This window comes from Hesperophylax consimilis, chromosome 5 (genome assembly GCF_061612785.1).
Source record: "Hesperophylax consimilis isolate HC1 chromosome 5, BYU_Hcon_1.0, whole genome shotgun sequence".
NCBI classification, from domain to species: Eukaryota; Metazoa; Arthropoda; class Insecta; order Trichoptera; family Limnephilidae; genus Hesperophylax; species Hesperophylax consimilis.
Genome location: NC_142840.1, coordinates 33,544,183 through 33,616,271, shown reverse-complemented (window position 1 = coordinate 33,616,271; position 72,089 = coordinate 33,544,183). Strand labels below are relative to the sequence as shown.

The following is a 72,089-nucleotide window of genomic DNA, read 5'->3' as shown; positions in this document are numbered from 1 at the left end:
GCTGATTGGTATTTTCCAACATAAGTTTAGTAAACCAATGTCATTTCAAATTTAATATCACAATATTATATTGTATATAGTAGATTCCTTAATCACATTATTTATACAGGTAGAAGTTTATGATGAATAATTTGGCAAGGGCGCCAAACTTTTAACGTTTTTTTAATCATTCAAAAATTATACGATTTGCCACGGGTTCGATGATAATTGCCCCGCGAGAGTATGTTGACCTAAAAGCGCTTTCAGTTTGGGCTCTGTGCTAATTGATAAGTTCGATTAACCTTACCAAAATGTTTTACGTTTGTAAATCGTACAGAAAATTCATTGATGATCAAAACTAGAATAAATGCACACTCGTAAATTAAAAAAAATATTTTAAATATTAATTTCCTAATGAATAATAACTAAAACAATAAATAAAAAAGAGCACAAACGTTTCAAAGCACAAAGTACCTACCTTTAATATAATAAATAATGAGCATTCAGTAGGATATTTTCACAAACTATGGTACCGTTAAAAATATGTGGAAGATTTGAAGCTTATTTTTCTAATTCTGACAATTGTACTAAAAACGGCTCATTTTAATTCATAATATTTGTTTTTAAAATCCGAAAAGGTTCCAACTGGTTACAACGTCATTATGAAAAAGCTTGGGTATACGATTATATAATTATTATGCACAGCTAATATTTTGTTGTTACTTTATAGAAATGAACAAATTACTGCTGATTTTCGCGATCACGCTCTGCACGATTGTCTTCATAAGTCAAGCAGAAGGAAAAAGGTACGTAATATTCATTTTTTTTAGTTATTCATTAATAAAATTATATTGGGTCTTTTTGTATTGTTGTGTAAATTTATTTATTATTTTTATGTAGGTAAATATTAACTAATTTCCACTAATGGGACGTTCACGTTAAGGCGATGCACTACGTCGTGTAATATTTTAAATTGAGCCGCTATCAATAACAACCCTTACGTAAATGGCGATAAGGTTTAAATTCCCACTTAACACCATTCGCCTGTTTTGATTTATGCAAGAAAAAAACATTGCCAAAAAGTGCCTTTTATTTTGTTTTGTGGATGTTCAGGGATAAATATTTAATTTTTTTCGATCATTTTATAAATAACTTAAATTTCCACATTATACAATAAAATCATAACCGAAAATGGGTTCGTAAGTAGGAGATTTTGAACTTTAAAGCAGTTTTCAGAGGCCTTTACACTATTTTTTTGGGCTTATAAAAAGATTATCTAAAAAATACTCGATTCTTTCAAAGGCCAAGATGTATTATACTCGCAGTATTTAATTAAAGCATCTGAAACATTTCTAGGCGACCAAATTTTCAAACCAAAAACACATAATTTTGCATTGTATGGCATCGCCTTAATTGTATATTTTTTAAAAACTTCTGTAATTTTCTATGAAAATTTTTTTAATTGTTAATTTCTTTCACATAAAACAGTTTTTAAAAGCTGTAACTCAAACTTTTAGCATATTGCTTGCATTTGATTGGACGATGTATAATTACTCAAATTAAGTTATAACGAAATATAGGGGTAGGAACTTTTAAATTTATTATTTTTTATTTTATTCCGGTTAGTTCGACCCCACAAATTCCATAAAGTGTATACATACAGGTAAGACAGTAAAAGCAAAATAAATATATATATATATATATATATATATATATATATATATATATACAATATACCTAAATATATGTATGGAACAGAAAAATACGTTAGTGCATTTTTAAGGTTAAACGCGACGCACTGATGATTAAATCCAATATTCTAGGGTCTCTTTACTTTATTTTAGGGTCTCGTCTTAATGATCATAAGCATTAATTTTTAACCAATCTTGACCCAATAACTGTAAATTTTTAACTAAGTAAACTTTTTTTCCCTATTTAGTTTTTAAATAACATGAAGTGGGAAATTGTGAAAGTAGTGATATGTTACAAATTAAAGTTTCAAGGTTATTTATTTTTAATCTTTCAATAAAATTAAAATAATTTCTAGATAAATTGCTTCATTTCAGGAATCATGGAAGACGGCAGATCGACTCAGAGGTAATTATGAGCTGTTTTTAAATTCATATATTTGAATTTAGATTTTGTTTTCTTGATTGAATGAAAACATGAAATAGAATCTTGTAAGTGAAAATTAACCGTTGTGGATGAACGCATTCTATAAACGTATTTTGTGTATTGGTGGCAAACTATAGCGCTGAAACTTAGCTGATAATTTATTTATGGCTACTTGACCCTCGGTAATAAATTTATAAAATATAATTCCATTACTTAGATGAAAAGCCACCATCTTAGATATCTTGGTAGATGTCATTTTTCTAATAACTTGTTATATTTCTTTATAACCTCAAATACTTTCTGTTTTGTGAATACCATAGAAAAGTCCCAACTATCTGGAGTCAGGTGTCCCCAATTGGGGTATGTTATGAGGCTGAATGGGGTTGGGAGAGGAAGAAGATGGTAAAGATGAAGGTGGTGAAGGAGAGGTGTACTATTCCGATCTGGTCACAAAAGCAATTTCAAGCAAGGTTTCGAGTATGAATGTTGACATGGCCAGATACTGAAAGTTCCTACCTATGCACGTTTAAACGTTTAAAAAAATATTTTTAACTGCTAGTTTAATTGGGTTACTATTCTAATTAAAATAAAATCTTAATTAGGCAAAAAATGGTTTTTTTATCGTCTGTAATTTACGTATTTGACAATGAACCGGAAAGGCCAAATCGTGAACCGTTGCGTCATAGATGACATTATAAGATTATCAAATATATGTGAAATATCAATGAAAATAATATTTTATTTAATACTCTTTTAGATATTTTAAAATCTCTGAGGTATACAAACACATTACTTAAGAATAGTTGTACAAATAGGTAATGGCTTAATTGATTCACTTGACTAATAATGTTCCTAGTACAAAATCGTTAAAAGAAACTTCCCGAGTTGTTCTTTGTTTATCCATCTAAAACAAACAATTGTATTAATTCCTTAGTCTAAAGGCTATATAGGCTTGGAAATAAATTCAGTTCCGTTGGTATTTTCATTTATTCCATACTTTAATTTAAATCAGAAATTTCTAACATTCTGCTTCACTAACATTAGTATATATAATCTCTTACTTACTTTTATGTAAATATTTACCGTATATATTATATACCTTATTTTTTTTTCTTATTTATACTTACTTTAAATTTTTACTCCAGGAATCAATACTTTTTTCTCTCTTATTTTGTTCTACTCCCTATTTTTTATACCTTTTCCTATTATATTTTTTTAATATTCTATTGTTGCTATGCTGCCAATGATTATAATGATTTGCAAAAATTTAATTTTCTCAACTGAACAAAAATATTATTATGTTAATTTGAATGCAATATTTAAAGTAATTAATTAATATTTGTTTTATGTAAAAACAGGAAGGCATAAATAAATGTAAATAAAAATAAGTAAGTTAATTGCTTCGGTAATCTAAATACTCATTCTCCACTGACGTCTAGTAATATTCCAATGCACATGCTAACAACACAGTCCCTATTACAATAATTTATCTGGCTCATTATCCCAGAGAGAGAGAGAGAGAGAGAGAGTACGAAATTGGGATTTTCCCAACTTTTATATTTTGTTGGAAAGCCTGTCACAACAAAATACAGTAGATAATAAATCAAGTTTGTGGCAGTTGAAATGGAAGTATGGAAGAGTCAACTGTCAACTGATAAATTCTCTTACCGAGGCTTGTACCGGTAAGACAAAGATCCTGGGTTCGATTCGCAATTGAGACCCTTTCCTTTTTATTTTTCTGTGTCTTGTTCTGTTTCATATTTTGTTTAGATTTATTAGTATTACCTTCTTCTTCAATCATTAAATTGTTATTAAAATTTAAGCTATTCTAATGAAAATTAGCATATTTAAAAATATATACCTTGTAGGTCTCTTCAAGACGGCGCGTATCGATAAAAGTAAGAATTGATGAAAAATCTTACATTTCTTTCTAGCAAAAGAGTACGTCACGTAAAAAATTACGACAACACTTTTGCCACAAAATGAACGATCTTCGATGGTTTCGTGTACGTTTTTAGAAGCTTTTACAACAAGTTTACATCAAGTTGGGTGGTTAAGTTCACATCTGTATCTTGTTGGATATTAGTCAATAAACGAAGAAATTAAATCAAGAGATTTTAGCGATATCTCTGTGCTCTGTTTTAAATTTTAGAGAACTTGCATTTACATCCTTGACTTTCGAAGCGGGGCATCGGAACTCGATTGGGAGTTATATTACGAAATTATTATTAGGTGGTGTTATTTTCAGATTTAAATTATGTATAGAGGGCTGATTTACTGTTATTATTTATCGATGTTTTTCATGTACACATAAAGGCGCATATTTTTTTACTTTTTCCGCTCTTTACTCTTAACACACTGTGACATATCAAAGACAATAGAAACCAAAGAAGCTAAGATGTTCTGTAATTCGTAGGAACGAATGCGCTGCATGAGGGAGAAGGAGGAATGCAAGAGGATGCAAAGAAAGAAGTCACACAAGGACAGCAACAGCAGCAGCGGAGAAAGCGGGGAGGATCAGGAGGAGATGGTGAGTACAAAACTTTCAGGATTCGGCCTGTCGCCTGAAGTTCAGGTGGATTAACAGGTGTTCCGATATTATAATGAATTTACCAACACTTTATCAGGAAGCGGCTTACAATCCTGTTTATAACAGGATGACTAATTTTAAAAGATTTTCTGCTAGCTAAGCTACCAAGCGAAACAAACCTCGGGGGTCCATATAGACCACTTTGGAAATCTCTGGACTAAATGGAACCGTTGACGGGCCTGTCCGTGGCACCCATCGACCAAATGGTGGCACCCATAGTGGCACCCCCATTTGGAGGTTAAGAATGAGGTTTCAGGAGATTTTTCTTAAATCTAATAAAAATGGCAAACATCTATTACTATCCAGTCACTTTTTTCATAACGAAAATTGAATATCCTGTAAAGCGGATTGTTTCTCTTCGAAAATAATCTGATTCTCTGGAATGTTCACAATATGTAGTACACAACCTTTTCAGAGAGTCGTGCCATACCCACTCAATTACAACCAAAATATTTGGGTATTCATTGGGTTCCTCATTAGTGTTGTTCACATGTATGCATAAATCGATGGTAAAGATATGAATTTGTTCTAATTTCAGGATAAAAAAAGGTGCAAAAAAATTATGAAAAGGTGCAAAAATAAGAAAAACGACAGCCATAGCAGTGAATCAAGTTCATCAGAAGAAGATGAAAAAGAAAGTTCCAATAATCCGAACAAACCCAACTCCAACAACAATGATAATGCGCCCAATGGCAATCAGAACAAACCTAACTCCAACAACAATGATAATGCTCCCAACAGCAATCAGAACAAACCTAACTCCAACAACAATGATAATGCTCCCAATGGCAATCAAAACAAACCTAACTCCAACAATAATGGAAATGCTCCCATCGGCAATCAGAACAAACCTAACTCCAACAATAATGATAATGCACCCAACGGCAATGAGAACAAGCCTAACTCCAACAACAATGATAATGCTTTCAGCGGCAATCAGAACAAACCTAACTCCGACAACAATGGTAATGCTCCCAACAGCAATCAGAACAAGCCTAACTCCAATAACAATGATAATGCTCCCAATGGCAATCAAAACAACCCTAACTCCAACAATAATGGAAATACTCCCATCGACAATCAGAACAAACCTAACTCCAACAACAATGATAATGCTCCCAACAGCAATCAGAACAAACCTAACTCCAACAATAATGATAATGCACCCAACGGCAATGAGAACAAACCTAACTCCAACAACAATAATAATGCTCCCAGCAGCAATCAGAACAAACCTAACTCCAACAACAATGATAATGCTCCCAACAGCAATCAGAACAAGCCTAACTCCAACAACAATGATAATGCTCCCAATGGCAATCAAAACAACTCTAACTCCAACAACAATGGAAATGCTCCCAGCGGCAATCAGAACAAGCCTAACTCCAGCAATAATGATAATGCACCCAACGGCAATCAGAACAAGCCTAATTCGAACAACAATGCGCCTAGTGGCAATCAGAACAAGGCTAACTCCAACAACAATGATAATGCACCTGATGGCAACCAGGACAGACCCAACTCAAACGATCAAAGTCCCAGTTCCAATCAAAATAAAAACAAATCAGGCAAATCTGTCAAACAATGAATGAAATTTAAGAATGTGTGACCAAAAATATGTCAAGTATATAGGTAGACATAAAAATGTATGCATATCCTTAAATTATAAATTCATATTTTGTCAAATATATACCTAAAAAATTGAAGTAGGTAACAATAAAGCACTAGCGCAATTTTAATATCATGAAATAAATTTCCTAGATGATTCCTATAAGATGAATGCTTTATTTTACTATTTTCCAACACTTTCTGAATACTCCTACCGACAGTTCACATCACAAGGTTTTCTTCACTCCATCATTTAACGGTATGTCAGGGGCTGTCGCTGTAGGTAATGTAGGTATGCAGCACCTGCAGCAGAATAATAACGGAATATAGTTATTTTTGTGTAGAACACCAAAAAACTGTCCACTGAACGATAACCACGAGAAGTGCGATCTAGAATCGCGATTTAGAAAACCGAAGTCGCCAGTTTACATAAGACCTTCCGACCCCTTGACACCAATAAAATTGGTCGCTGTTCTAACAAAAATCTCAATATTTGAAAATGTCCGATCAATTTTCACTACAAGTAAGACAATATTGAGCTTACTTCGGGAAAACGGACACGCCCACAGCACACTTCTATCAGTTTACATCTTCAATGGAATGATTTTACTAAAAGTACTATCAGTAAACCCAGTATTACGAGGGATATACTCGTAAATAAGCAATGTCATACATCATTTTAAAGATTGTTAAATTTGGCAAATATGCTTTGTGGTGCACAGAGAAAAAATAGTATTGCTAATGGTTCGGTTATAAACAGGATTGCAAAAATTTTCCTGATAAACTTTTAGTAAATTCATAACATATCAGAACACGTGTTCAATATATAATAACGAAATGCGAAAATATTACGATTTTTATGAACTCGTGTTCCGACATTGTGATAATACATTGGTATTTTACTAAAACTTAACAGGAAACCTATCAATTTATTCGTTAAGGGCCTGCAATACCGTTTTTAATCGGATTACTAATAGTTTGAAGAGAATAATCTCTTCCCATAATCAATACCCATTTATTCCTTATAGGTATGTTTTATAAATCTGCAAAAATTCAGCTTTACCCTAATTCGTTCAAGATCAATGCTTTCATCGACTGGATTACAGTCAGCTAGTCCTTAGTCTATCAACCATAAAAATTCCAGCCCTCATTGAGTGATAAGGGTCGCGGGTCGAGGGATGCATCAGAGTTCAGAGACTGCTGAAGGACGCTGCTGAACGAGGTTCCTGATTAGCCGCGGATTCATTCTTTATTCCGGTTAAAGGCATCCTGAGGGCGAGGATGGTCTATGAATAACTGGTAGGTATACAGAATTTCTCCTTGTCTCGCTAGAGACAAGAGACTCATTATTATTATAATATGACTTTCATCCCAAGGGTACTCTACTCCCATCTAGTGACCAGTGGACCGTGATAATTATTGTTTCGCTAAAATATGCACAAACAATCACTCTGTGTGTAAACCACAACACAAAATACGTTTTTTTTTTTATTTAGTTACTTTTTTAAATAATTAGGTACATTTTTGTATGGCACATGAAATAAAATATATATATAAAATTTAAACAGATCATTAAAGTCCTCCTCACTAGGAGATCCTGTGCTGAGGGGGACTATATATATTAGTATACGTTTTCAGCAACTAAGATGATGTTTTAAATATATTAGCTAGTTCTTCTTCCGATATTTCCTTAAGCCAAGATTTGATGTCCTTAATGTAGTTATTTTTCGTTTTCCTTTGTTTGATGTTGAGAGGGAGTTTATTATATAATTTTATTGCTAAAAATTCAGAGTTTCTTTGTCCAAAGGTAGAATTACATTTAGGAATATTTAGCATGTCTGTTTGCTTGGCTCTGGTTTTATGATCGTGAGAGGGTTTTGCCTCTGGTTTATTTTTTAAGTGATGAACTAGAATATTTTTAGCATAGATTTTTTGTAAGCTTGGAACATCAAACAGATTAAAAATATCAGTAGTTGGCGTCCTTACGGGGAGCTTTAATATGGTCTTTATGATCCAATTTTGAGTTTTCTTTAGTAGTTTAATATGGTTTGATGATGCTGAGCCCCATCCTATTATTCCACATTCCATTAGAGAGTGGCATAGTAATATTTTAAAATAATTAGCTTTAGAAAAGTTTTAGAAAATATTTTAAAATAATTAGCTTATTTTACAAAAAAACATTTATTTAGAACACGTATTTCTATATGGGTCAATAAAAGTCCATTCTTAACATATTTTTTGGTAATCTTTTAGTTAGGGTAGAATGAACCTATCGTTAATGAAAGTTTGCCACCACCTGAGTGACAACGGTATACATGTAGTTAATTTACCTGTGACTTTGCGTGGTAAGTTATTATTTCGACATTCGACATAATGACAATTCAACACACCTTTAAAAAGTGATACAAAGTCATGAAAAGGTTAAGTTTATAGGTTAGTTTTTTCGTCAATTTTAATGACTTTATATTATAAAGGTGTCGTGTTGAGTTATCATGGAACCACCTTGCGCACCTTACCTTATAATAACATAAATAATAATAATATTGGACAATTTTTATAACGCCGCTTTTGTGAGATATCACCTTAGGAGCACTTCCACAAGTTACCACTTTCATTTGGGACGTTTCGACGGGCTGCAAATAATTCAAACATCAAATAACGAAATTTTATGAGGAATTGTGGATGATTTAGAAATATAACTTAAACGATAAACATTTAAATCATCAAATTTCTCAGATCACCCTAGTAACTATTGTCATTACTATTGTCTACTACTTGAATCATTATATATCCATTCTTCTTCCTTAGCATTCTAAGTGTTAGCTGTGAAAAAAAAATATTAACATTATTTATCTTCGTATAAAAGAGTAATTGATATGTAAATAAATCTCAGCTCAATTACTCCGTCTTCACCGAAGTCTTGTAATTAATCTGGGTATTTAACATCATAATTGGCCGATTCTTCCATCTCGTTTAAGCTTTTCAGTATTTTTTTACCACCACATCCACCACCTTCCACCCCCTTCCCCTACCGCTCAAACCAACCGATATTCAATCATTCAATGCATTTTCTTCTAGCATTTGAACCACCTCCCAACTCCCAGATCGTCCGCGGCAAGGAATCGAATGGCAGCATTAAAAAGATGAAAAAGAAAATCGGTTAACTTTTTTATTTCACTTCACCGCAGTGCTATAATTTTCGTGAATGGACGTCGTTTTCCATAGATTCAATTAAAATGTCAAGTTCCATATATAATTGAAATGCCTATTCGTAGAGATATATGAGAAATGAGTAGTTTCCTACAAAATTCTGGAAATCTCATAACATTGCAATCGCATCATTTTAAATATTTCCAGATGTAGCACGATACAAGCGAAAAAATAATTTTGGCGTTTTTACATGATAACCGATTATTAATTTTTCTATTCTTAGACACAGATGATAACTCAAGTACTTACTTACAAAATCCTCAAGACTTCGTAATGGAACAATTTTAAATATTTCCACGTATAGCGTGATTCAAGCGAAAGGCGATTACATTTATTTTAGACATGACAACGGGTCATTGATTATTTTATTATTTCTAAGAAATCAAATATTCTTGGTCTAAAACAGAAATGACCAAATAAACAATATTGTAAGCACGATACCAGTATTTTTGGAGTTGGTATTATTTATTGAATTGTGTATAGGCTTGGTAGAATGCGGTAAAAAAATAACACTTTGATGAAAATGGCATAACGCAAAATAAAATGAATTGTATGAAACCTACCTACGTAAGAAATATAAGAAAATATTATATTCACGTAATATATGTTATTTTTTTATTTATTTTAGTGACTGTTCACATTGTACATACAAAATATTATAGTGAATTTATTTACGGTACCTAATTGTATTTCTTAGTCCTCACTGGGGTGACCTGTGCAGAGGTGGACTAAAGTTATTTACTTCTATTTTATTTGTCTTCCACGTCGTTTTTAATGTTTTTTATTGACCTCTTTCAGCCAGAATTTTATTTTTGATTTTTATTCATTAAAGTTTTCTATTCGTTTTATGTCTGGGGTAAGGATGTTGTGTTGTTTGTCATCTTGATTCGATTTAGTGTGATGAACACGCGGTCTAGTAGAGGATTCCGTATTTTTTAATAGTTTCAATAATATATTTTTGCAAATTGTTGTACATTTGGTACATCAAAACTTTGGAAAAATTTCAATCGAAGGCGTTCTTATGGATACTTTCAGTATGGTATTTATGATTCCTTTTGAATTGTATTCGGGTTATCTATGTACTTCTTAGATAAAGGTTTCTTAACAAACGTAAGTACATACATTAACACGTATGTAACACAGCATCTCCAAAGACGACATAGGCCCCGAAGGAAATTATTTTCCTCAGGTCCTCCTGTGTGGATTTAATGTTAAAAAAAATAGCAGATCCCTATCCTATGATTCCATATTCGATTCGAGAATAACAATTCAAGTTACTTTGCCATGGTGCTAGAATTGACCAAAAATATTTTCTGTAGGGGATCGTTGGGATATGAACGCCACCAAAACAAAATTGAACATTTCAGAATAAAATACCCTAAAGCTCGGCGCATGACTTCCCGTTCAACGCGTATTGGTACGTAAACATTAGCGAACCGAAACCCAAACCGATCAACGAATTACGGGAAAGGAACGAAGCAACTGCAAGCGGCGTTTCGCGCCATTTGCGATTGCTTCGTTCCTTTCTCATAAGTTGAGGTTCAGCTCAGCAGTTCGGCTCGCGTATTTAAACGTAGCACAATACATCTGTATTCCATATAACGGTTATATTCACCATTAACTCAAATGCTGGATTTATTTGCTTTTGTGCAGGCGACCGTTTTCAGTTCATTATGGTTTGATAATAGGGAGATTGAGTGTGGAGATAGGGCTGGCTGGTCTGGAGTGCCTGAAGCGGCTCGAGTGGCTCCCAATGGCCTGTAGTGGCTCCAAGTGGCTCCCAATGGCCTTTAGTGACTCCAAGTGGCCGCCAGAGCCCGCCGCAGACTGCAGTCATAGATCCATTCAATACTTTTGAATGCTATTTCTCCCATTTTTAAAAGAAACTACTATACGGCATGCAAGTATGTCGGTACGTAAGTATAAGATGGATAAAAATTTAAGGTGGTAGTAACTACTAGGCATGTTAAATAATATCTCAGATCGGCAACCATTATTATAGATACTTTAATTAAATGCGAGTAGCACACCTTGACATTTTGTAATAATCAGACATTTTGGGTCTTAGTTTAGTCTTTTAATAAGCCAAGGGAAAAAAGTCTCAGGCCTGTAAAACATCCTATGAAGTATATGATCTCCTATTTATCACCAAATTAAGTTTTTCAGAGCATAATTGGAAAGAATTTCAATATCGGTGTTTTTTTGCATGACGACAGTATTAAGCGGGAATTTCAACCTCAGCGTCATCTGAGAAAGGAGTGCGTGATTTTGTTCGAATTTTAAAAAATGGACCCTCTTGTGCTCGAGACTTCATATATTTCCATTGTTTTTCATCGTCATAAGGATTAGTTTTTCCTCGTTATCGCAATGCTAAATTATAGGCACCTACCTACTTTGCAAAATCTTTGTATCCATCACGTATCATTTTTAACATACCAACTTGCTGAACTGAATATTGTATAGCACAATTATTAATAGTATTGGATTTTCAAAAAGGAATGGTAAATCAATATTTATTTCTTTCTTTCCATGTTTTTATGGTGCGTATAAACAAGACAAAATATGCGCGAACCGACCCATGAACGTTCGTCATTTTTTTTCCTGCTTATACGCAGTCTTACATATTATATGGAAAGTGGTGGGCAACCTCCAAAAAAGTATGAGATATAAAAAAAAAAGTTGCACTTTAGTAATAGTATTTTGTGAACACCTCCCTAGAAAAACCTGTACAGAGTTATTCGCATGTTTTAGGTTATTCTCAAGTGAGTTGTTATCTTCATAAGTAAAAACACAGCATCGTCCTTGAGATTCTGATAAAGAGGATACTGTGGTTACACCCATAGCGGCCCATAAAAACTTTTAAGCATTCAAAATTGGTTTATTAAAAATCAAGCTGCACACCTCACAGGGCACACTGCTTACCCCCAATTCTCATATTACAACATTAAAGGGTGAAATTGATTAGCGAATCAAAAATTTTAATGGAATTCCTAAAATTATCAAAATCCATGCAAAAAAACTGATAAACAAACATAACACACTCTTAAGATTCAATGGATATTATCAAAATTGTGAAAAATTTACCAAAAAACTAACAAATAACTCCTCTAAACATCACATTCTGATATACTATCAAAATATAAGGGGAATGCGCACCAAACTACAAGACTTCAGATTATCCAGACCTGCTATTCATCATAGAATTATAATATTGACAGAAACCTGGCTTGACCCCGAAATAAATACTGCACAATTAGGCATGTCTAACTATAATGTATATCGCCTTGACAGAAACTCGTCCACAAGTAGAAAGAGCCGAGGAGGTGGAGTTCTCATTGCCATAAATAAAAAAAAAATTGTTCCAAAATTATTTAACACAAACATCAAGATGTTGAACAACTTTTTGTGATGCTTGAAAATAAAAATGACGGCAAGTTTATAATAGGATGCGTGTATTTCCCGCCCTCCTCTGCTTCACAGCAATATATGAATCATGTTGATGAAACTTTAAGATTTAACCCTTAAATGCATACTGTTGCAAAACTGCAACATACCGTTCAAACCACCTTTAACTATTTGGTGTATACCTAATGAATGCCGTTTTAGAATTATCAAGTTCACGGTAATATATTTTATCGAGTGGCATCACCTTTTTTTTCTTTCGCGAATGTCAAGTGTCACTTTTTCTTTAACAAAGTTAAGATTCTCGAAAATTGGTTGGAGGTTAGAATTACAGATTCGTTTTGCTGTTATTATTTTGATTTTCTTAGGTAAGTAGATACAATAATACAATACTTATATGTAATAACTCGTATTTTTCCGGTACACTTATTAGTTTTGAGAAATTTTTTTAGGTTTTTTTTTTTTTTTTCATACGTAAATTGTTCATATTATTTTTTATTAAATACATGGTGTTGTAAACCTGCAACAATTTTTTTTAATCAAATATCATTAAAAAATTACAAAAAAATTAAATTCTTTATATTTCCTTGCATATGCATGTAAATATCTACAAAATATATTTTTTCCAGAAAAATAAATAAATCATGCATTTAAGGGTTAAGTATCCTAGTGCCGAACTTATTGTAATAGGTGACTGCAACTTACCAAATGTATCTTGGAACCATGATGACCCTCAATTATCTGGTATTAATATGTCTACTGCTAATCCTAGTGAGAGGGAGATACTAGGTATGTCTATATTGTCTATACCTATTCTATCCCTCAACAAGAATGTCGATCAATGTATGTACTTTCGACGGCGATTACGAGCGGCCTGGATTGGAGAATCAATACCCAGGGCCATGATTCTCAACGAAGTCATTCCACTCGAGCAACGAATGGTTCGACCCACTCGAAGAACGACTTTTGACGTTTGGCGTATGTAAGTATGTACCTTCGACGAGACTCAAGAAAAATAATGTCGAGCAATGTACGTACTTTCGATGGCGATTGCGAGCGGCCTGGATTGGAGAATCGATACCCAGGGCCTGTCCTCTGCTAGCGCAATTGGAGCAGTCCGCTCCGGGCGCCGAATTGTCAAGGCCCTGGTAATACCTAACACACGGAGATACTGTTAATTTATAAAAAAATCTGTTAAAATTATTCGTTTTCCTGTTAAAGACTTTAATTTAGAATGAATTGACAGAGTTCATAACAAAGGTTGAAAGCAAATGTTTTATGAGGACGGCGGAACACGTGTTCATACAAATTTAGGGATCTGGTGAGGAGGCACGGAATGAAAGATGTTGTGAAGGTCAGAGTGTTTATTTTGTGAGTCAGGGCCGTGATGAGAGTGGGCGTAGGACTGATGTTGTATTCTCCGGATGCTGGCTGTGATGGCTGGTCAAGCGCGGGTCTGTGAGTCGACGCCGGGCGCTGGTGACCGGACTCGTTGTCTGTCAGGCACTGGCGATCTTGGCAATCAATACTCCAGTGCTGACGGGAAGGCCGAAGGTACGGTGGACCTTGTAGGCGGTTGAGTGGGAGTTGAGCAGACCAGTGAGGATGCTGCGTGTCCTCGTGGTGGTCATGGTGAGTGGATGAAGCGCTGGTCAGAGACGCTGGAACCAGGGCGCTGTAATCCATGTAGCGTTGGCCAGGAACGGCGATCTGGGCCAAATCGCTATGATGATGTCCCGATGGAGTCCATGATGAGAGCCGGGAAGAATGTCCTTCGCGCAAGTGAGGTGTGCGGATTATCACTCGTTGAGCACCTTGTTAACTGATGGCAGATTGATGACTGACTAGCTTCTTCATGCTGTCGCTTTTAAAAGGTGAAGAAGCTTCTGGAACAATTTGGTTGCTATGTAGAATTTTCCAAACAAATAAATAAAAGAACATCCAAAAAGCTTGTTTGGAAAAATCGAGACTTCTAGAATTGCGTTCGAATGAAGTAGTGGCGTACCACTACAGTACTCCCCTTCCAGCGGCATGGTTGAGGGCCGCGATAGAAAGAAAAGTTGAGTCAGATCTTGCTTGTTGATGGGAGTAGGAAGGGTTGGTGCTGGTATCGTTTTATCGTTTTATCAAATGTCATTTTGGTTTGCCTGAAGTCAAATTCTTGGGGTACCTGGTGTCTGGTGAAGGCACTACACCCCTGCCAGAGGAAGTCGACGCAATCAAAAATTACAGTCGGCCTGAAACGGTGAAAGATCTACGACGCTTTTTGGGAGCTCTCAATTTTTATAGGAGGTTCATCCCCAGTGCAGCAGAGACGCAAGCACCGCTCAATGATTTCCTCACCGGAAAACAGAAAGGCAAGCAGCCCATATCCTGGACAGCAGCGACCATGGAAGCCTTTGACAAGTGCAAGGAAGCCCTTGCTCAGGCGACCTTACTAGCTCACCCAAAGTGCGAAGCCCCCCTATCCATAGTCAGCGACGCTTCTGACACCACAGCCGGCGCCGCACTCCAGCAGCTCATCGCAGGTCACTGGGAACCGCTGGGTTTCTTTTCAAAGAAATTTAGTGCGGCTGAACGAAAATACGGTTCTTACGACAGAGAACTCCTGGCCATCTACCTCGCTGTGAAACACTTCAGACATATGGTGGAGGGCAGGACGTTCACCATATTCACGGACCACAAACCCATCACTTTTGCCTTTCAACAGAAGGCTGATAAATGCTCCCCAAGGCAGTTCAGACACCTTGACTTCATTAGCCAGTTTACCACGGACATTCGCCACGTAGCAGGCAAGGACAACATCGTCGCAGATGCCCTCTCCAGGGTCGAGACAGTCGACGCTCCCCTGGACTACGCAGCACTGGCAGCTGATCAGGTGGACGACGCGGAACTAGAGCAATGCTTAAAGGGAAGTTCTAGTCTACAACTCAAGAAAGTGCGCATTCCCGACATAAACACCGAAATTTACTGTGATATTTCTTCAAATACAGCGAGACCTTTCGTCACGAAAAAGTTTCGGCTCGCAGCATTCAATGCAGTCCATCAGCTGGCTCACCCAGGCGTCAAGGCAACGGTCAAACTCATAACTGAACGTTATGTCTGGCCGGCCATTAAGGCAGACGCAAGGGAATTTGCACGCAACTGCCTACAGTGCCAACGCAGCAAAGTGTCACGCCACGTGTCGGCACCCCTAGGAACGTTTCCCAGACCATCAGCCAGATTCGAGCATGTGCACATAGACATCATCATCATGCCCTCATCTGAAGGATGCCGATACTGCCTCACCTGCGTGGATAGATTTACAAGATGGCCAGAGGCTTTCCCGATTAGGGATCAGGAAGCAGCAACTGTGGCGCGTGCTTTCTACCAGGGATGGATTACTAGGTTCGGTACTCCGCTCCGAGTTACTACCGACCAAGGAAGACAGTTTGAGTCGAGGCTGTTCAGGGAGTTAAACTGCCTGGCAGGTACGACTCAGATACGTACCACGGCTTACCATCCTGCGGCTAACGGCATGGTTGAGAGGCTACACCGCCAGCTTAAGGCAGCAATCAAATGCCATCAGAATGACCGCTGGACTGAAGTTCTACCCACAGTGTTAATGGGAATTAGGGCAGCTTGGAGGGATGATCTCGCTGCCACTTCGGCCGAACTGGTGTACGGCGAGCCACTCCGCCTACCTGGAGAATTCCTCGTTGCTCGGCCAGCGAACGACGACAGCACCAGCGATTTCCTCAAAGAGCTGAGGCAACATTTTAATAACCTAAGGCCGGTTGAAGGTTCCCGACATGGTGAAAGGAAATGCTTCATTTTTAAAGACCTTCCCGCAGCTACCCATGTGTTTCTAAGGGACGACACCGTAAAAAGCCCGCTTCAGAAACCCTACACTGGCCCTCACCAAGTGGTACGACGGAACGAAAGAACGTTTACGATTTTAAACAGAGGCAAAGAGGTAACGGTGACTATAGACCGCCTCAAACCTGCGTACATTGCCCAGGAAACTAAGGGAACTACGCAAGGAATAAGATCAACCCTTCCTATGCCCGCTACCAACCCGGATCGCACTCACACGACCACACATTCCGGTAGGCGTGTTCGTTTTCCGGACTACTTTAACGTCTAAAGGCACGTTCAATCCTAAATGCAAAATTATGTGTTTTGATGAAAGCGGAGTCATGTAGTGATCGGTTGAGGCATCGTGGAGCTGCGTGCACCAGACCATCTCTGCACAAGCGCGGATAATAGTGCTCACAATAGTTATTTTAGTGTATTCTCAGCCTGTGTCGTGAACAGTGTTTGTAATTTATAATAATTTTGTTTTTTTTCTAACCATTTTATTTTAACGTGAGAGAATACTACAACAACCGTACAGTGGCCCTGAACCCAAGATAAATGCAACAACCCCAGGACCAACCCTTCTTAAGACCATCAATAAGCAAGATCTGACTCAGCTTTTCTTTCTATCGCGGCCCTCAACCATGCCGCTGGAAGGGGAGTACTGTAGCGGTACGCCACTACTTCATTTGAACGGAATTCCAGAAGTTTCGATATTTTCCAAACAAGATTCTTGGATGTTCTTTTATTATGTTTCATTTTTGTTTGGCAAATTATACATAGCAACCAAATTGTTCTAGAAGCTTTAACTTATAAAAGCGGCAGCGTGAAGGAACTCGCTAGTATTCCGTCTCCAAACCGCCAGCCAAGTTGACCTAAATATCGCCAGCATTTTATTGTGAATAATAAACTAGATTTTTATGTTGTACACTAAGATAACTACACAAATATAGACATTCTGATATTGACACATTCCGTCATGATATTTATTAGGAAAATAACACGTATCCTCAATATATTCGGAATGAATAATATTTTATCAGGCAATCGGCATGCTATCACTTTTTTAACTGGATCATTTATCTTCGTGCCCGATAGTACTAACACATCGACTCGTGAGATTGTTTTTTTACAAAAATACAAATCATTCGAATATTATTGATTACAGTGATCACCTACCTCTACTGGTTTTGACAAGGGGTGTCAAAATTTTGGCACTGGGCCGGCCCTGCACACCTCCCAGTGTACAACTGCACAGTGCACACTGCAGTGGGCCGTCCCTGCGCAGATTGTCCCCGGGGTACAGAATGTTGGGGAGTGCATAAATGGAAATGTAATCACTCCGCTACTAGTTCTAGTTACTAGTACATACTATACTAGTATAATAGCCCTCCCTCCTCCCAGCGGAGCTTGATCTCTAGCCTGTATCTAGAAGTAGCCAATTCTTTCATCTTTCGCTCGGAGCTCAATCAAAGCGCGGAAGTTTAGCCGGAACGAGGACGTAATTTGTGTTTTGCAATTCATTTTCATTTGATTCCCATTGTTATGAAAAATACTAGATGACCCTAAACATCAAGAGGTCGAATTAATAATGAAGTTCTTGACCTTAAAAATCGCCTATATCATGAATATTAATATGAATACCTACTTATAAGGTCAGTTGGGTAAAATCGTAAACGGTTCGAGTTCATCCTCTGACTATTGCTTTTCATTGGCTGTAAGCATGTGACAGACCACGCTGTAAGCGCGTGGTATATGTGCGTGGTTTGGCCTATATCAGCATATCTATCGCCATACATTCTTTTGGTAGTGTGTGACGAGCGATACGCTGAAATAGGCCAAGCCATGATACGTATAGCGTATATATATGTTTTTTTCACCAAATTCAAAAAGAATTGAAAATCGAAATAACTCCTGCAAAGAATTAATTAATTGGCAAATATACAAAAAATAGGGGCACGTTTAACACGAATATATATTTTTTTAAATAAAACCTTTTGATTCATCTTAATTACTATAAAAGGCAACTATTTTCGTGCGGGAGAATACTGCACTCTAATGTTTAATTATGTAAAATGCAGTGAAAAATACTATGGCTTGTCCAATATATTTTTCAAATCCGTTAGAGGGGGCCGGTTAGAGAATTACAGAAAACACACACTAATTCCCCAATTCCCCACAATATTTTCAAATCCATAGGGGGGAGGGTGCCTAGGGATTTTCGTAATAACAATTCCCAACCAGAGTACGTAACAATACACATACCAAGTACGTAACAGCGAGTAGACGCGATATTTGTGCTCTCACTAAAACCGCTTAAAAACAGTGAATAATCTGAAGATTTATATTCAAGTGAGTGAACTTACTGATTAAAAAAGTTTTCCTTAAAAAGGTGGCTAAACATACTGTCATTCAAGTGCTTTATCACGGTGCATTTTGTAAATTTAACTGTGTTCTATTGGAGTCCATTAGAGCTCAACCAGTGATTGTGACAATAACACACAACTCAACGAAATAAACAACACAGTGTAAATTGGGGTAAACATGACGCACACAAATAACCACCAATTTATGGAATCATGCAAGACGGCAATTCAAGACCTGTTGGAGGCAGTACAAGATCCAACAAAAAAATTTACCAAGGATCAACAAAACTTAATTACATTAAAAGTGAATACAATATTGGCACTGATGGGTCACGTCGCCATTGAAATGACTGAAAACAATGTCAAACTTGAGTCGTATGACCAATCAGTACATAAAAAACGATACTTAAAAAGAAAAAACGAATTTTCCCTAATGATTACCCCTAATCAAAATAATAAAGAAACAAATGAAAAACTCCAAAAACGAATCCAAGAAAAAATTAAAAACGGAAAATTGAGGATTAATATTGACAGCATTAAAAAAATTTCTCAAAACAGATTAATCATAAAATGCTTTAAAAAAGAGGACGCACTGATGCTGCAAAAAGAAATTTCCAAAGAATTACAGGATGTAGAAGCAAAAGAACTTATGAAAAAAAAACCTACACTTATATTCAAAGGCATCTTCAATGACTACAACACTGAAGATTTTACTGATGACCTATTTGAACAAAACGAATATCTTAAAGTTTTTACACACACTACAGATATCAAATCACTAATAAATGTGAAAAAGGTTGTTAAAAATAAATACAACGACACGGTGAACTTCATTGTAGAGGTAGACAAGGACATCCGAAGAACTATAATACAAAAAGAAAAAATAAATATCGGATATCAAAGAATTTACGCCGAAGATGCAAACCCGCTGGTACAATGTTTCCATTGCTTACGCTTTGGACACACATCAAGTAGATGCCTTGGGAAAGAAAAGGACGCAGCTAGCTGCAGCTATTGTGGAGGCCCTCACACACATACGACTTGTATTAATATAAGCCAAGCACCCAAATGTCTGAACTGTGAACAACATAACCTAAAAAATAAACTGACATTTCCATCAAATCACCGAGCAAATGACAAGATTAATTGTAAGTTTTATAAAAAAATGCTTGAAATTGCACACCAAAAAATCGATTATTGAAAATCGTAATGTTTTAATGTTTTCTTCATCAGGATGTCATAAAATTGACATCTCTAACTACGTTTTACAAATCCATATTCTTGAAGTTTATTTTGTACTCTATAGTAGTATTTTGCACATAAATCTACAGCAGTATTCTCTCGTATTATTATTGAAACATATCTCTTTTTATATATTCTACTTACACGCCGATATTATTCAAGTTTGTTTTGTATTACTCAATACTAGGTTGTACATAGCTTCTCGGGAAATAGTATCAAATAATACTAAACCCAACAACCATAATATTAAAATATACGAGGATAATACTATTATTACAAACAGTTCGATATTTTTCTTTATAAGATGCACAAAATTAAAATCTATTTTTCAATTGATTTTTTACAAGCATTTTTTAAAATATTCAAGTATATTTTGTACATCATTATTATTTTGTACATTAGGTATTAATAGATGCTATATTTCAACTTCCAACCATTATACTGAATGTTACGAGTATAATATTATATTATATTTTTAAATGGCTTTCAACTATATTGAAAATGATTCTGATGTAGAATTTACCCGAGTAAGCAATTTAGAATGTTGGATTCACGCACAAAATATTAATAAAAGCAATACTAACCTAACCTGTGTCCAAATAAATATAAGATCACTAAACAAGTATTGGGATATTCTTCATGCCTATTTGAAAAACTGTTTGAAAGACATAGATGTAATTATGCTTTGCGAAACTGCAATTAACGAGGAACTTATTAAATTATATGATATTCCAGGATATAAATCGTATTATTATTGCAGAAAACATAAACAAGGAGGTGGAATATTGCTGTATATAAGGGAACATTTAAATTTTAAACAAAAAATAGTTGAAACCATTCACTTTGAAAATGTGTTTGGAATATTGACATTACCTAATAAATGTAATTTTTATATTTTAGCAATTTATAGACCACCTAACCTCAATAAAAAGGGATTCTTAAATGAAATTTCTTGTTTTTTTTGCAATAATGTAAACTTTAATGATAATATAATATTTTTTGGGGATATTAATCTTAACATACTAAATCAAAGTGATTCAAATATACTTACCAGTAATTACTTAACAAAATGTATTAATGATACGACTAGAGAAGCAATCGTTGCTGGTCAAATAACCAAATCCTGTATTGACCACATATATGTTAGATCTAATAAATGTAACTTGTCCGCGTGTGTAATTGATTCGAGAATTGCTGATCATTTTATGACGGGACTAAATTTACAATACCATGACGTCAAAAATATTGAACAAAATGAAAAAATCACAATTCTGTCTCAAAAACGTGTTGATAAAGAAATAAAAAAATATAGTTGGAATATTCTTTTGAAAGAAGTGGATAATACTCTGTATAATAAAATTAAAAATAAATTTAATGAAATCTATGAAAAAAGTACTGTAGTAAAGTCTTATAAACCTCAAATCAGACCTAATGCCATAAATGAATGGATAAATGAAGATTTATTATCAAAAATCAAATTAAAAGATACACTTTACAAAAGATGGAAAAATAATCCTACAAATAAATTTTATGAAAGAGAGTACAAATGTAATCGAAACAAAGTTACAAAATTAATCAGTACATACAAATTAAAATTCTTCAACTCAAAATTTAAAAATTACTTTTCCGACTCTAAAAAAACGTGGGACGAAATAAACAGATTGTTAGGGAGGAAGAGCAAAAGTAATTGCGACCAAGTAATATCAAACTATTTTTTAAAAAAAGAACAAACGACTGAACAAACATCTAACAATTTTGCAAACTTTTTTTCTGACAATGTTAAGCAACTATTACATAGATGTGACAAAAAAGCTTTTCATATTCAAACACATAGACTTCCACACAGCATGCTCTTAACACAAGCAAAACTTTGTGATATTGAAAAAGTAGTCAGAAGTTTAAAAAATAGTCAATCGCCGGGGATAGATAAAATTAGAATGTCTGACATTAAAAAACACTTTAATATCTTAGGACCTATTTTAACTCTATTAATTAATATGATTTTATCGGAGGCAATTATACCTTGTAATGATCCGCCCTTTTACTTCAAACTTTTCCTTCTCTTCTTTCTACGATAAATTTTCCTTAAGTCCCGTAGGTAACTTTTCCATAAGGCTTTGGTTATATATATATCCGGGGAGGGAAGGTCCTCCCTGCCGTCTTTTCTTTATTACACACCCCTTCAAGAGTGTACATCCTAGTTTGTCTACGTGACGTACGACCTTGAACGTACTCATTTCACGTGACGGTTCAGTATAAAAAGGCTTCACCGAACGTTGTGTTGGTTTTTTGTTTCTCGGTTTAGAAACCTAGTTATCTATGTATGTGTGGTATCCCTTGGTTCTTTTGAGATAGAGTGAGTTGAATCCATTACCGCTGTGTTTTAAAACCATTTTATAAACCTTATCTTCTAAGTCGCCTGCTCCCCCCCCCCCCCACTAGCTACTCGATTCTACCTATCGTAGGGTAATGTGAATATAATAAAGTGTTAGATTTTATATATGTGATATACATACGATAAATTTATGGTGTTAGTTGTCGGCGCCATCCATGTATATATTTTAGGAGGGGAAGGAGAGGAAAGGAAATGAATTTTTTTCAAGCTAAGATTGACTCCTCCTCTTACCAAACAAAACTGATGGATGATAATTTGAGCAAGGCGATCGATATCTGCGTGTCTGGATATCACAACCGGCCGGGTCTCCCCTTGTTCCAAATCGGCAACCGTCACGCCAGAATAAAGAAAACCAGGTCTCATCACCAATTTCAGAATTGCCCCAATCTCATACACCTCCAGGAAAATCTACTTTACTGAGTGTAGAAGGGGAAAACCATGACATCCCTTGTCACGAATCTAGTCGCGAAAATGTGACACGCAAGGTCCTAAGTTACGTGCCACCTCTAGAAAACGTTGTAACTCCCACGCCGTCGGGGATTTACATCCCTTTCTAGGTCAATACATAGATAACACACGACGATCTTGTCGACATTTAGCCTGCTTTTTAACGATAGGTTGTGTGCCTACCCATTCAGCCAATTATCATGTGAGATATATGTAAGGTCTACTCGAAATGCCAAATTTAGGATGAGGACTGTCTGTATTTTAATATTCGGTTCTAGTAATTATTTTATGAGGTTACTAGCATCCTCGTGTATTAGGTATGGGTAACTTCTACTGAATACCTATCCTCTCAGGTAGGTATAAACGGATAATTGGTTTGATTTTTGCATTTAATTTAAAGAGGCTGCCTACCTCTCGAAAGGTACCTGTTGAGAAAAGTTGTTCGGTTGGTAGTTTTATTTCGGAGATTACCATCTCCCTCTTTCGACTTTAGATTTGTTTTTGTGCATCCCAATTCGTAACTTAGAAAGTCAAACAATAGATGAAAAGTATTAAATTAGAAAGTCAAATAACGGAAGAAAAGTTTTCATTTTGTTCCGTCTGGTTGCATCCGATCGCTTTCAATTCGGGAGGGCATACGCCAGCAAAACTTCCCCTTTGACCGACTGTACACCGCGCCTCTCGGCCTATATATGAAAAGGTCATTGGCTCGTCTCTCGCTCACGGCTGATTGACATTTCGCCTAGCACATCCCTTTTAATGATAACATTATTTGGGCGGCAGGTGTCGTAAACTTAGTTCCTGTACCTCGGTTGTATCCGTCTTTTAAAAGGGTCCTCTGAAATTTAATAAATAATATAAAAAAACTCACCCAGTTAGTCATCTCTCATTCTCAGCGTGAAGCTTACCTGGTTACACTATATAGCTAAATCACTTTAATTTTCGACCTCCTCCCTACGCCTATAAAAGGGTAATTAAATAATTCTGTAAATACAATTGTACCTCCCTAATCTCTGTTGGGATTCGAACCCGAGTTTATAATTTGTTTGATCCTCTGGTTTTCGGTCTCCGTGGATAGATCTCGCCAAATCAATTTCTCCCTAGACCGATTAAAACTTGCTGCCTTCATATACGTTCACTCTGTTTTAACGAAATCATTATTATTATTATTTTCTCACTGAGTCGAACCACTTTCACTTCACACAAACACTGGTTCAATAATCTTTCACTTTAATTCAAAAACCAACAAAGCTTTCTTACACCATCTGAATTCACTAATTAACTCTAATTTCACACAACACTTTTGATTTGTATTTATTTCTCGGAGCTGTGAACGTATCTAAGTTCAAGACTCGACTGTTTCATCGATCTCTGCTCCTTTCCCGTGGGAACATGGCACTTCTAGCCCGTCTGTCAACAAATCCCATCTGTTAGCCCAAACAAAAAAATTTTAGAGCACGTTCGTTTATTATTTATCGTTTATTTATGTGGATGTTCAAAACATCACAACCTGAAGATCTTAAATGTAGCATAATCCGACCTATCTACAAAGGTGGTAAACACAGTGAAATTGAAAACTATAGACCGATCAGTATTTTACCTGCAATTGAAAAGATCCTAGAAAAATATATATCTGTAAAACTAATAAAGTACCTTGAAAAATTTTCTATTATTGATACCCATCAATATGGTTTCCAAAAAAATAAAAGCACAGATCTACTACTTCAAGAATTTTCAAATAAAATTAATAATGATCTTAACAAAAGAAAACATGTACTCGTATTATTTATTGATAATTCAAAGGCTTTTGATACGATTGATCATAGTAAATTACTTAAAACTCTAGAAAACATTGGAATTACAGGAAACCTACATAAATTATTTGTTAACTACTTTCAAAATAGAAAGATTTGTGTAAAAATTTTTGATCATTTTAGCAAAAAAAATATTGTTTTCGCAGGCGTACCACAAGGGTCCATACTAGGCCCTACCTTGTATATAATATATGTTACTGCAATGAAATTTATTTTTTCTCATGTAAAACATTACGTTTATGCTGACGACACTGCATTAGTTATTTCACATGAGGATTTATTAATAGCGAGTAATTTACTTCAAATTGACTTTGTCACTCTTCAAAAATGGTCACATGATGTAGGTTTAATAATCAATGCTAAAAAAACGAAGCTTATGCACATCAGATCTCCTCATAATAACATCACCATAACTCCTAAAATTATTTCTCATGACTTTAATTGCATTCATAACTTTGTAATACAACCATGCTCATGCAAAAATATTGAACTTGTTTCAAAATACGTATATCTAGGCTTAACAATTGATTGTTATTTTAAATGGGATATACATATACAAAAAGTGTGCACACGGCTTAGAGCTATAGTGAGCAAACTTTATAGATTAAAGTTTTTTGTTCCACCAAATACCCTTAAAATAGTATACCTATCATTGGCGGAATCCCTAATAAGATACGGAATAACTTCATGGGGACATTCAACAAAAACAAATCTTCTTTCAGTCCAAAATGTACAATATTCTTTGGTAAAATTATTATTAAACAGAACTAAATACGAACAAAGAAATGACGTACCAAAGTCATTACTATACAACTCTGTAAATGTATTATCTGTTCGTGCTTTATTGTGGCTTAAAATTGCGAGTCAGCATACATCTCAATCTGAACATAATAAAATAGTGACACATGTTCATAATACAAGATTAATTGCAAACGATGGACTTGTAGTTCCCAGATACCTGAATAAATATGGTCAAAGAACTCTAGAATACCTCGTTCCAATAATTTACAACATGTTACCAAACTCAATAAAAAGCTGTGAATTGACTCACAGAAGGAAATGTATGTTAAAAAAATGGTTATGTGAAAGAATTTTTTTGTATTAATGTAATTATGTGTATATTTTATGTACTTGTTAAAATTGTATATGTATTTAAGAAGTAATTGTTAAAAGAACCCGTTGACAAACTGATATCAATCAGTTTAACGGGACTTAATTGTAAAAAATGTATTTTTGAAAGTTGATAAATAAAAAAACAAATAAAAAAAATAACAATGTTCAATTATGTTCAGGGAGGGCACTAATGTGAAAATATAAAACATGGGCATGACAAACATACTAATTTCAGTCGTGGGTCTGTCTGTGAGTGATCGTGACCATGGTTCAATGAACTCAATTTTTTGTATTATTTTTTTTTTATGGAATGTAATACGACAATTGGGTTTATTCTCTTTTTCACATCTATTTTTACAAGTTTTCATATCACAAGTCAACATTTTGCAGTGTTATTTCGTAAAATGAACCGATGATGCCTCGACCATAGTTCGCACAAGAATGATGACGTCACGTTTTCAAATTTCACTTGAGGCCATACGCGAGCACAGCCGGCTCCAATGGAACCGGTATGGGGAGTGGGGATAATACGCTTTTAATCACTTAGGGCAGGTCTACTAATATTCATATGTCTATGCGAACCCTAGAATATAACGTGCCCAAAATGTTCAACATGTTGCCAAGTAACATAAAAAAATGTGAATTCCCAAATAGATTCAGATATATGCTGAAAACATGACTTATAAGTAGAAATACTTTATACTAATCATCACTATCAATCAATAGTTGTAATATATTAGCATGTAGATTTGTGTGTTTTAGACTATGCGTGCCAATAATAATAACATGAATAGCTTTTAAGTGGCAACAATATTATGTATATAAATATATATTTAGATTGTAATTGAACATGTACAAAAAATATATATATGTGTATTTAAAAACACATTTTTGTTTGTTTAAGTGAGGATTGAACCTTTCTCAGGGACTGAAAGACACCTGATTGGCTAAATTCTAATTGGATAGTACTGACATAATGCTGTAATTTTTATTATTAAATGTTATGTCATCAATTTTCAAGAAAATTCGTGTGTGCATTGTCATTGACAAAGAGTCTATCTACCGATTTTCAGCTTCACACATTCCATTTCCACTTTATACATTCATTAATTCAATCAAGAAAACAAATTCTAAATCAAAAAATATGTTTTTAAAAATACAACCTCGCCGTTGCCAAATAGTTGTAATAAAATTACTACCCATAAATTCAGTTCTTTGTACGGTTAGTAATAGGTACTTGTATGTAATTGCGATTTTTGAATTGTTCCGACATCATAAACATTTATGAAATAGTAAACTTGCCGGCTTTGGCTTCGCGGTGAGTAGGAACGTAAGAAAATAAATTATCAAAGTGATTTTTTTGTAATAGGCACACAGAATTGCCTGAGGAATTTAACTTTGACAGATGACATTGTTGATTTGATATGCGATTATCTGTGGTCCTGTTCTCATTTATCAAAACGCGGGAAAATCTATCTAAGAAATATTCAAAAACTTGTATCATGTCTCTTGAAAAAGCTAAACAAATTGCCGCCCACAAAGCGGTGAACGAATATGTGAAAGATAATTTTGTTGTCGGAATCGGTAGCGGGTCGACAGTCATTTATGCCGTAGAGAGGTTAGGAGAGCGTGTTCGACAGGAAAAGTTGCAACTGACCTGTATCCCTTCTTCTTTCCAAGCTCGCCAGCTGATCCTGAAACACAAGTTGACTCTCGGGGATCTAGAGACGCACCCCAACATAGACGTGGCTATCGACGGGGCGGATGAGGCGGACGCGCGGCTGACGCTCATCAAGGGCGGCGGGGGCTGTTTACTGCAAGAGAAGATCGTGGCTTCTTGCGCCAAAACCTTTGTGGTCATCGCAGACTACACGAAAGATTCCAAGCAATTGGGAGATCAATATAAAAAGGGCATTCCAATCGAAGTGGTTCCGATGGCTTATGTGCCCATCACGGAAAAGATAGTGAAGGCATTTGGCGGAGAAATAGTTCTGCGGGCTGCGATAGCCAAGGCTGGGCCTTGCATTACTGACAACGGGAATTTCATACTGGACTGGAAGTTCAGTAATCAGGAGCTGGACTGGGAGCTTGTTAACAATACTATTAAGATGATGGCTGGCGTTGTGGAAACCGGATTATTTGTAGGCATTGCAAAAAAAGCATACTTTGGATTAGCTGACGGATCTGTAGTGGAGAGAGACTAAAGACCCCATTATTGAATCATTCATTAACCTATTTGTTTGCTTTGGTTTCATTGGCGCACAGATCAACATGGATAAAATACTACCACCAAGTAACATGAAAACGTGTGCGCCTTGGGAGACCAGTCTAAATCATTTTTGTATTATTTTTTAATAAATATTATTTATCTATTTTAGGTATCTTGTGTATTTTCTATATTTTTCATAATCCTTGATGAATTTTAACAGTGCCACTTTTGTGAAATATCACCTCTACTGCAGAGGGTGATAACCTCTGTGATTGAGAGATTAAGATCGTTGACTACTAATCCAAAGGCTGCGGGTTCAAATCCCACACATAATATATATGCAAAATATTGTGGCACGTTCCATAGTCGTAGATACACTCAGTATCGCCCTGGTGGAAAGATCACCATTCATGAAATGGCTTAAGCCGTATTTGGTGACCAGATCTGAATGGCCAGATCTGGTCACCAATCTTCCTCTTTCCCATTTTCTTCCTTTTGAAGTAAAATAACACAAAACTGCATAATACAAATGTTAAGTTATTTTTATTCCCCAGTCCCTTCTGCCTCACAATAAGGAACTCCAATCCTGTTTTATCAATAATGACCTAACTTAAATACCAAGTTTTTATTGTTATATGTAGTTAGTTTTAATAGTTAAAATAATTTTCATTTTTCGGGTCTCCTGAAAACGCACCACATCTGTGATTTGTCTATATGACGTCACCAGTCACAAAAGCCAACGTTTTTATTTAAACAGTCACTGTATTTTGTATGGCGGCATCACAAATCGAGACATTATTTTTATTCTTAAGTTTAACCGCTTTTAATATGGAAGAACTGTAACACTAGGTAGAAAGTCAGCATCTCTTCACTACTGTTATTGTACTCTACCAAAATCCAAAAATACACCCGTGACCACTCGCGATAAACAATTTCCGTCTTCCAAAACCTATCACTACGAAGAAAATGGTGTGACGCCATTAATGTAAATTTGAGAGGTGGGCTTGGGTACCTCCAAACCGGGAACCATTTATTAGATAACTAACACCTCTGCCATAGGTCACAGCAGAAGGGATAGATCATTCTTCCGTCACTCCTGGACACAATGAACCCTAGATTCCTACCGACCCCTCGTACCTTTTTCCCAGAACTTCCTTCCTTCCCTTAAAAAGACCCTTCACACAGCATTCCCAAAGGCCCTGGGGGAAATTATTGTCCTCAGGGCCTCCAGGTGTGTTAAAAAAAACTAACCAATAAGAAAAATACTTCTTTATCACTTAGGTCAACTGCATTTTGTTGCAAGTGCAATAGTTTAATTTAGGAGATGTGATAAATGTTTGCTACAAATTTAACTTCGGTGTTTGCTGCAAAAAAACTTCATAATGTTGTTGCATATCAAATATAAGCTATGTGACTGAGTACATTCCGAGAAAATCAATAAAAACTGTTTAAGGCGATGCACTACGTAGTAATTTAAAATCATGTGTTTTTGATTTGAAAATTTGGTCGCCTAGAAATGTTTCAGATGTTTTAATTAAATACTGCGAGTAGAATACATCTTGGCCTTTGAAATAATCGAGTATTAGTCTTTATAAGCCCAGAAAAAAATAATTTATAAGCCTATGAAAACTGCTTTAAAGTTTAAAATCTCCTACTTACGAACCCATTTTTGGTTATGTTTTTATTGTATAATGTGGCAAATTAAGTTATTTATAAAATGATCGTAAAACATTTAAATATTTGTGCCTGAACATCCACAAAATAATATAAAAGGCACTTTTTGGCCATGTTTTTTTCTTGCATAAATCAAAACAGGTGGATGGTGTGAAGCGGGAATTTAAGCCTTATCGCCATTTATGTAAGGTGTGTTATTGATAGCGGCTCGATTCAAAATATTACACGACGTAGTGCATCGCCTTAAAAAAGAAACGAAAAAATATCATAAAATATATCTGAAAGTTGTGTACATACCATAACAATGGAATTGTGTTGTTGTTTGCTATGTAGAGAATGTGATTTTATTTTTATACTATTTTGGCAAAGTACATTTATTTGACTTTGAATTACACTTTTATCTTTGGGTCATCACGGTACCAATACTTGCAGTACCCATATTTACGCAAGAAAAAATTATTTTACGCAACATTGATATTATTGATTGGAACACAATTCACAGTACATAAAAAAAATCAAATTAATAATTTGGCTTCTACAATTCATACACATACGTTAGTGAATCATAAAAAGGGTGATGGACTATCACAAGTTTTAATTGTTGCAATGAATTTGGATTTAGACAAGGGGTTTGGTATACAGAGGCGATGAAGGAACATAGCTATTCATGCAGCGAGAAGCAACTCTAGCCAATCTTTCTACTGATTTAATTTATGAAAGTTATCGCTGACAACAGAATCCTCTACTTTCTTTCCCGGTCTCAAAGATTTTATATTTGTGTTTAATGTTTCATAATTTAAAAAGAAGTCACAGTGGACATTGTTTTTATATGGTATGGCTGTTTGGGTCGAGCTATGTGAAATGTTTGCTGGCAGATTCTTTTACAGTTTTCTTGGCAGTTTTGGCTTGGTTTTGTGTGTGGTATATTATGTTGGTCGTAAACAGTCGATCCTCTTCCATTATTTTCTGATAGTAAAAAAAAAATTTCTGTGCCACCTTGGGTAATTGGTGTGGATATCAATCTTATTGTCACTTTTTACACTTACTCACACTAAAGACATTTCTGGAAATAGGCTTTGTTCATGTTATCTTTAATGCTTTTTATAACAGAAATACTCTTTCCCCAAGATCCTTCGTTTCTGATTTTTTTAAATCTCCTGCCCAACTAAAATATCAGAATTCAACTGTTTAAAAAAAACATATCAGTTTGTGGGATCCACTCTCTAGTTAATTTAATATTTGTGATTTTTTTTTTTTAAATCCTCAAAGTTGAAAAAAAAACTTTTTTATGTTGAAGATTCATTTTAATGCTTAAATGCTTTACATATAAGTATGCTTTGTCTAGTTTACAATATTTTATTTACACTGCAAGCCTAAAAGCATTTAAGCATTAAAATGATTCATCAACAAAAGATTTTTTTTCAACTTTAGGATTTTTAAAAAAAAAATCGCACCTTGCGCTACAATATGAAGTATGTCAAAAAAATACAAATAAATAGTAGTATTATCTGTGTGTAAAGATAGAACGGCCAACCTTATGATTCCAGAGATAGCCTCATTTTTAATGTCAGCGCCATACAAATTTTTCTTAAAAAAATGATATCTCCTTCATTTGTACACGCAATTGCTTCGTACGACATTTTATAGCATAGTAATGATCAGCAGAATCCATTTCTAGCCAAAAAAAATAACCTTGAAAATTCAAGTCTCTATGTCTATGAAAGGCGATTTTCAGCCCACTGTGCGCCGCTTGGTTATTTTCTCTTTATCAATGTTAGTTGACAGCTTGAATAAGACCCAAGAGTTGACACCAACGGCATTTAGCAACCCGTAGAAGAGTCACATGGGCCACCTTTTGATCTTCCTGGACGTCGAGTACTTCTTACAAAGTTGGTCGAACACATCCTCCCCGCATTTGGTTTTATTATAGAAATGTATTGTTTCTGAAAGGTACACTTCATTATCCTTGTCAGGGCTATCATGCATGGTGGACAGCATGATTACAACTTTCTTCTTAGCTGACTTCAGAGGACAATACGACAAAAGTGTGAGAGGTCTGTCGTAGGCAAACATTGATGTGCAGCTCTCTCGATTTTTAGTGTCCAAGAAAACAGGAGGAAATTCTCGTTTATGCTTCTTTATAGTTCCAACTAATGTTATACCTTTTTCCAGTAACTTCTTGGCTGTGGGTATAGACGTGAACCAATCGACACATGTCAGGTTTCTGTTAAGACGTTACCAGGTGGGTGCAACAAAATATTGCGGCGACGCATTCTTGAGCGAGAAGGCTTAACACAAGTCCACTTATGTCGATTATTATGACCTTTTCCGTACAGAACTAATGGAGAATCTAGCACACCAGCCCCGTCATTGTCAGGCACTAAATACTCTTCATCTCCTTCCACACCATCTTGATCACCGTCTTCGTGAGATGCGACTTCAAAATGGTCCCGGAAATCCTCGATAACACCGTCGGGCTCATCTTCTGAATCTTCTCCTGGGTTTAGCTCTTCGTCGTCAGAAACCAACAAAGCAGCTGCAATTTCACCCCCCCCCCCCCAAGACTTTGAGTCTGGGATGCCATATCTGAAAACAATACAACACCTCATTACACTGCATACACTCTCATTACATTCATAACACATTATTAGTCCACGAATATCTCGTTATTGGGCGCAGGCCCTTCCTATCAACACTGTACTCTAACCACTATCACAAAGTAAAGTAAATCATAAATAATGTGTAAACTTACCAGAGAAATGTCGAAAAACAACTTCAGTAATTCAAGTATAACTGGAAGGAAGAACTAACACTATTCCTACCACGGGGTACTAGGGTACCCCGGAACACTTGTGGACGCGAATGCACTTGCGGGGCGGTCACGGCTTACTGACGTACTTACGCACCAATTATCAAGAGTAGATTAGCTAGAGCGATTTTTGCAACAGTGCAATATTGTTAAAATTGTTGATATTTTAAACACCAGGTGGGGTACTCCAGTACCCCAGGTAGGGTTTAAGAGTTAAGCAGATTACCTTAAAAATTTTATTTTGTTATAATGCCGCTCAACTAATTTTGATTCTAACATCAAAAATGCCTTTGTAAAATAATATATCTATAACTATAATTAGTTTTCTCAAATATAAATTATTATAGGCGCCTAAATGATGTATCAATTCCGTCAACACTGAAACAACAACAATAAAATCTCTTAAACATACAAATTCAAATCCAGAATGAAATGCGATTCATGACTCGTGACATCAGAATCAAGGGATTCAGTCGTACCAACCAAACAGGCCATTTTAATGTGATTGTCTTTTATTAATTTTTAAATGACGGTTTGTAAATTTTACTTATAATTAATTATATGTAATAAAACTTACACATTCAGAATCAGCGTTGATGCATATGAATATATTTTTTAAAACCATAATATTTTTCACTGGAGTTCCTTATCGGGGATACCATAGTCCACCAGACAGACGGGAGCAGTTGAGACTCTTGTGTGGTATTCACTTAAAAAAGGGAAACTAACACATTCAAAAATCTAGAGGAAGGGAGAAAAGAAAGATTCCCAATTACTTACCTGGCTATCCTGGCTCTAATTATCTTAGAACAATAAAGTCATTATCAAGTGATGCTCTGATATTATTTCACTTGTTTAATGCATTCATCTTCAATGCAGTAAATTTCTAAATATTACATATTAAGAACCAACAATCATGGTATCCTTTTTGGGGAGATAAATGTAAATTAGAGGTAATTTCATAGACATTCAAATTAATAGACCAGCCAAACAGGAAAAGGGGAGCAAACAGAAGTCGACATGACCATCCCACTTTCTGTGATTTGTCAAAAATGTGCGAATCTGACAGTATACAGGCAACTCGCAATGTAATATCAACATTCAATCATCGAAAATAAAATCTGCTTACGAATTACTAGTCCTTTTTACAATGGCGCGCAAATTGCTAGCTGCGTAAAAAATTTGACTGCAAATCCCAAATCAGGTAAACAAAAGTTCAGGTTGTTTTCAAAATTTTATATTTTGTTAAACTATTTAGTTAGTCACTTACCCACCTCAATCAACTTTATCATCGCTACGCCAGGTGGTACATTCAGATCCTGCGGAGAAAAACCCCACAATGGACCGCGCTGCAAACCTTCGCCTTATTTTAGAGAACTTTACTTTTCTACGCAAGGTCTAATTATTTCAATGTGCACTCTTTGATGGTCAATGTATGACTGATGTCGTAGTTTATTCAAAGCATTCTCAAACCCTCCTAGAGCTAAAAACGTGGTCACGTGGTTTGCATCCAGCTTGATGAAATGATACCCAGATTAGGGCAAGTATTGATTTGAATATAATTTAGATAAATTAATAACAAGACCAATTTTTATTCAAGTATTTATTTGTTACATAGAATATTTACTTAATTTCTCCAAAATAAAAGCAATTATACAATGCCAAGCAAACATAATGGATCATTATCTTACAGCGTGACTAGATTATTCAAGTGTGGTGACTTAGCATTTATAGTGAAGAATTATTTGTTCAAATAAGAAAACATGGGCATAAGACACAAGTACGGGAATAAACGAGCTGGCGCTTATTGAGGTAACAATCAAGCAGTTCATTTCCTACCATTAGTTGCGTTAACTTAATACATAATTCAATCAAGTGTTATAATGGAAAAAGCGACCATTTTCAAGGTACAACAGATCACCGTAACCACAAAAATAATGTACTGGGTACAGTCCAGATGTTTCTTTTTTAATAAATTTTCTGCATTAAAATTGGATATTGAACAATTAGGGATAAAAATTTCTACCAAATTAAAGAAGTTGGCTCATTGGCTGGCGAATCTACCGGCAGGCGTAAGAACATTTCCTTGTCAGGTGCGGCCATCATGTTGCGATCTTTCATTTCATACTTCAAAAATTTGTTGGACAATTACAAAAATATTCAAATTCAATCTCTGTACGTACTATCTCGACCCAAAACTGAACTATTAATATTATTTTTAAATAGTATACAGTAGGTAAATACCCATATGTTATTTACCCGAAATTCCACTATTATAGTTAACAGCAAATTAATAATAAAGAGGTATTAGTTGAGCTTCCGCAATACGAGGCCGACATCAAAAAGGTTCAGCAACACCAACCAATAAATTATTATTGATTAAAGATGTAGTTTTAAAGGTACATAATATACACAGATCTACAGAAGAATTAAAAAAAACATATATATACACAGTAGGTACAAATCTATATAGCTATTAAGTTTTTTTTTTGGCAATTTTGCTAAAAGAGAAATGGCAAGTCCAACTCTTTGATTAACAAATATATTTGTATTTCTACGGTAAGGTTTCCAATTGTAGGTTTGATAAACAAAGATTCATCTCGTAATTAGAAAAACAAAAACATATAGAATATAGTTTTTAATTCAGATTCACAATAAATTATTTTATCATTATTGGCCAGTTGTTTAACATAACTGAAAATTATTTCAGTTATTAAACATAACTTGAAAATTAACTTTGAAATTTGAAGAATTGTTTAAATCTGAGAAACAAGTGGCCCTAAGAAGCCAGGAAACTCAATAACAATATACAGTCGAACCTGCGATAATTCGAACCTCTCTATAATTCAAAGTTATCACGAGTTCCCTACGAAATCTCTTTATATTTCGAACTAAATCCATACATTTTTGTACACTTGGTAATTCAAACGAAAAAATCATTGCTATATAACAAAACGACGCGTTAATTCGAACTCATCGGCGTTCAACATTCGACAATTCAAAGTTGCGGAGAGAAAGAGGCGGAAAGATTGTTACACACACGTTAGTACAAATACAATTTAGCGACAAGTTCAAACGTGTATAGTTTTTGTTATGATTAGTTTGTGACACACACTCTAACGAATTGGTTTGTGTTATCATTCAGTTACTGTTACTCTTTCGTTGTGTATACAGATTAAAATTTTCTGTTAGTCATGAGCCCTAGAAAGTATAAATGTTTGACGATTGCTGAAAAGAAGAAGTTAATCGAAGCAGCAGTAATGTGCTTTGAAGCAAACCAGTATAACAGAGTTCTTTCTTTCGAAAGATTAATTAATTCACATTATGATTACATGTATGTACACGAATGTACCTATAAACTTTTGTCATTGTTATAGAATAGGAGTTAATAAATAATAATTGATCAACACTTAAGTTTTATTTATTTACTCTCACAAATTTCGAACCACTCGATAATTCGTAATATTTTAAGAGTCCCTCGAGTTTCGAATTATCGAGAGTCGACTGTAGACAACATTCCACTTCACCAATACTTGCTTATTGAATAAAATAAAAAGTAAGTCATTAACCTAATGCACATTCAAAAGATTTTGGAGAAATCATAACTTAAAATTAAAAGGGCAGTCTCAACATTCACGTCTTTTCCACAGAAAACCAAAATCCTCGTTATATATCTTGTGAATTGAAAATAATAGTTTTTATTCTGAAAATTTTAATAATCATTAGAATTTTTTCATTTTATTAATCATCAACTATGGGCTTTTTCAAACTTTTACAGTTTACATAATTTAGTGCATGCAATAAAATAAAACAGTATTAAATATTGCATATCAAAAAAAATGGATTCAATTCTTTCAATGGCGCAGTAGCAAAAGAAATGATGGATAATGAAAACAACAAGTAGATTAAGGAATATAAAGAAACTTTAAATGAGGTTATTTAACCTATTTTGACAAATAACAAGGCAACTTTAAGTAATTTGCGGAAAGAACTGCAAAAACTTTTTATAATTATCGATTTGTTTTTACCATTTTGTAGAACTCAAATACACCTACTTGATATAATATGTTATTGTTATTTTTAAAATGAGATTTAAGTTCTACTAAATACATGTTGACAGTCAAATTGTGATACATATGTCAAAAGTATACAGACAATCTATTTATAGTACACAAATAAAGATACTTATCATTATTTATGAAAAGAAATGTATATACTTTAACCTATTTCGGTTCTACAATTTTTTTTACTGCTTTTTCTACCAGTTGTTAACAGATTGTTTTATTTGTTCGAGCTTTTTGAATTATATTATATAATGTTGAAAATTGTAAATTTTCTGCTTTTAAATCAAACTGTGTGCAGCAAATTTCATTGAAGAATTACTTTCATCTGCCAGTGCATATATTTGCAGTGTTTTAAGAATAGCAAGTCCAACTGAAGTTTCTTTGGATGGCTCATTAAGTTGTTGCTCGGACACAATATCCAGGAATGTCATAAAAGAGTTTTGTTCTCTTAGTTTTGCTTTCACTGTTTATCTAGTTTAAATGCATGATCTCAAACAGTTCCCAATTCTAATGATTTATTTTTGGGGTATTATGCCGTGTTGCGTTACCTCCTTCTTTATCCAACGTTTCGGGCACTGTAATGCTGTCGGTATTAAAAATAAATCACCGTAATACTTTTGGCCGTGAAAATCTCAAATCATATCAGTTCCCAATTCATATAAAAATAAATTCCTTAGGACGGGTTGTTTCGGAGAATCTGAACAATTCATCAAATTTCAACGTTCATTTTCAAGTTCTGTGAAAGATTTTTTCAAGTTCTGTTTTTATTTCAGTTTTGTCAAGCAACTAGCCTACAATGATATAAAAACAGAACTTGAATAAGTCTTTCACAGAACCCGAAAATGAACGTTGAAATTTGATGAATTGTTCAGATTCTCCGAAACAACCCGTCCTTAGTCAATCTCCAGACACAGAATTTGTTTTTGAAGTACATATATACACATTTCCAGTAAGTGTTTATGCATTATTCAAATACTATTACAAATTAATTAAGCTGTCACATTTTAAATCTTTTTCAAATCAGAACTAATATAAAATTACATTTATTAAAAAAAATATATAAAAATAAAAATTTTAAAACTTAATTTAAACCTAGCAGTAAAACGTTGTAAGCTTCTGAACATTAATTTGAAATTGTAAATAAAATTATTAGCATAGATGAAAAATTTGAGCACATATAATGGGTAGGTAAAAATAATTATTAAAAGTTTATTTTGGAGGTAAAATATTAACACTACCATATTATATACTAAAATTTGTTGTTTCAACATACTTGTACCATGATCTGATATGATAATTATAGTTGGTAATATTTGAGATTTCTCGTACTTAGCAGCTTGAGGGAGGTGATTGAAAAACTATTGTGAGATTTAAAGTCCTACCTAATCTCCTTCATCAAATAATAGTATTTTGCCAGACACAGAAATTTTAAACAAAACCTTTAGGGTACAAAAATACCAACCTTAAAAATCTTGCTCTTCAAAGCCAAGAAAATAAAATAAAGGTAAAAGCCCATCACTGTCTGGCAGCCGGGGGGCGAGGGTATGCATGATCTTCAATAGAGCGAAGTCTTCTTCATAATGCGTAGGAACTCCTCCTGGCTGATTTCCCCGTCACCGTCACGGTCGGCTTCATCGATCATCTCCTGCAACTCCTCATCCGACAGGTTCTCCCCTAATTCCTTCGCCACCCTCTTTAGATTCTTGAATGATATTTTTCCTGAAAGATTATAATATGTTATTTTCGAATAAGAAGGAGACAAATACTTCAAAATATTATTGCCATAAACAATGTCATCTCCCGGGGGCGACTTTGAAGAAACATCGATATGAATTCCTATCTCCTGTTCGTTTGTAAATAACACGAGCGTCCAAGACAGTAATTCCAAACGGGGTTGATATCGCCTCTCTGAGGGTATGGGTAAGATCCAAGGGCGGTAGTGGCCTCAATGGCAAATTGGGGGTGGTAAAAGACTACAAGGGGGCGGTGAAGGGCTAAATAGTACACAACTGCTGACCCTGTACCAATCACAAGTGCGCCCCACTGTTGAATTTTGCAGCCACTTCTGCTCTGGAGCCCCAAAATACCTGAAAAAAACCCTCGACTCTGTGCAGAAACGGGCAGGCAGTTTGATAGATTCCCCTGCGTTAGGTAGGTATGATGTCCTTGCTCTACTGGTATTACAATGGAAGGTGCTTCTAGTAAATAACGTCATTGACCCCTTCGGCATGGGTGCATAATCAGAAACATGCCAAATGCGCGCCCAACATATGTACACTGTTGACATTTGTCACATGAGAATGGTTCGCTTCTACGACTCGTTCTTGAGTTCAACAGCTCGGCTGTGGATCGATTTCCCGGCCTCTGTGTTTCCTCCCTCCTTCAACAAGGGTCTCTTCAAGACCCAAGTTATTCCTACATATCCTCAAAAAGACCCTCCACACAGCATCCCCAGAGAAGACATATGCACTGAGGAAAATAATTTCCCGCATAGTCAGGGATGAATTCAAATAAGTCGTAGATACACCGTTACAAGAATCATGCATATAAACAGTTCAAGAATCATGCATATGAACAGTTCAAGAATCATGCATATGAACAGTTCAAGAATCATGCATATGAACAGTTTAATCATAATGTTGAAAAAATTAGTAGAGGATCGAACCCGCAATGCCCAGGTTGGGAACTTCTAGTCTAAGAGCTCAACTTAACTTGTATCTGGCAATATATATATTTAAAAAAAATTAAAAGTGGCTGGAGTTTCTTACTGTCCATATGACAGAAAATCTGACATGACGGAATAATATTTATTAACCGTTTAATTGCCAATCATCGACTTTCGTCGATTCATGTTTTAACGAAGATTGCCAATCGTCGATTTCCGTCGATTGTGTCAGTCGTGTTCTGATTCGCGCGTACGTCGGGTGTGGTGCTGCGGCGTTGGTAAATATTATTCTAATATTATCTTAATAGTTGTAAGATCGTAGTAAACCGTTTAAATTTCAGATTCATTTATTATTTTTTTTATTTTAGTTAATTGAAAAAATATAACGTCGAGGGCGTCTTCTGAAATGTCTGACAGAGGGAGCGACGATTTCCACTCCTCTAATTCAAGTTCGAGTAAGAGTAGCTCTGATGAGAGTGATGTCAGTGATGTCATACCTGTGTTTCCCAACCGCAGGATGCGAATTTCCAGTAATTCTTCGGATCGTGACCAAGAAATGGAGAGTAACACAGGAAATTACTCATTTTCAAATGTACCTCCCGGAACCAATTTTTCTACCGAAAATTCTCATTTTTTCGAAACGCCTGGACTTCGGGATCCTCCTCCGCGTGATTCTAAACCAATATCATATTTTGATTTATCGAAATCCTTGAAAATTCAAAGAATTTATGGGGTTTTAAAAAAATATATAGTTTCATAAAAAATAATGTTTTTTTGGTGGCATTTTACAAGCAAATGTATGAATTTTTTGGCACTGAAACGGTTAATATCAATATCATACCTGTCTCATCGTCATCAAAAAGTTTGAAGGCTTTCATTATTTCTTCTTTGATATCTTTCTCGGCCATCTTGATAGTCATCAACGATAAGAAATCATCGTAGGAAACCTTTCCAGTGCCTTCTTTATCGATATCAGCCACCATTCTCTTGATCTCCTCCTTCTTGGGCTCGAAGCCGAGTGCGCGGATGGCGACCTTTAACTCCTTGGTGTCGATGTGGCCGCTGCGCTCCGTGTCGAAAAGGTCAAACGCCTCGCGGATGTCTGTCTTCTGCTCGCTGCTCAGCTCGAATTTGGGCCCGCCCGACTTCTTCCTGCCGCTCGGCCCCTTCGTCGCCTGCACCTGCGCTACCTGCACCTGAGGGGCCACCATCGTCTGGACACACATTAATCACATTGTAACAAACATAAGGTTGTGATATCAACCTGTAGTGGCTGCCAATCGGGTTAAACATTGATTAATCTGTTTCCTATAATTATCTGTACTTAATTGAGCCATTTCGAGTCGCTTTTTAAGTAGAAATCTTTCCCGAAACGAGACTTAGCCTGACGTCCCACTGGCTGGGTAAAGGTAAGGAATCATCAAAAACCGGAATCCCACAATGGCTGCGCTGCAAACAGTAGTGAACTTTATTTTTCTGCGCAGGTTCTTTGGTTTAGGTCGATTCCTTACCGAGCCCGTTGAGGCGAAAGGCCAATACTCATTTCGGGAAAGATTTCTACTTAAAAATCGACTCGATATGGCTCAATTAAGTACAGATAATTATAGGAAAGGGATTAATCTATGATTAACCCGATTGACAACCACAAAACAAATAATAATAAAACAGGGTAGATAGATGAGACCAACGGTATGTAGCAAAGCAGAGAGAAGAAAAAACTAAATTAATAAAATAGTAGTATTGTAACACCACGATAATAAATTATTCAATTTTCTACAGAGAACGGGTATTTATTTAATTGAGAGGTAGTGACAATTAATATAACAACGCTTAGTATGTGGATATTGATCATCCCTTGTTCGGGACGGACGGGTGAAGCAGTTATTAACTTCTGATAACTATAAATAAATATATTATTAAAAATTCACACCAGTTGTTGTAAAATGTGCAGGCTTTTGGGAATGGCGAAAATATCGACAAAACTTGAAAAAATATTTTTATTACCTCCATATTTAAACAAATCCGGCTGTCAGATCGACCTAGTCTATTATATTCTCTATGGACAACTGCCGTGATTTTAGACATCTAAATATGAAATTGAGTTGTCTATGTACGTTGAGTACCAAACTTGGCGAGGTTCCTTGAAATGAAAGGTGGTAGTTTGGGGCAACGGAGGTATAAATCATGAACCTCAAAAAGCCTGGACAGAACATTAGTGCTATTTTGTATGAGCGGCATTGAAGCCAAATCTAGGGTGGGGGGAAATTGCTTGGCAAATATTTTACGACAAACTTAAATGATTTGTATGCAAAGTGGTAAATAGCGAAATATTTTATTTTTCTATTGTTAATGCAATTACAACTGTTTATATTTTTTGGGTATTTGATAAGACCGGGGTCGGGATATGTCATTAAAAATTTTAAGTAGGTTTTGAGATTTTTCAAACATCTTCCCTATCATTTCGCGTCTTCAATTTTTTCTCAAATAGTTCCGTCCAGGGGTTATTAAGTCCATGGTATAAATAGAGACGAGAATTAAATCATTTTTTCACTCCCATGCATTAACCTTTAAGTTGCTTTTAAAACTAATTACTAGTAAACATTTGTGTAGGTTTAAAAACATCAATTTATCACTATAATTACCTATGCAAGAACCTAGTGACACAATTGAGTAAATCTCTTCATTAATGTGTTTATTTAAATAAATATGATGATATTATGAGTACTACAGTCATATCGGTGAGTTGTGATTTAAACCGTTTTTAGACTGAGCGCTGTGTTATGATTGCTCATAGCAACGAGCATCTTACTGCGCAGTTATTGAATATGTCAGCACGTGGCCGGAAACCAAACACGCAGCAATAGCATGTCAACACACTAATACATACGCGTGAGTTCGCGACATCTCTGCATGGTACGGCCCGCGCGTAATAACAACCAATCAGATGGCCGATTGAAGAAACGTGACCTTATAAGGGTATCCCTTCCACGTCGCGCCTGGAGAGCTAGCGGAACAAATACTTGCCGCCGGTAGCCACGCGCCAGTTGACCGCCGAGATCGTAGAGATCAACACTATGGAATTGTTCCGAGCTCGCGGATGCCGCCAATTTGCGTACGTAACTACGTACCGGCCTGATTACGTTTTATAAATGTGCCGTATCTCTAGTCCGAGTTCACAACTTCAGGACAATCACCAGCCAACCACAGCGCCATTACATTGTACAGCTGAGTCATGTCTCCATCGTCCTCATCAGACTGAGGCGGCGAACTGTTTTTCCCGCCCAGCACAGCCGCCCACGCTGTTCCATACTCCAGGCCATCGCCAAGCACCACAGCGCCCTTACGTTGTATAGTTGGGTCATATCTCCATCGTCCCGGCCTGTTGCTGACTACCGCCCATGTCGTCTCTGCTCACCAAAGCCTGGTTGCGAAGAGCCCCTTGGCAATCCGACCAGTGCATCAGCCTCATCCACGCCATCTCCGCCCTCGCCGCCAGCCTCCTACCACTGTCCACGCCAAGCTGAGACAGTGAACTCGTAGACCCCTGCCTCAGTCCTGAGCGTCCGCCCAGCTCAGCCTGATCGTGAGGAGCCCCTTGGCGATCCGACCAGTGCACCAGCCCATCTCAAACGTCTCTGCCTGTGGCCAGCTTCCGCCCATGACGTCCGCCCAGCACCGCTGCCAGCTGCTGCCGTCCTTTAGCAGCTCCCGCCCTCGCTCTGCCGCCGCCCTCGTCTGCCGCCGCCCATCGTTCTGCCGCCGCCCTTAGGCGCCCGCCTAAAGCATCCACCGTTAATTACACGTGAGCTTCTAATGTATTTAAGTCTATCAGAGCCTATAGATTCCGTAGTTTGCCCTAGTAACATTTAGGCCTTAAACAGCCATGTAACTTATATAGAACTGTCGGACCTTCCGTTTTATATGTAATAATAAACATGCCATATCACAACAACCTTTTTCATTGGAGATTGTCTAGTTCCCACCCCTGTAAGGTTAGAGATTCAAGCTCTATTGGCCGTCTAGCATGGCGGGTGTTATTTGTTTAAAACGATTACATTATATAACTTTAAGGGTTATATAACACTGGCGCCAAACGTGCCAGGGACTGACTTATAACTCACATATCATACTTTATATAGCTTTAACAGTTATATAACAGCTGTTGGGTCAATCCGCACCAAATCATCCAGGCCATGTCACCCACCATCTCAGATTTTGATGAAACTTTAAATTTTTAATCCTTCCATATAGATAAGAAAATATACCAAATTTTACCTTCCTACCTCAACTCGTTTTTTTTTTATGGGCAGTTGAAGTTTGGGCAAAATAAGCGTTTTTACATATTCCGAGCACTCCGGAAGAGCTTGTACCTTCAATGAAAAAAAATTGTATCTTTGTCATTTATAGTGCAAATGCAATGAAAATTTTCAATATTATCAAGAAAACTATGCTGATTGCAGAAAAAAATAAATAAACCCTTTACATTTATCTACTTGACTTTAAAAAATTACCAAAAGTAATTTTTTAAGTAATTTTTGGGACGGAAAAGGTACTTTACAAAAAAGCAATATCTCGGGAAGGTACAGTGTTAATGAAGTAATTTTTTTTTTTATTCATATCTACAAATAGCATAGAATCACATACAAAAATAAAATTCATGGCATTTTACTTGCTTCAATAAATAAAATCCATTTTAAACTTTTTTCAAACTTTTTGTAATTTTTTTTTATTCTTATCTACAATAAACATAGTACAACCTAAAAAAATAAAACTCCTGGTATTTTGTGTGCTTCACAGTGTAGAAACGTTTTTAAAATAAGAAATCTTTATCATACAGAATTGTTCTAGGTTTTTTTAAATCTAGATACAAAAATAAATAAAATCCATTTTAAACTTTTTTCAAACTTTTTGTGATTTTTTTTTATATCTATTTTTAGTTTGTAATTGGGCAAGTTATAGTTTAGGTATATAGCTAGTAATATAGGTTGAATGAATGGACTAATATCAAAGAAACAGTCCTAGAGACAAGTCACTACATGGAAATGATGTATCTGCAACAAGAACAAGACAGAACATGAAAATTACTATCTGCCCCATCACTAAGTTTGCAGGATACTACATGCTTTGTTTCCTCTGACATGCTTAGTTCTGAGTCAGCTTCAAAGCAGTGATCATCTATATAAATACAGTAGTTGTTTCATGTTATGGTGTACATTGTTAAAATGTCTCTAATCGAAACAAGTTTAGTTAAATGTAGTGTGGGACAACATAATGGTACTGAATGTCACAAAAAAAGTTATACTAAGTCAGAGAAATTAACGAGTGTGGATTTGTTAAGTGAATTTGAAAAAAAGCTTATTCAACAAAGAAGTTTTGTATCTACAGACTTGGTTTTCAAATTTGTGAGCACCACAGAATATTTAACTTAAATAAATATGAAACATTTCAAAAAGCTTGTTTTGACCCGTTCCAAAGCCACAAAAGGAAAATTACAAAAACTTTAAGAACAGTATCCTTGGAATTTTCAGAGAACATTAATACCATTCTAAAAGTAACTAATAAAGCAATCCCTGGACAAAAAATTTGTAATGCATGCAGAGCAAAAATTAGTAAGAGCCAAAACCTTAACAATGAAATTGAAGAGCTTAACACTTTTCAAGAAGACATAAGTGAAGTTGAAAATGTTTTAAACAAAGAAATTTTTTTACAAGAAATCAACACTTCTTTAACTGACATTGGAGAATCTCCATTTAAACTACATGCAATACCATCCCACAGTAAGTCTAGTTACGCTAAACGGAAGTTAGATTCTGCTTGTTCAACCTTAAAGAAAAAAGTAAGTAAAGTTTTAGAAAAAGAATTTTCCCCAGTAAAATGTGATGCAAAAATACCAAGATGTATTCAAGAAAAAGCTAATGACATGGACAGGCTTGTTGAGTTGGTTAAAAAAAAATTGGAAACACAAGTTACACGCCGTGAGAGAATTCAGCTTCTAACTCTCGCTCCAACTTCGTGGAGTAGAAAAAAGGTTGCTGAAGAATTCAGTGTTGGTGAATACTCAGTTCGTAAAGCACGAGAGCTACTAAATGAAAATGGTATCATTGCTTTACCTGATCCAAAAAAAGGAAAACCATTAGACCAAGGAACAGTTACTTTGGTTAAAAGTTTCTACCAAAACGATGAATTTTCTCGTGTTATGCCAGGGAAAAAAGATAAAGTTAGCATAACCAAAAATGTTTATGAACAAAAAAGACTATTGCTTTGTAACCTGAATGAACTTTATGCTACCTTCAAGTTTGAATACCCTGCTTCAAAAATTGGGATTTCGAAATTTTGTTGGTTGCGTCCCAAATGGTGTGTGCCAGTAGGTTCTCCAGGCTCTCATTCTGTCTGCGTTTGTGCAATTCATCAAAATGTAGTGTTGCTTCTTAATGCTTGTGACAGTGAAGAAACGTACAATGATTTAATGGACTACTTAGTGTGCTCAAAGAACAATAGAGACTGTATGCTTCGACATTGCGATAAGTGTTCAACATCTAGTGAAAATCTTAAGAAACATTTGTTAGAAAAATTTGAAGAATGGGACCAAGAAGATGAAATTATATACAGTGCATGGGTAACTACTGATAGAACACAGCAGGTTTCAGTTACAGTTCCCTTTCATGAATATGTAGAACATCTTGTGAAGAGTCTTGTAAAACTTCTTCCTCATTCTTTTATAACAAAGTCTCAATCAAAATATCTCAAAGAGTCCCTAAAAGCACAGCTTCAGATAAATGAAGCTGTTGTGTTATTAGACTTCAGTGAAAACGTCTCCTATGTTATCCAGAATGAAGTCCAGGGTTACCACTGGACGCAAGACAGTTGTTCACTCCACCCAGTGGTAATTTACACTTGTGAAGAGCCTGGCAAAGATCTCACAGTGTCAAGCTTGTGTGTAATTTCAGATGACTTGGAACATGATGTAAGTTTCGTTTACGAAACTCAAAAAATTGTTGCTCAATTTTTAAATCAAAAATTTCCCCAAATTCAAAGTGTTCATTATTTTACTGATGGTTGCGCAGCGCAATATAAAAACTGCAAAAACTTTTTAAATCTGTGTCACCATCAAAAAGACTTCAACTTGAAAGCATGTTGGTCGTTTTTTGCTACGAGTCATGGGAAATCTCCCTGTGATGGAATAGGTGGAACAGTAAAACGTCTTCTAACTAGAGAAAGTTTGCAACTTGGCCCTGGCAACACTATCACAACTGTAGACAAAACTTTTAAGTTTTGTCAGTCGAGAGTAGAAAATATATATTTTTACTTGCTGAGAAAAGAAAGCTTATTCACTTGCAGGCAACAATTACAGCAGCGTTTTTCACAAGCTAAAACAATACCAGGCACTCGAGGTTTCCACTGCTTTGTTCCTCTGTCTGAAAATGAAGTTGGCACAAAAAGGATAAGTTCAGATTCAGATTATGCTTTGATTTTTAACTTCAGTGGGGAACGAAATCGCTCTGAGCAACTAAGTATGGTACAAATTTGTACAAACTCTTATGTAGCTTGCGTATATGACAACCATTGGTTTTTTGGACTTGTGGTTTCCAAAGATGAAGACGAGTGTGATGTATCAATCAAGTTTATGCATCCTTTTGGCCCAGCTCCATCCTTTTACTGGCCACATCAAAAAGAAGATATTTGTTTTGTTCCACTACAAAATATTTTTAATATCGTTGACCCTCCCACAACAAAAGGTTCAGGAAGAGCTTACTACTTTCTTGAAAAAGACGTTCATCATGCTGATCAAAAGTTCAACCATCTTATGGGTCAGATCAAGAATAAAAGTAAAAAATGAACTTGAACATTTATTTGTAAACAATATTATTGTAATGTACTTTCATTTAACCTAATCCTACATTGCCTGTTTTATTTTTATTGTATTTGTTTTTTAAAGAGTTAACTTTGTATTGAAAAGAGTTAAAAAGTTGATCTTGTTATAAAATATTGCTATGGTGTATGCATTCAGGGTAAGGAACAAGGTACATTATTTTGTTGGTGCCTTAAGCTTACATTGCAAGCTTACCAGCATGTTGTAAAGGACCGAATAAGTTTGACTTTTTTTATTTGCAAATACAGTATCTAGATTTTAAAAAACTTGGAACAATTCTGTATGATTAAGATTTCTCATTTTAAAAACGTTTCTACACTGTGAAGCACACAAAATACCAGGAGTTTTATTTTTTTAGGTTGTACTATGTTTATTGTAGATAAGAATAAAAAAAAAATTACAAAAAGTTTGAAAAAAGTTTAAAATGGATTTTATTTATTGAAGCAAGTAAAATGCCATGAATTTTATTTTTGTATGTGATTCTATGCTATTTGTAGATATGAATAAAAAAAAAATTACTTCATTAACACTGTACCTTCCCGAGATATTGCTTTTTTGTAAAGTACCTTTTCCGTCCCAAAAATTACTTAAAAAATTACTTTTGGTAATTTTTTAAAGTCAAGTAGATAAATGTAAAGGGTTTATTTATTTTTTTCTGCAATCAGCATAGTTTTCTTGATAATATTGAAAATTTTCATTGCATTTGCACTATAAATGACAAAGATACAATTTTTTTTCATTGAAGGTACAAGCTCTTCCGGAGTGCTCGGAATATGTAAAAACGCTTATTTTGCCCAAACTTCAACTGCCCATAAAAAAAAAACGAGTTGAGGTAGGAAGGTAAAATTTGGTATATTTTCTTATCTATATGGAAGGATTAAAAATTTAAAGTTTCATCAAAATCTGAGATGGTGGGTGACAAATCCAAAATTTTCTGGATGATTTGGTGCGGATTGACCCTGTTATGATTGTTCCGTGTGTGAATTGGTGAATTATTTTTTGAGATTATGATGAAAATATCGTTTCATTCGAAAGCAAAAGGATACTTAACGATTAAATGGAAAATACGTAAGTTAACACATCTTACAAACATTTTTTTTCATTTTTGAAGCTTTGTTCCGATTTTGGAATACGATGCAGCAAAGTTTTTTTGACCATCCAAATTTGGAACATTATGCATAAGTTGAAATTAATATTATTATATGGTAATATTTGGAACTCTATGAAGTGAGTAAATTATTTTAATCCGTTTAAAATGGGAATCTAACTTTCTACTGTAGCCCAATACCAGACGATAAGGACGATGAAAATATGTCTGATGCTTCAATCACCGTCCCTAGTAAATATCAGATCGTCAAAGATACAAAATGGTAAAATGAAAAAAAAACTCAAGTAAAGTTAATAGGTGGAAATGCAATTTTTAATGAATGTTAACATTTATTTTAACTTCTTGGTGTGGCTGGTGTAGTGTAACTGCATATTGTGACAAATTTGAGCAAAGTGTATTTGTTCACCATGAACTGCATGTAGTGCCAAATATGGAACAAAACATTTTTTTTAAATAATTTGCAAATCTTTAAAAATATGTTTTTTTAAATTTTTTACGCGGCTTTAAATACATTCTCATCAAATGATATTTTACTGGACAGATTTAAAAATCCAGGTGGTAAAGGGATAATTTTTTTATTAAAACAATTTTTTTTAATTACCTCGATTACTCAATACGAAAAGTCAATATATTATGAGAGCCACGTGACTTTTTTTTATTAGGATAGCGTATTAATTTGATTTAAGTTACCTAGAATTACTGAAAACTGACCACAATGAAAGATAATATTATTTTCTTGCTTTCATTAGACCCGATTTCCTCTTTTTCAGTTTATTATCCGTTGTTCTAGAAAACGTCTGTCGGCCATGTTGGATTTACAAATGCCGCTCATTTTTGTGGCAAACCGGCGGCTGGTCGAAGCTCGCACGTTTACCTATTATTTCCAATTCTAATGTTTAAATACTTCGTTTTCTGACAACATTTCGAATAGTGAGACATTGAAGAATGGCACAGCCAGAAATTAAAATGGACGGCGTTGAGGGAGAGCACTCTGTAAGTATTACAATTTATCCTTTGGAAATAATAGGGTATGTTTTGAATCATTTGTGTTTTTCATTCAACGGAATGTTTTTGAAATTGATTCCACAACTTTTACAAATATTTCCTATTTTCGCTCATAATGTCATTTAGGCCGAGCAATGTGAGTGTACTTACAATTTGACAGATGTCTTTGTCTCTCAGTTTGTTCAAGCAAACGGTCCAAAATATACCCCACTGTCAAAAATATGTATCCAATCACATCGATACGTTACATTACATTACATTTGGGTAAAAAAGTGATCAGCCTTACGCCTGTTTTCCGAAATGTGTTCGACTGACCCGCGCACGGAATTGCACTCATTTGCATTTTTCAGAGTACACAAGTCATTTTTAAGAGTAACGAGCGGACTCTGGATTGATGTTCTATGGTGGAACTACACAATCGTTCAACTCCAAACATTCATTATCATGGTAAATGTCTAAGCGTCCGCGCTGTATCAAGATGCCTACAATTTGGGTTTCATAATATCGGTTCTGCTTCATCAAGCTCCAAACATTATAATATCAATGGATTGATTGGCGCAAAAAATATAAATACATGTACGGGTATGTCTATCGCGATTGCCTATTAACACACTTCAGCCGGGAAAGATAGTTCTATCCGTTTGGTCGATTGATGCTTAACGGCGGGAAGGTTAGTTCTACCTTTTGCGCCGGCCTCATTTGAATGGCAGAAAAGACGGAATTATTCAATGTTTTTATATGAATATTATATACCAATCTCTTTGTAAAGGTCCTAACTATAAGTACATAATTATTGAATCGTTATGCAAGTGTTCTTTTTATATTTATCTTCATGCCTTTCGATTACATCAGTATTTTAACTAAAGGATGGTATATTATTTGTTATTGTAATAATTCAATTCCTGGAATGAGGGTTTTTATGACCGTGAAACCTGATTCGAATCTCTATCTCGGTTCCGCACCCACTCAACTCCTATGTGCAAGCGAGTGAGAGATGTCGGTGTAAAGTCCGCCATCAGTTTTATTGTTGTGATGCTCTGCAACTATTCCACGCTTGAAACTCAGCCGACTTACTAAATAGGCTTGTATTTGTTTACAGAATGGCTCTTCCAGCGATGCATCGTCCCGAGGTAAAGGAGAAGAAGACTTTGAGATTAAAATTGGCACTGACAGATCCAAGCGGTTTGATTTCTTGCTGCGTCAGACGGAAATCTTCTCCCATTTCATGGCCAGCGCCCCAAAGAACAGCGGAGGCAGTCCGGTTAAGGCCAAAGCGGGAAGACCCAAAAAGCTTATCTCCAAGGAAGATAAGGAGGAGAAGATTGACCCTGCAGAGTAAGTAACATTGCTTATACACATTGCTTAGGGGGTATTTCACTATGTCAGGCTAAATATCTGACTAGCTATCCGTTGGCTGGCTTTAAAGATCAGAATAACTTCGTTATTCAACGGCGACCGTTTCACCATTGTTGCCGAGCTTCCGGATAGATAACACTCGAAATAGTCTGGCAACATCGCAAAATGTTTGCAGTTACTCCATCTACTGCCACGGCTGTCATGCGTCACAGTCCGCACACCGCCAAGTGTGCATTTTTTTTGGTTATGTTATGTTGATTATCAGGTCATTTTAGATAGATTCGTGTCGAATTAATACATTGTTTCTTATTTTGAACACAATCAAATAATTCAGGATGGATCATACAAGCATTCAAATTCATTCAACAAAATTCGACTCACTTCCCCGCTGTCAAACTCGGAATGTTTTGACGCCATCTTTGATTCGAGGAATAGCGCCTAACGTCTGGTTCGAGCACTGATTAGTCAAATCGAACTTTAACCCGAGCGTTAGCGTTATTCAGATATAGTGAAAACGAAAAAATGACTAATCCGCGGATTAGTGCTTAGTCAGAACATAATCAGAGATAGTGAAATACCCCCTTAGTCTTCTATTGATTGGTGCTTATCTCGTAGAACTAAATGTTTAATGATTGTATCTTGTGACAGTCACAGACATCGCAAGACCGAGCAGGAAGAAGACGAGGAATTGCTGGCGGAGACCACGGTGAAACAGAAGATTATCTACCGCTTCGAGGCTTCTCCGCCCTTTATCAAGAATGGGGAGATGAGAGATTACCAGGTGCGAGGGTTGAACTGGATGATCTCCCTTTACGAGAATGGAATCAACGGCATCCTGGCCGATGAGATGGGCCTGGGGAAGACTCTGCAGACCATCTCTTTGCTGGGATACATGAAGCACTTCCGCAGCATCCCCGGCCCCCACATCGTCATTGTACCCAAGTCCACCCTCACCAACTGGATGAATGAGTTCAAGAAGTGGTGTCCCTCGCTGCGCGCCGTCTGCCTTATCGGAGACCAAGAGACCCGGGTGAGTAATTCATGTAATTAACAAGATGGACAAACTGTCCTCTCGGGTGGCTATTATAAGCTTCACCTTTTTTATTCTAGCTCTTGTCCACGTGTTGTGGCGCTGATTTTTATGATATATCTGTTTAAAAAAAATTGTCAATAAGAACCTCTGATACTAATTATTCATTTTCCACAAAGTGAGTATTTTTTAAATACGTCTATTTGAATTTCACTTTTGTTTTCGGGAATGAATGAATGCAGAGGGAAGGAATCTGGGAAGGAAGGTACAATCATCAGTAAAAAAAATAATTAAATGGACTTATTATAGTAAAAAAATTGGTTTTCATGATTTTGATTTTTTTTTGTATTTACCTACACATGCATAAGGCAATTTATCTTATTAAAAAACATCACTTTTATACAGAATTTTTATTAAATTCACGCAGTAAAAGCTCATTAAAAAAAAATATGTCCAAAATAACTTCGCTTTTCCCGATAATGTAAAACTATATTTACAATATGATATTATTAATGGATATAAACTGACAAAAAAATAACACAAATAATAGTAAATATATTAAAATGGGTGACCGGATAAATCATCAAAATGAAAATTCATCACATCTTTAAAAAGTTATATAAAGTCATGGAAAGTGACTTATTAATTGGGTTAAGTAGTTTTTAATGACTTTAAATCACCTTTTAAAAGTATGTTGAATTGTCACTGTGTTGAGTTATCATGGAACCATTAAAATGTTAGTAAATTGGTCATTAGAATAGAAATTATTAACAAAAACATGTTTTTACTCACAAATGACTAACTAAAACTCCTTCACGGGGAAACTGAGTGTATGGCACGCTTGCGTAAAAGTAGTGCATGTCTGAAAAATGCATTGCTGCGAGGCGTTTTTTTTATCTCTAAATAGTATAAAATAAAGTCGCTGTCTGCGTCTGTATGTCTGTTTGTGCGCTTAATTCTTCTAAACTACGCAACGGATTTTGATAGGGTTTTCACTATCATTTAGAGCAAGGCTGCCCAACCCCAGGCCCACGGGCCACAATGTGGCCCGCGAACGAATTATAAGTGGCCCGCGTGAACCATTTTCAAAAAACCCGCCAATCCGCTAATTTGAAAAAGTGTCGCGGGACCGCGGTAAAACAAACAATGCAGCTTGCGCGCGGTCACCAGTGTTGCCAACGAAGGCGATTTATCGCTATTTAGGCTACTCAGAACGAGAATCAGCGACGAAAAAATCTAATACACCGGTTTTTGATACAATATTTTTTGCGTCCTCGTAGATGGAATCTTGTAGCCACCCCCCCCCCCCCCCATGGAATTCGAAAAATTGCTGTGGGGAATCACATATGATGTTTTTGGGTGCGCGGAAGTTTTTCTCAGCGAAGTTCCATAACAACCCCCCCCCCCCATGGATTTCAAGTATTTTGTGGGGAGCACTCACTTTGAATTTTTTTTGTGGGGAATTATGTTTTATAGAAATTCTCTAACAACCCCCCCCCCCCCCATGGAAATAGGAACCGCCAGGTATTCAGTTGCCCGACAGTGATTCAAAATCGTCAATTTCGCCCAACTGTTAAAAAGGTTGGGCAGCCTTGATTTAGAGCATTGCTTCCAGAAGGTTTATTTATATATAATACATGAATATTATATTTATAGAAAGTAGAGAAAATTCAATGTTTTGTAATGTAGTCATATAAAGAATATTTTCGTGCGTTTACATTGCTAACCCTGGCTAAACCTTATGGGAATTTTATAAATCCCCGAGCAACACCGGGTACACGTCAGCTAGTTAGTAATAATTCGAAAAAGAAAGTGTACAGTCTTTGCACCACGTGTAACAAAAACACCGTTTAACGGTTGTGAAGTGATTTTTTTATTAGTAAGACTGTTAGGATTTATGTTTCTACATCAGTTTTCTTAAAATATATTTTTAAAAGTATATTTTATTTTGCTATAAAATTTAATATTTTATATCTAGTGAATATCTATTCTAAAACTAGAATGATATTCTATTATCTACATATAAACCATCAAAAAACCCCTCAGTTACATTGTAGAAAATATTATTAAGAATATGTTTGGTAAATTTTAACAAAATCTGTTAAGTAGATCTTGAGATAACTTGTCTACCAGTTTGAAAAAGCAATTTAAGTAAAATGCAAAAGAAAAAACATTACTGCGTCAGCGTCTTAAAACTAAATATTTTTTATAATTACCTTCTATCTGCGATTCCTGGACCGTAAACGAGATCTTCCATTATTGCCGCGATGTCCTCAGACTCCTTTTGAGCAGCTCTTTTTAATTTCCTGGCCTCTTTAGTCTCCTGTTGGCTATAGATATCTGTTGAGAATTCAAGTTCTCGGTTAATCGCAGCGCGCTTCGGCCAATTACAACGTTTAATAAATGTGTCATTTGTAATATACTAGTTTATCCATCATTTCAATAATAGTTTTCACTTCTAATTGCTATAACTTTGGAAATAATCTGAATTTTAAAATGGTTAAACGTTTAAAATATTCTAAAAAGTATTGGCAACTTATTTAACCTAAAAAAGAATTTTTTGTAAATCTCAGGGTGGTGTAGCCCCTTAATATTTAAAGGGAGTTCATTGAACATTTTAAAACCTGTAAAATAAATACTACTGTCAGTATCTGAGAGTTTGTTTGAACTGCTTGCAGAACACCTTCATCCGTGACACCCTCATGCCCGGAGAGTGGGATGTATGCATTACATCATACGAGATGGTCATCCGGGAGAAGTCGGTGTTCAAGAAGTTCAACTGGCGCTACATGGTGATTGACGAGGCTCATCGGATTAAGAACGAGAAGTCCAAGCTCTCGGAGTTCCTGCGCGAGTTCAAGACCACCAACCGCCTCCTGCTCACCGGCACTCCGCTGCAGAACAACCTGCACGAGCTGTGGGCATTGCTCAACTTCCTGCTGCCTGACGTGTTCAACAGTTCTGACGTGAGTTGTGTTTTGTTTGTATTTTCTTATGTGTAGTAATTAAAAGTGCCTTTAATACTCACGTGTGCATTCATTTAGGACTTTGACTCGTGGTTCAACACCAACCAGTTCCTGGGGGACAACAGCCTGGTGCAGCGCCTGCATGCCGTGCTGCGCCCTTTCTTACTGCGGCGCTTGAAGGCTGAGGTGGAGAAGAAGCTGAAGCCCAAGAAGGAGGTGAAGGTGTACGTGGGACTGAGCAAGATGCAGCGCGAGTGGTACACCAAGGTACTGATGAAGGACATAGACGTGGTCAACGGCGCCGGTAAGATCGAGAAGATGCGCCTGCAGAACATTCTGATGCAGCTGCGCAAGTGCTGCAACCACCCTTACCTCTTTGACGGCGCCGAGCCCGGCCCGCCCTACACCACAGATGAGCACCTGCTCTACAACTGCGGCAAGATGGCGCTGCTGGCCAAGTTACTGCCCAAGCTACAGGAGCAGGGCTCACGTGTGCTCATCTTCAGCCAGATGACCCGCCAGCTGGATATCTTGGAAGACTTCTGCTATTGGCGTCAGTACAAGTACTGTCGGCTGGACGGCCAGACACCCCACGAAGACCGGAACCGCCAGATCGAGGAGTACAATGCCGAGGGCAGCGAGAAGTTCGTCTTCATGTTGTCCACTCGCGCCGGAGGACTCGGCATCAACTTGACCTCGGCTGATGTAGTCATCATCTACGATTCCGACTGGAACCCTCAGATGGATTTGCAGGCCATGGACAGAGCCCATCGTATCGGGCAGAAGAAACAGGTCCGAGTGTTCCGACTCATCACGGAGAACACAGTGGAGGAGAAGATTGTGGAGAGAGCGGAGGTGAAGCTGCGGCTAGACAAGCTGGTGATCCAGTCGGGTCGCTTGGTGGACCAGAAGGCGCAGCTCAACAAGGACGAGATGCTCAACATGATCCGTCACGGAGCCAACCACGTCTTCTCGTCCAAGGACTCAGAACTGACGGAGGATGACATTGATACCATCCTAGAGCAGGGGGAGAAGAAGACAAACGAGCTGAAGGAGAAGTTGGAAGTCCTGGGAGAGTCTTCCTTGAGGGAGTTCACCATGGATGCCCCCGGAGCCACCGACTCTGTATACCAATTTGAAGGTACCATTTCTTAACTTTTGCTTGTTAATAATATACGTATAATATTTATTTCTAACATTGACAACTGTATCCATTTTCAAAATCTGAATCAGTAAATAATAATTATTTCGTAGTTAATTTTCAAGTTCTGTTTATATGTCACTGTGGGCTAGTTGCTTCACACAACTGAAATATTAACAGAACTTCAAAATTAATTTACTCTTTAGAAATACCGAACCGAAGTAATACATACACACAATTGTCAGGTTTTTTGTCCACTAATTCAATCAGTAATGACCTGACTTGTTGGACTTTTATAAACACTTGAATGGCGCAGTATAAAATTAACATTATGCATAATAAAAATTCACCATTCACCCCCTCATCGATTAGACAAATGGAAGGTGACTGGATAACTCATAAAAATGATGATTCAACACACCTTTAAAGTGATATAACAAAATTAGGTTAAAAAGGTTGCGTAGGTTTGGTTTTATGGGTTAGCATTTTTCATCACTTTTAGTTGGTTAGTATTTTTCATCACTTTTAATGACTATCAATTTTTAAATATGTGTTAAATTGTCATTGTGTTTAGTTATCATGGAACCAACACATACACAAAAAGTCAAATATGTAACTGTAATATGTTATTTCAATTAACAGTCAACACATTATATCTATTTTAATCAATTAATGTTTTGAGTACAATAAATGTAGCAGAAAAAAAAGTAATTTTTCCAAATACATTATTTTTTCGTTTTATTAATGAAGAAATAATAAAATATTCAATTTCAATTATCTTACAATGTAGAAATAAAGCTTTTATCACCACGATAATGACAAATATGCCGAGAGCTGATTGCACAAACCGCCAGTTTCAATTAAGTATGACCAGCTTATCGACTCGTCACTGGCCGTCACCATAACTCTGCTCTGTCATCTGAGGCTCTTGAGATTTTAAGATGATTTTTTTATAATGTAAAAGGATATATGGCGCATAATTTGAATGGATTAACATTAATTGACAAAAACACCATTACTACTCAATTGTAGTAAAATATATTATTACATATATGTATGATAGTGAATGGTAAGGTGACATGTTTGTTTGTTTGCTAGGTGAGGATTACCGGGAGAAGCAGAAGGTGATGGGACTGGGCAGTTGGATCGAGCCGCCCAAGCGAGAGCGCAAGGCCAACTACGCCGTGGACGCTTACTTCCGGGAGGCCCTGCGAGTGTCTGAACCCAAGGCGCCCAAAGTAACTGTCCGTCTCACTCTTATCTTTACCTCACCCTCCGTATGGAATCCTGAGATTAGCCCTCCCTCCACACCTTATTACATTACTAAATATTACATTTACTTCTATTATGGACTTTCTTCCTGATTCCTTCTCATCGCTTTCAGGCATCCGAGTCCTGTGCATAATAAGTTAGTTGTGGTATGGCGAGGGCCAATTCTAGTATTCTAGATGGACGGGATTCACTAAGACTTATGATATGAAGCCGGGTGGAAAGTGACCCAGTAATGTGTGTTGCTTGCTTTTAGGCCCCCCGTCCTCCCAAGCAGCCCATGGTGCAGGACTTCCAGTTCTTCCCGCCGCGCCTGTTTGAGCTGCTGGATCAGGAGATCTACTGGTTCCGTCGTTCGCTGGCCTACAAGGTGCCGCGCAACCCGGACCTGGGAGCGGACGCGGCTCGCATACAGAAAGAGGAGCAGAAGAAGATAGACGAGGCAGAGGCGCTCTCCGATAAGGAACTCACAGAGAAGGACCACCTGCTCACAATAGGTAATAATAATATATAATATATTACATACTTTCACTGAAAGGGGCTCTTTTTTAATGACCGATGAGAGAATTGCTGTTTAAATAAAACTGTTACAATCATTTATAACATTTAATATGATTACAACACATTATAGACAAACCTCATACCGAGAAACAATAATTAGCTGCTCCCCCGAGTTGTTTATTTATTTGTGGTATTTTAAATAGATACGCAGTTATCCATATCCTAGTATGTGCAACTTTACTAATACAGGTGGTTTAAATTTTATACAATTGATAAACAACCGTATGTGAAAACTTTGCTAATAAACTAAAATTGTCTTAACTTATATTTAATGGCCATATAAAATTACACACATTGTTTATACAGCGGAAGAGGCTAGTTTATTAGTTGTATAGACTTCTCATTGAATTTCAGAATATTTTAAATGTACAACATATTTATTCTTTTCGATGATGTCCTAAAAACAAATACCATTTTATAAACTAGAAAAAAATATGATTTTTGTATTTAAAATAAACTTTAATATTAATTAATTGAATTTTTTTAATTTCAAACACACTATGTTGAAAAATTGCAAAAAAAGAAATTTAGAAAACATGTTCCTTTTATTTAGGGATCCTGCAAAAAATTGTCACTTGACTTTTTATCTTGATAATACAATAGAAAAATAGAAATAAAAATTCCCAGGAAATAAACCTCAAAAAAATTGACATTTGTTGTTTTTGCGATATACATGTTGATTTATATTTACCTACACATGTATAAGACATTTATGTTTTTAAAAAACATCACTTTCATAGAATTCTTATTAAGTTCATGCGGTAACAGTAAATTAAAAATAGTATACCCGAATTAACCTCACTTTTTCAAGACGGGAAGACTAAATTTGGGTTGCCTTTACATAACATATTTTTGGAAAATATACTTTTTTTTTGAAAATTTAGACCGACATTGAAAAAAAAATTTAAACATTTCTAATAAAGAATCTATTACTTCTATTCCAAAACTACATACAGTGGTGGAACTTATATGTGAGTGAAGCGTAAAAGTATCAAAATGGAATGCATAACAACTTATAGACAAAACGAAAATCAGAGAAAATGCCCCATTCCCAGAGCAGCTGGTTATGATTAGAGAAAATGCCCTTTCCCAGAGCATCTGCTTATGATCAGAGAAAATGCCACTTTCCCAGAGCAGCTTCTTATGATCAGAGAAAATGCCCCTTTCCCAGAGCAGCTGCTTATGATCAGAGAAAATGCCCCTTTCCCAGAGTAGCTTCTTATGATCAGAGAAAATGCCCCATTCCCAGAGCAGCTGCTTATGATCAGAGAAAATGCCCCTTTCCCAGAGCAGCTGCTTATGATCAGAGAAAATGCCCCTTTCCCAGAGCAGCTTCTTATGATCAGAGAAAATGCCCCTTTCCCAGAGCAGCTTCTTATGATCAGAGAAAATGCCCCATTCCCAGAGCAGCTGCTTATGATCAGAGAAAATGCCACTTTCCCAGAGCAGCTGCTTATGATCAGAGAAAATGCCCCTTTCCCAGAGCAGCTTCTTATGATCAGAGAAAATGCCCCATTCCCAGAGCAGCTGCTTATGATCAGAGAAAATGCCACTTTCCCAGAGCAGCTTCTTATGATCAGAGAAAATGCCCCTTTCCCAGAGCAGCTGCTTATGATCAGAGAAAATGCCCCTTTCCCAGAGCAGCTTCTTATGATCAGAGAAAATGCCCCATTCCCAGTAGAGGTGGGTGAGTTCTGCATTTTTCCGGAGGCATCCGAGGACTGCTTCCTTTTAAAAGAACTCGAGTTCTTGGAGTGGGTCCCGGGTCCGAGTTCTTGGGTGCGGACTGGGTACTGGGCGACTACCGGGACGCACGGGTCCGGCCAAGGACTCGGCACTCGGACTCGGATAGAACCCGCGAAAGAACTCGGACCCGTAGCAAGACAAGGACCCGCACAAGAACTCGGACCCACACGAGAACACGGAGTCAATCCCGTCACCCATCGCACCCGAGTCGCGAGTTGTGCAGTTTACATTTTGGCGAAGTTCAACGAAATCCATTCGTGTCTTGTCGTGTTCCAGCTGATTGGGCTACGGCTAATGCGAGGCCGTAACGGATGTAGTATTAGGTTCCAAGTTCCAGATGATAATTTTAGCACACGCGTAAGCAGTAATAAATCAAATGTAGTAACATAAATTTCGGTTGTCGTTGAGAATTTGTCGTTTTCATAATCTCTGTCCATCGATATAGATAAAGGTACTTGGTCGAAGCCTCTATCAAATGAAACTCAGTAAAGGCGAAAAGGATGTTTTAAAAACAAAGTCAGGAAGTAGTTAGGTACAGCATTGAACTATTAAAATTTTAACAATTAACAACATGTTTTAATATCTATTTATTCCAGTCCATTTTTTTTTACTTTTACAATACATACACACTTTGTTCAATATATTATTGTAGGATTTGTGTATATTATATACTTGATTTGTATATTTTTCCTTTTGGTTTCACAAATATATACATATATATGTCTCAGGATCATTAAAAATAAACATTTGCCAGAAATTTGCCTTTCGAATGAACACTATTACGACATAGCTAAAAAATTTTAACAAAAGATAGCCATTTTAAATAAACAATTATTGAATAAAATAATCTTGGTACCTAATTTATCGCTTGTCTGAATCTTTCCAATACCAGTTGACAATCAGTTCCAATTTTTAAAATCAAAGCAAATCCATATTCTAGAGTTCATTGAACCAGAGTTACGGATACACAGACAGACACCACTGAAATTTGTATTTTTAATAACACAAAAAATAAAAATAGTGAACGATAATTAAAATAAAACTTTAAAATAAAAAAAATAATTTTTACTTACAGTAGGTACCTAGCGCCTACAAATATGAGGGGCTAAAATAAAAATATAAAACATCAAAGAATTGCGATAAATCATTGAGATTTTACATAAAAACCGTTAAACTAATCGGCAATATCTCAAATATCTACCTCGTCACAATGTTACTTGTATCTGGATCGAAGAAAAAAAATAATGCGAAACATTGCCTTTTTCTTATCATACCTCCCCTATTTATTTATTCCTAAAAATATATTTATAATCATATTATGATTACGTTAAATTTCTTAAAGTTAGGTATAAAGCAACCTTGGGGAGGTTTTCACACAAGCGGCGCTATAAAAATAGTAATTTAAAAAATACTGCCTTTCACAAGAAATGTGGGAGAATTGAAAAGAAAAATAATACAGGCAGATTTGGGAGCAAAACTAAAAACGCGAATACTTAGATACTTTCTAAAACAGCCATGAAAAATATGAAAAAGTAAAAAATGTTCCGCGAAATTATCACGTGAAACACACGAGAAAACGCATGCTAAAAACCGGCACACAGCAAAACACACGAGACAAACGCGTGCACAGCAGACCTCCCACCGCGCCGTGGAGCACGTGTAGTCGATATGATTTTGTGACAAAATGAATATTATATTCCTCTCAGCGTTTCCCAAACTTGTTTCCGCAGTCCTTTTGGTTTTATTTTTTTCACAGATCCACAAAATTTTATTTCACTCAATATTGACGTATTGTTTAAATAAAATCTAATTCAGTACCTACACATTTTAGAACCTACCTATTTACATTAAAAAAAACTAACCTTAATTAATATTTTTTAAAGGAATGTAAGACAGTATAAATATGGAGAAAAAGTGCACGGCGTAATGCACAAGATTAAGAAGTTACCGCTTCATCGATATAATAAGTATAGATTAGCCCTCCCATACCTAATTTCAATCCAAAAGTAATACCACCTAACGCGTCATTTCATAATACTACTAGGTACCTACCTACCGATCGAGTTCCGTCGCATCTGTTGCGTAACGTGGTTTTTTTCTTAGGAAGAATTTAAACATTTTGATCTTTTGTTACTTTTCTTTGTACGCTGCCTCGGATCTATCTGTTAGGTACATCTATTTTTGAAGTATTCATATAACTGATCAATTTGTTAATAATAAAGTTTGCGATAGCCCGTACCTAAAATACTACGGACTGCCTCATGTTTGTGTTTGAAAAAAAAAGATTTTCACAAAACTAGCGATTCTGTTGCCGCAAACTTACTGGAGGACAAATTTGCTCCACACAGACCAATAAAAGGTAAAAAACCAATGCTTATTGTGATCTTTGGACTGCGAGAAAATGCACTTTGTTTTTGATAAATGTTTACGTAAACCAATGTTTTTGGTTCGGGTGGCATTTTTAAGATCACAGGGCTTGTCTAGAGATACTTGGTCGAAGGACCGCTTAGATAGTTTGGACATGAAGAGCGGAGAAAGGTGTTTCAGGAGATTATTAGATTAGTGTGTGTGTAATATGGAAGATTGATTTGCGGTATAAGTCAGGGAAGACAGAGGCCATTTCACAACCACCTGAATCAAATTCCTAAGATTATCTTTATTTATTTATTTAGTACAGGATGCACATAATGTTGGATATTTGGCATAGCGCCGTTTTGTGAAAAAATCACCTTATGGGCGCTGTAATATGTCATAGGTATCACAAAATGAGAGTCGTAATTCATAACAGAAGACAATAATATTTTGTTATGAGATGAAGTTAAATGTATAATAATAAATTAATTAGAGTTTTTATTTTATCCAGACTCCAGACCCACCATTTGGGAAACGCTGTAACAAACAATCGGCTTGGCTGCAACTCCCGAATTATCTGATTTAGCCAACAATTTTTTTAAAAATATGTAAAAAGGGACGAACAATGGGCTTGATTTAAGGTAATAACTTTCGGATGGCTGAGCCTTCCAAGGTTGTTCCTTCAAAATCCAATGAACTTGTTTTATCTGTTTTCTGTAGTCGTTGTAGTTATTAACAGTGACAACAAAAAATACAATATTTACAATTAAGTGTTATGGATATTATAAATAATAGGCAAGATGCTTTTTAGTGGCTTGTGTTTTTTAGAAGATAAATAAAAACATCCACTGGAGCGCTTTTCGTCAAATTTTTGCAAGTATTGCAATATCTTAGTAGCACCTCTAGGTACATCCTAGAGTACTTAGTGACTCTAAAAATATTGGAAAAATGGTAAAATCTAGGTGAATTCATTGGCTATAAGCCGCAATAATCATTTCTTATTGTTTCAATACTAATATTTTGAGGAATGCTGTTAATTGTATCGAATGGCAAAATTGATTGCTGAAACAGAATTGATTGATAAAACTATCGACAATACTAGGGTAAGAATCAATTTTTTTTAAAGTGAAAACCCCAGTCACAGCCTAATTTTTATACACCTAATTAAATTAAATATTACTTAACTTATTTTTTTTTACATCACTCAAATAATTTATTGCTATTATTGATTTATTAGTACATGTCAGTCGATATTATTATTTAACTAATTAGCTCATCGGTTTAGAAAAGCAACTCATAACCCCAAATAACTCCAATAAGTACTAGATATTAAACAATAAACAAAACATCCACTTACTGTAAAGCAGGTAAACAGAAGATGTCTTCACCACCAGAACTTACCACTCACTGCAGGACTCGCGAGGCCGGTGGTGGAGGGAGGCATTCGGGTTCGAGACCCCGAGTCCGAGTTTTCTGGGAGTTGTTGATTAGAGGCATTCGGGTCCGAGTCCAAGTCCTTAGAGGCATTCTCGGGTCCGGGTTCTCTGGGAGTCGTTGATTGGAGGCATTCGGGTCCGAGTCCCAGACCGAGTTCTCTGGGAGTGGTTGATTACGAAAAGGAGTGGGAGTAGGACCCGCTTCCCGCAAAGGACTCGGGCTCAAGGACTCAATCCGGCTGAACCTACACATCGCTAATTCCCAGAGCAGCTGCTTATGATCAGAGAAAATGCCACTTTCCCAGAGCAGCTGCTTATGATCAGAGAAAATGCCCCTTTCCCAGAGCAGCTTCTTATGATCAGAGAAAATGCCCCATTCCCAGAGCAGCTGCTTATGATCAGAGAAAATGCCCCTTTCCCAGAGCAGCTGCTTATGATCAGAGAAAATGCCCCTTTCCCAGAGCAGCTGGTTATGATTAGAGAAAATGCCCCTTTCCCAGAGCAGCTGCTTATAATCAGAGAAAATGCCCCTTTTCCAGAGCAGCTGCTTATGATTAGAGAAAATGCCCCTTTCCCAGAGCAGCTGCTTATAATCAGAGAAAATGCCCCTTTTCCAGAGCAGCTGCTTATGATTAGAGAAAATGCCCCTTTCCCAGAGCAGCTGCTTATAATCAGAGAAAATGCCCCTTTTCCAGAGCAGCTGCTTATGATTAGAGAAAATGCCCCTTTCCCAGAGCATCTGCTTACAATCAGAGAAAAAAATTTTTTCCCATAAAAAAGTTAAATAAATAAGTACCATTTATGATTTGAACTTGTTACTTTATTGCGTGTGTTAGTTGTGTATTGTTTTCCTTTGTTTATTTGTAAATATTGTATTTTTTATTTTGTAGGATTCACCAATTGGACTAAACGTGATTTCAATCAGTTTATTAAGGCAAATGAAAAATATGGACGTGATGACATTGAGAACATTGCCAAGGAAGTGGAGGGAAAGTCTCCAGAAGAGGTATTTTATACAAATTTTTCATACAAATTTAAAAAAATAACTGATGGATTACGATGATTATAATTTGTTGGACTGTATCGAAACTCAATTACTCTGTGTTTGATAATGAATTCTAGTCGATTTTTAATTTTTTTACTATGATTGTTCTCCTTCTAACTTATAATAAATGGTAACGTCTGTATTCCCGATATTATAGAAAAATTTGAGTTTTATATCCCCGACAATTATACAAGAGCGCGCAGGCACAGAACCTTTGTCGTTCCAAAATGCAGAACCAACTTACCATTAGTAATGCCGCTCGGAAAAATGATTATGTTACTAAATTACCTGTCCCCTGATATAGATATTTTCCAACTTAATATTCACCAGTTCAAAAACGCTATTATTACTTAATAAATTAAAATAAAATGTATGTTTATTATTGGTTATGTATAACTGTAAATGTGCATTTAAAATAAAATAAATAAATAAATAAAAATAAATAATAACTAACCAGTATTCAAAGAAATAATTTTTTTACGTAATGTCGATTTCATAGGTAAAATAACTATCAAAGTTTGCATTTTTCAAAGCCCGCCAAAATTATCGAAATTACGTATCTCGGTTTTGTCAGTTAACATTAAGGTCTATCCCACTAGGGTCAGTATGAAAACAATAAATCCAATTCAAGTATTTAGCAAGATTTCCAAAAAACATGAATTCTTTTGAAATAATTCGAAAACCGCCGTAGTGACACGTGTGCAAGTATACACATCGCAACTTAAAATTGTCCACATTCTTAATACACGCAGCTCACCAACCCATAAGGAAGCCGGTTTAGTTCTGTCATGACCTGCTGACAAATCACATTGCTTTTGAGTGTTTCATGGTTTTAATCGTTTTTAAATGACGATTTAATAATACAATGTGTAATTATATATAACAAAACTTATTTATACAGAATAGGGGTTTGTTGATCTACATGAATATTTGTTTTTTAAGCTACAATATTTTTCACTAAGTTCCTTAATAAGTTTACTTTCTATTTGATAATGTTTTTGAATGAACTGACGTAGTCTAATCATTGAACCTATGAATCTAATGTTGAGGTGTGATGTAATACAGGTGATGGAGTACTCTGCTGTGTTCTGGGAGCGATGCCACGAGTTGCAGGACGTGGAGAGGATCATGGCGCAGATAGAGCGTGGTGAGGCCAAGATCCAGCGCCGTGCCTCCATCAAGCGTGCCCTAGATGCCAAGATGGCGCGCTACCGTGCCCCCTTCCACCAGCTACGCATCTCCTACGGCACCAACAAGGGCAAGAACTACATTGAGGAGGAAGATCGCTTCCTCGTCTGCATGCTGCACAAACTCGGATTCGATAAAGAAAATGTGTACGAGGAGTTGAGAGCCAGTGTTCATGCGGCGCCACAGTTCCGTTTCGACTGGTTCCTCAAGTCCCGTACCGCTGTGGAGCTGCAGAGGCGCTGCAACACTCTCATCACTCTCATAGAGCGTGAAAACCAGGAACTGGAAGAGCGCGAGCGTGCAGAGAGACGTGGCACGCACGCTCCCCGCGGCGGCAAGCGGAAGTCTGCTCCACCACCCACCGACGCCCTCGACTCCAAGCACAAGAAGAAGAAGAAGACATAAATACTCCCAGGCGGAATAGCTTCCTCTCTGCTGTGACGTGAACAAACTGTATTTTAAATGTGTTTTGTAAATTATTGGATGTTTCTTTTATAACAATTAGTGATAATATAATTAATTCGTCCCCGGAGCAGCGCCCTAGGTTACTACTTAGTATTTGTTTCGCATATATATTTTGTGCCTCGGGTATTTTGCAATTTGCTGGCAGCAGACAGAACTGCCCGATGACTTCATCAATCAGCATTCCATTAAATCGTAGTCAGCCTTCCACAGCCCTACAGTCGCAGTCAGATGTCTCTGGTCCGGGCAAACACTCGGTAGCGACCATAGATACCTTACAAATACTGAGATCACATCTGTATTATTGCTGTGAGAGGCTTGTTACTTATGACTGCAGGATGTGGGTGCAGTACTCACTCGGAATTGGGGTAGCTCGTTGATTGGTTGCGGTAACAGCGGCAACTTTTAAATACGAATGGTATAGTATGACTGAATTTTAAGGAATGTCCGAGCAAAACTTGACACGCCACTGCTCGGATAATATTTGATATTTAATTGAAACCGTCTCATGTGTGTACATACTTCAGGAGTGAAGGTGGGAGGAAAAAATTTCTTAAATTCTTGAAATCAATTACGGCGCGCATATTATGTCCTTAATATTATGAGCTAAGATGTATTTGAAGTTATCAAGAGTCAGGCATACAGAATGGCCATCCGGCTCCCCTGAAAAGTACCCTGTACAAATTGTGTGTAATCTATAAAACAATAATAATATGTATTTGGCTCGTGCGGTATCGGGGTCTTAGTCCGCCGTGCAACTCGAGTGAAAATTCAGTGACCTCCTTTTATTTTTTACGAGATGTTGCGACATTCATGTGACTTGAATCAGTATTTTCTAGGTCATTTTTTGTAATACAATGCGAATTTGTAACTTAAATAAATAATTTTAATTTTATTGTTGTTTTTAATTACCTTTTTGCTCTATGTACAATATTGAACTTGAGCCGTCAGTTTGTTGACAGACATGTGCTAGCTGCGGCCTTCATTCATATTATATTTTATCTTGCTGACGTGTACCCAGCGTTGCTGGGGGTTATCCTTAGGAGATACACGTATACCGTAGCGAACATTTCAGCAGGCCTTTTTAAGATATACAATTACGTAGTACATTATTTTGTTGCATAACAAAAGGTTTAGCAATGTAAGCTCTCGAAAATATATTTTTTATGGCCTGATTACAAAATATTTACTTTTCTCTACTTTATACAAATACAAAATGCAGTTCGCTGAATGATTGTGAAAACCTTGTCAGAATTTGTTGCGTTGTTTAAAAGAACTAAGCCCACAAACAGACAGACACGCATAGCGACTTTGTTTTATAATCTTTAGAGATTTTAAAAATGTTCGAGAATGCCTCAGATACGCCAAAGATATTCGTCGTGTAATATTAATACCTATGTTAATGTCAAAGAGCTTCTAAGATGTTTAAACAATAAGGGCTTCGAGGAATTTGCCAACCACCTCATAAAAATAGACCAAACGTTTAATAAAATTACAGGTGTCAGTTTACTACATAAAAACAGAATAGAGATCAGACTAGACTAAACTTAGAAGCATTAGAGTTAAAGTAAGCCAAAAACATTAATAGCAAAGTCATTAACAACCAAATAAACCTAAATAAAAGTCTGATACTTAGGTTGTTACCTATTGACAAAGTTCACTCTCTTTCCAATCCTTTACGTACTCCCACCTCCTCCACTGGAGCTCAGCCTATTTTTTGTAAATGACTAAAAGCATAATACATAATATATTTATATCAAACAGAGAAAAAAAGGACACACCGAAGTGCAAAGGGAAAGTAAAAACCAATCTATTATCTTTGGTAAAAACCGACTGACATATCATAAGCAATAATGAAAACAAAACAATTAACACACTTCGGCCAGGAAAGGTAGTTCTACCCGTTCGGTCGATTGATGCTTAACGCCGGGAAGGGTAGTTCTACCCTTTGCGCCGGCCTTATTTCAATGGCAGAAAGACGGAATTATTCAATGTTTTTATACGAATATTGTATACCAATCTCTTTATAATGGTCTCAACTATATGTACATAATTATCGAATCGTAATGCAAGTCTTCTTTTTATATTTATCTTCGTGCCTTTCATTTACACCGGTATTTCAACAAAATGATTGTATAGTATTTGTTATTGTAATAATTCAATTCCTGGAATGGGGGTTTTTATGACCGTGAAACCCGATTCGAATATCTATCTCTGTTCCACCCCGCTCAACTCCTATGTTCAAGCTAGCGAGAGATGTCGGGCGTAATTAAAGAAGGCAGGTATGGGTAAACACCGATAGGCGGACCGTAATAAACATATTACAAGGTTAATTGTGTTGCATTTCAAATAATATTCGATTTTCATTTAGTACTTTTATAGCTTAGGTGTGCAGAGTTACTACGTAGAAATTTTTATTAAAATATTTGAATTTTTTTCGAAGACAGCTATTTAAAACAAATTAAAGAAATTCGTGCAGGACTTTTATTTTCGCCAGGAGACAGCGTAGCGTCAGCGCAAAAAAAATCTGCCAGAAATGTGTTAAGATAAAGATTTAAAAAAAAGTGTATTATGTGATTTCAAGATCATTGTAGAAATGTTAAAAAAGCATTTATTGAAAAAAGCATTATTGTATCATACGTATCCAGAAATCCAGAATTTTTCAAGAAAAATCATATTTACGTAAAAATTACAAGAACACTCAAACCCCGAAACCGCTTGATACCGTGTCGCCGACACAATTGGAAATCTTTACATCATAATTACTCAATCAAATGATGTGCTATATGTGCAAAGATATTAGAAGAACGAGATATGCTATGTTGGCCGCCAGACCGTAGCCGGAGTACTACCTAATTAGGGTACTTTGAACGGTATCGGGACATGTATGCACAGAAATCTGTTCTATGTATTAGTGCGGATACCTTAGCGTAAGTGAAGATGTGCAGTAGTATTGGTGAACAAAACCGGCAAGACTGGGCAAAACAATTCCACACAGTATGAACTGCTCATAGCACATCTCGTTGTTCTAATATCTTTGTATATGTGATTAATCAAGATAATTACATAGCAATATAATAGCAGAACCTGAAACACATCTGAAAATAACCATCCACCACCTTACTCGGAGCCACCAACCCACGAAATGACCACCGCCAAGGAAGCGACTCAGTATTTACGTTGACCCCCCTCCACTACTCACCGGATGGAATTCCATGATGGCCGCCGTCTTCAGCCAATCACAGCACAGCATATCCCATTGAGGTTTTAATCAAACAATGATTACAAATTCAAATGTGATTAATTGTGATATCATCAGACTCAATTTATGGAAAAATGATGGAAAATATAACCACGGAATAAATGATTATATGCTAACATAATAACATGAAAAATTATAGCTAAATATATTTGTTACTCTTTGGGAAATGTTCAAACCAAAGATATTTAACTTCAAACCCAATATGAAAATTTGTATAATTTATTATAAAATAAATAAACGAGACTGGGGGAGATGGTTTTGGTAGATTGAACTGACTCGGTTAAAGGTATCATATTAAAATATAACTTTCCTCTCAACAAGCTAATTGCAGAGAGGAAAAATACCTAACCAATTTACCCCTCACTAAAGAGGATAGAACTCCTCCGAGAGGGCCCAATTTGAAAACGTTCTATAAATGGAGAATCGAATTCCATACCAAGTCAGTTCAGCAACTACCTCTGTAAGAGAATCCTCTCTCCTGAAAAACCATCTCCATGTCTCCAAGAAATATTTTCAAGTGTTTTTATTCAGTATTAAATTCAGTTTTTTGCCAGTAATAAATTCTTTTTGCAGCTCAGATTTGGAAATAAATTCCTTTCTGATCTTGGCTTTTAAACTTCACTACAAACCTCTGCAACATCCACTAAGACTGAAACGCTGACAAGTGTACCCATCTACCTTCGTATTTACAGTTATTGTACGGACGGTAAATTGTCTCGTACAATTATTATTAACTGAAAAGATCTCCGATTTTTTTCTTTCTTATCTTGTGCACATCGGTAAGTTCGTGTACCTAATATACTTAAGTACAGCACCAACTCTGTTCTCAGTGTAATTTTATCGTTTATTATTGGGACTTGTCCATGTTTTGGTCAAATTGACATTTTAATGCAGTTTTGGGAAAGAATGAATGGGACTTTTTTTTAAATATTCCTTCCAATTAACCACGGATGTGAAATTTCGATTTAGTTTTACAAGGGGACATGTCCGTTTTAAAACTAAACCGTGTGTTGAAAGCAATATTTTTAAGGCAGTTGTGGGTCAATGACTTTGGCATCCATAATCTGAAATCTGAAAGGAATGATTTTTTTCACTTACCACAAAGGGTCACGGAAGAAAGGGGTCTAATGAAGTTCGTTCTTTTTTAACGAAATATTCCTGATATTACTGAACTACATCTATTTTCCGTGGGTGTTTTATGTGGTCTGTGGTGGTCAATATTGAAAATATACGGTGGTAAAATTTATAACGTCTTTAGCTATTTCCGGGAGGTTCAAGAAAATTCTTCAGTATTTTCCAATATGAGGACACGTTTTGCCAGGCGATGGAAATTTCAAAGTAATTAAAAGATATTTCCGATTATTTGGTAGACTGTTTATGACTGTCGAATATGCAGATATGATTGTCGAGTCCAGTTCAAAGAATAACTTTGAAGTCAATATGATTGAGAATTCTGATGTATTTGACATAAAAATTTGGTGGCCAAAGTATTTAAAAGGAGTCTATCGTTCGAATCCATGGGTAGAGGTGTTTAGAAATGAAAAAGTCAGTCTTGGAATATCCCAATATTCTATGTTGGAACATGATTACTTGGTAAAAACATACAAAAAAAACAAGTTTTTGCATAGGTCCACAGTGAACAAGGTAGAGCTTGTCCTATGGATAAGGTATTTCTTGAAGGCAATAAAGTCTAAAAAAAGTTATGCAATTTATAGACGAAGACCACCAAGATTTCTATCTCAGCATCAAAAACTGACCGACTGTAGAAAGAGAAAACATTGAAAAATCAGATAGTATAAAACAGAGTCACTATCCGCCTCTGTCTGTTTGTGCGCTTGGTTCTTCTAAACTATGCAACGGAGTCTGATAGAAGGTTCATTATCATTTATAGAATTTCTTCCGGAAGGTTTAAATATATAACACATGGATATTATATTTATTGAAAGAAGAGCAACGCCGGGTACATGTCAGCTAGTATTTAATATTTTTATTCTTACGGCGGGTTGTTTCACAGAATTTGAACAATTCATCATATTACAAAGTTGATTTTCAAGTTCTGTGAAGTTTTATTCTATATGTTGTATTCAAATTCTGTTATTATAAAATTATTGGCCAGTTGTTCTTGAAAACTGAAATAATAACAGATTTTGAATAGAACCTTTACAGAAAATCAACTTTGCAATTTGATGAATTGTTCAAATTCTGTGAAACAACACGTCCTTAAAAAATTCCTTTTTTTTAATTTTGCCTAATAACATCGTAATGGCTTTGACTATTTGCTAAAATATCAATACCAAAATAAATAAATTTGAAGGTTTTTATTGATTTCCCGACAATTTGATTTGAGTGATATTTCTCCTTTTAAAAATAAACAATTCAATTAATTTATTTATCATACAAAAGTCATTTTGCTTACTAGCAAACGACAAACCTGAAATAAGAAGTATACCTAAACCTGAGATTTGTATGGACTCTAAAGTAGACTAATTCCACTCACGTGACCTACGTCAAACAACGCTATGCCTTGAATGTTTATCTGAGAAAAGTGCCACGAAACATTTTCTTGCCAGCCGTATAAGCAAAGTCTTGCAAACTGAAAGTGAAATGAAATCTTTGAGAAAATGAACAAAAATATAAGTAATTCTCTGATGTGAAGATTGTTACATTACTCGTTGCAAACAAATTACTTTGCAATAAGGCACCGTGGCAGACTGTACTATGTCATGTGGTCCAACGGTTGCGTACCCCTGTCC

General features: G+C 36.0%; 4 protein-coding genes across 5 annotated transcripts in view; 3 read left to right on the top strand and 1 right to left on the bottom strand.

Annotated features, from left to right (window-relative positions):
• Positions 1-6,450, top strand: part of LOC149423819 (uncharacterized) — a 7,274-nt gene extending 824 nt beyond the window's left edge. The window contains exons 2-5 of the mRNA XM_089632138.1: positions 710-785; positions 2,046-2,076; positions 4,511-4,624; positions 5,223-6,450. Of these exons, the coding sequence (XP_089488264.1) occupies positions 712-785; positions 2,046-2,076; positions 4,511-4,624; positions 5,223-6,272 (1,269 nt within the window). The 5' untranslated portion in view covers positions 710-711 and the 3' untranslated portion in view covers positions 6,273-6,450. The remainder of the gene's footprint in view (positions 1-709; positions 786-2,045; positions 2,077-4,510; positions 4,625-5,222) is intronic.
• A 21,082-nt stretch (positions 6,451-27,532) lies between these two features.
• Rpi (Ribose-5-phosphate isomerase) lies at positions 27,533-28,499 on the top strand. The gene has a single exon (XM_089632136.1). It carries the CDS (start codon positions 27,543-27,545, stop codon positions 28,320-28,322), a length of 780 nt encoding a protein of 259 aa, XP_089488262.1. The 5' UTR covers positions 27,533-27,542; the 3' UTR covers positions 28,323-28,499.
• Positions 28,500-35,041: 6,542 nt separating this feature from the next.
• LOC149423817 (uncharacterized) lies at positions 35,042-41,592 on the bottom strand. 2 transcript variants are annotated; one of them, XM_089631826.1, is made up of 3 exons: positions 41,544-41,592; positions 40,381-40,753; positions 35,042-38,593 (listed from the first exon to the last, which is right to left on the bottom strand). In XM_089631826.1, the coding sequence occupies exons 1-3, from the start codon at positions 41,547-41,549 to the stop codon at positions 38,430-38,432; spliced, it is 543 nt and encodes a 180-aa protein (XP_089487952.1). In that variant the 5' UTR covers positions 41,550-41,592; the 3' UTR covers positions 35,042-38,429. The 2 variants fall into 2 exon arrangements, with proteins under 2 accessions (XP_089487952.1, XP_089487953.1); XM_089631827.1 differs by lacking the exon at positions 41,544-41,592 and adding an exon at positions 41,470-41,524.
• A 7,732-nt stretch (positions 41,593-49,324) lies between these two features.
• On the top strand, positions 49,325-66,956 carry Iswi (nucleosome-remodeling ATPase imitation SWI). The gene is made up of 9 exons (XM_089632135.1): positions 49,325-49,510; positions 50,622-50,857; positions 51,527-51,908; positions 54,587-54,874; positions 54,953-56,015; positions 57,114-57,259; positions 57,541-57,781; positions 64,270-64,385; positions 65,490-66,956. The coding sequence occupies exons 1-9, from the start codon at positions 49,463-49,465 to the stop codon at positions 66,015-66,017; spliced, it is 3,048 nt and encodes a 1,015-aa protein (XP_089488261.1). The 5' UTR covers positions 49,325-49,462; the 3' UTR covers positions 66,018-66,956.
• The last annotated feature ends 5,133 nt before the right edge of the window (positions 66,957-72,089 follow it).

Excerpts from the sequence above, each read along its gene's own strand:
- Iswi (XM_089632135.1), top strand. The coding sequence starts at position 49,463 with ATGGCACAGCCAGAAATTAAAATGGACGGCGTTGAGGGAGAGCACTCT. Across the intron at positions 57,260-57,540 it reads CCAAGGCGCCCAAAGTAACT|GCCCCCCGTCCTCCCAAGCA; the intron begins GTCCGTCTCACT and ends GCTTGCTTTTAG. Across the intron at positions 64,386-65,489 it reads AGGGAAAGTCTCCAGAAGAG|GTGATGGAGTACTCTGCTGT; the intron begins GTATTTTATACA and ends GATGTAATACAG.
- Rpi (XM_089632136.1), top strand. The coding sequence starts at position 27,543 with ATGCGATTATCTGTGGTCCTGTTCTCATTTATCAAAACGCGGGAAAAT.
- LOC149423817 (XM_089631826.1), bottom strand. Across the intron at positions 38,594-40,380 it reads TTTTGATGACGATGAGACAG|GAAAAATATCATTCAAGAAT; the intron begins GTATGATATTGA and ends ATAATCTTTCAG.